The following is a 71,227-nucleotide window of genomic DNA, read 5'->3' on the forward strand; positions in this document are numbered from 1 at the left end:
CCTCACCAGGTAGATGTTCTGCAGAACCCACAGTCAACAAAGGCTCCTCTCTGGCTTCCTGTCTTGGGGGATCTCAGACCCACAGATGTTGTGCCTGTCAGGATGATAGATGGCCGTGGTAATCATCAAGCTATAATAACGAAACTGGAGTGAGATGGAGGGGCGAAGGGATGAGAAAGATGGGGTCTGAATTATAATTTTCTCTTTGTTTATCCTTCAGCGGGTTTGGAGACCAGTAACTGTGACACTCGTGGAAACTAAGGTCTGGGAGATGCTGCCGGGAGTCACGGAGATATGAGGGAGAGATGTGAAAGTGAGGAGGGAGAGGGAGAGGGAGAGAGATTAGTACTTAATCATGTGTGGTGCAGTGTGTGAGAGAGCCTACGAGGCCACTCGGGTCTGCTGGATGCACCTGAATCGGGGTGATCGCTTCCTCTCCGCCCCCTCACTCAGATCATCGCTCTGAAGCGCTGACAGAGAGCGGACAGTCGCTCACAATAACCGGCTCTGTAGCAGCCTCCGGCTTATCTCATCTCCCCCCAGCCCCGGTGCCGACCCGCACCGACTGTTCCCCTCTCTATCAACTGAATCTCCCCGACACACCATAGAGGCAGAGCTGCGGTCGTGTTTCACTTTCTTTGCTTGCACGGAGCTCGCATCGTTTCCCCGGATCTTTGTTTCTGGACGGCAGGCTGCGGCTGTGTAATGCCCCGGTGAGTGCTGGATGGTTCCTGGTGTTATCTTTGCGTGTATTTCTTTCTTCTTCCTCTTGTCGTTTGCCACAGAACAGATGCTCTGATAAGATATCTGAGATATGTGTCTGACATAGGGTTGTTAATGTTTGGAATACTTTTCCCCTTATAAACTGGGCTTTATGTTTTATTACATGCACTTCCATTACATTGTTTTTGTTCTGTCAGAGGGGCGTTTCTAGAGTGTGTGTAGACACACAAAGGCAGCTGCATCAAGCCAGCATGCGCAGAGGGAGAACATGTAGTGTTTCCCATGATGTAAAGTGGGCTAAAACTGCCTTTACGCTTATTGGGAAGTAAACCGAGTATAAAAGAGAGCGCGACAGAGAGAGAGAGAGAGAGAGAGAGAGAGAGGAAGATGGAAAAGAAAGAGTAGAAAACAAAGCTACAGAGGTTCCTCTGGGACAGAAAATCATCAGCACAAAGCCAGGAGTATGACAGATGTGCCCTTATTTGCTCATATCTGCTATCACCTACAAATTTAGTAACATCATATTGGCTCATGCCAAGAGTTGACTTTTATTTCCCTCCTCTTAAATATGAATGAATAACTACATTATATTATTTTAAAAAGCATGCACTCTGAATTTAAATCAATTGTTTTTGACATAAACATTTTTTGGACTGGATAAAGCCACTGCATTGTTATTCATAATATATAGCACTGTTGCATAACCCGAAGAAATATAGAGAATAAATGCTCAGTTTGTGTGTGTGTGAGAGAGAGAGAGAGCACCAACATGTCGTTAGTGGTTATGCATTATTTATAAAGTTACCCCAGTGCTGCACCTCCCACCCAGACCCACTGTCAGTGCTGCCTCTCTAGTCTCTCTGTTCTCACCTTACACTCTTGCAGCCTCTGACTGAGCTTAACATGAGTGTGTAAGTATTTTAAAGGCTGTGGAAATGGGGGGGGGGGGGGGATAAAAGCACCTGCAGTCCAGTTCAGTTACAGGGTGTATGCTCTCCAATTCAAGTAAGAAAGAGCTAAAAGAGGGATGAGTTCATTCTCAACCGTGCCTCGAGGCTTCTGGTAGCACAGAGATTTGTTTTATGGATTGATGACTTCACCTCTGGGGCTGAAGAGAAGGACAAAGTCAATTCTTTTGTTTGCTACCTCTATGTGACCTTCCTGGGTTAGAAATTGGAACTAAAATTGTCTAAAGCAGATCAAAAACTGAAAGGATGAACAAGAAACTGCAATCATGTCAATCTAGTCCACCCTGTCAAATAGACTTTTTGCTTTGATGTGATAACATTTGATGTGCTTTAATATAACGCATATTAAAGCACCATAAAATTGATCATCCTCTCTCTATGCACTCAAAGTTGCTTGCATAGATTAGGTTACACTGCCATTTGGTGTTATGTAATGGTAACTCTGCCGCAACAGACAACATTAACACCCGGGCTCTGCTGCCGTCTAACTTTCCTTGTTATCTTCCTCGTCTCCAAGCTCTCACCCCGTTTCCTCTTTCCCTCCCCAGCAGCAGGAGCAGCAGATGTGCTGAGCGACGCAGCTAATGGTGGTGTCTTCCTATACTGGCCTTGATGCTGATGCTGCTGAAATCCCTACATTCAGGAAAAGGCAACAGGAAGCAGATTTCTGAGGGATTACACCCAAGCACATGTACACATATGCATACTGAGCGGATACCACAGTTCTAGGATTTGGCTGGCACCCAGGTGTGGAGCTCCCTTTGAATGAACTCGCGTGCCTGAGAGAGGCACTCACTGGTATCATGGAAGAAGAGGAGGAGCCAACAGAGTCTTATTGAATATAAAACACATGACTGCTCCTCCCTTTTTTTTTCCTTGCCTCACCATCAAAGGCTGCTTGATGACTTGTAACAAACAGCGGAGCGTGCATAAACAGAGAAGAGTGCAGAGCCGACCATCCGCCTGCTGCTGCTGCTGCTGTCCCATGATACATCAAGTCAAGAATCAGCCACACGGAGGGTTGTTTCTATGGATACCCCATGCCCTGAGTAGTATTAATAAGGCTCCCTGATATTCTGACTATCTGTGCATGAAGATACAGGCAGAGATTAGAAGTACACCCCTGCAGCAGACTTCAGCTCTAAAATAAAACATCTGTGAGGGAGAGACAGACATCATCACCATCAAGAGTCAAGAGGAAGATGCTGGAGGAAAAAAACAAGTTATTTTTAAACATCCACTGTAGAGGCTTTACCAGCATGTTAAAAGTGTCCCTGTGTGATCACTGACTAAAGCCGAACATTACAGTTTTGCATATTTTTAGCTGTACTGAGTTTGAGGTTTTGCTCAGTTGCACCTTTTCTCAAAGGCATCAGAGTTCATCTTCTTTGTCCTTAGTTTGGGACACACAGGCAACAGATGGTGAAGTACAACTTGAATTGCTCCACACTGGACTAAATGAAGAGGTCAAATGACGCACAAAATCTTATTCTTTAGATCCCATGGAGATCATTTCTTTTCTTGCAATACTAAGAATAGCTCTGAAATTCAGCACAAGCATTTCTTAATAATCCCTTTTAAAGTTTTGGTTGGTCTCTTGAATTGTCACCATTTTCCGTAGGAATAGTCCTGCATTGTGCTTTTGTCTACAAGGAAACATCTATCTACATGTATCTAAATGCAGCAGCTAAGTAAATAAAATTCAGGTCTCCACTCACCAGCAAGATGTAACGTGTGCATAAAAGAGTGAAACAATCATTGCTAATCAAGAGATTAAATCTACCGTCTGGTACCTCGAATCATACATCCCTGTTACCTCCAGAGTGAGCAGCGATGGCCACACAGGACACACCGCACTTTCTCCATGGCTTCGACCTCGGTGGTCACTTTGTTGACCCTCGACCTCTCGGTACAGGTGTCACAGGCTTGGTCCTGTCTGCTGTGGACCAGCGGACTGGAAAGCGTGTAGCAATTAAAAAGCTGGTGATGCGAGACGCCGTGACGGTGAAACATGCCCTGCGGGAGGTAAAGATCACCCGACGGCTGCACCATGAAAATGTGGTGAGAGTCCACGAGGTTTTAGCTCCATATGGACGGCCCTTGCCCCGAGATCCAACCCAGCTCAGCGCCCTCTACATTGTCCAGGAGTGCATGGAGACTGATCTGGCTCGACTGCTGGAGCAAGGGCCGCTACATACAGGTAAATAAAAGGAAGAATACAGAAAACTTGCCCAGCAAATCACCACAAAGTTATAAACAAAGCAGGGTTTTTTTTATAACAATTTGGCAAGGCAGAAACCTCACATCAAAACAGTCAAGATGGATAAACAGAAATACAGGCCAGAGGGATACGTATTTATTTTTTACTATTGCCTATATCCAGACATGATAATAGATGTTTTTTAAAGAAGAAAATATGTGCTTATACATTGCATATGGACATTGGGGTACATCGTGATGTGCTGATTTGATTTTTGCCCTTGAGCAGGTCATGCTACTCTGCTGTTCTACCAGCTGCTGAGGGGACTGAAGTTTATCCACTCTGCCAACGTCCTGCACAGAGACCTGAAGCCAGCCAACACATTTATCAACACGGACCAACTGCTGCTCAAGATCGGAGACTTCGGGCTGGCCAGAATAGTCGACCCTCATTATTCTCATAAGGTAAGCGTGAAGACGCACAAGGACCACTGAAGGACCCACGCACACACAGGCACACAAACACACACAGAAGTGCATGATCTGCAGGGAGACTCATGCTGACAAGGTGGCAGCTCATTGCATGGATAGCTCGCTCAAAAAAGTTTTCCAAATGGCCTACAGTGTCTTTTCAAATTGGTAAATGGATGAGTCATATTACAGCAGTACTGTGCAAAAGTCTCGAGCCAACCCTCATTTCTTTATATTTTGCAAGGAAAACTGGAGATTGGTGCATCGATTTATTAAAACACGAGTTTGTACAATTCTAAGAAGTTTGAATGTCAATATTTAGTGTTACCAGCTTCATCCTCCAACACAGCCTGAACTCTCCAAGGCAAATTTTATTGTCATTTCTTCAGGTAGTCTCCAGGCTTCCTTAAGTTCTTCTTTGGATGTTAGCTGCCTTTTGTTCCGTCCTCTGTCAAGATGATCACACACTGATCCAATAATGTTGAGATCCAGGCTCTGCGGAGGCCAATCTATGATAGTGTTTCAGTGTGTAGTTCTATCAGGGCATGTTTTTACTGGACTGGCATTGTGTTTGGAATCACTGTCACACTGAAAAATGAAGCTGCTGCCAAGCAGATGCTTTCAAGATGGTATTGAATGGTGGATCAAAGTCCGACTGTACTTTCTGCGCTCATAATTCCATCAGTTTTGACGTATTGTTGTACCTCTATCCGGACCTCCTCCATACATCATTGACAACGATTAGAAACAAAATTTTCAAATTTGATTGATCATGTCCTCTTGCCTTATGACAGCTGGGATATGCTCCAGCCCTCCTGTGACCCAGAACTCGATGGATGGATGATGAAATAAGAAGTGCTCAAGCTTTTTGCACAGTACTGTAGTTTTTGTAGTCTTTATTTAAGTGCATGTCTATAAGAAAATACTGGTGTGATGACCAAAGAAGAGATTGTGATATGTGCACAAACATTCCCAGATGTATCCCAATTATTCTCACTTAATGTTTTTGTAGGGCATGTAAATAAAGCCAGAGTGCCAAGATCTATTTTGACTGGAAGCTAATTAATGCCTTTTCATTTTTTTATATAAATCTTTAAATCCCTGATCAACCACGAAGGGCTCTGTTGGCCACATTGATTTTGAAATCAAAATAAAAAAATAAAAAATGAAATACTTTGTGCAGCTTGTTCTACAAAAACTAATCATACCAAACATTTCAGCCAACTTGCGGGGGATTTCTTTTCCTCTCTTCTCATTTCTCTGAAGCACCGTATGCCATTCAACTGCTGATGGCTACATCTAGGCAGCACATTGTAATATCAAACATTATCTCTGCTCCATCTCATTATGGTAGAGTTGTTATTAGGGAAGAGACACCAATTCCTCAAACCCTATGTGGTTATCAGGCAGCTGATCACACACAATAAATAGTGTAGTGCTGTAAAAGAATCCTTTCAAAGAAAATTCTTTCTATATTTCAATTTGCAATGAGGAATCTATCAGGTTTCCATTTTATTTTACAACTGGATGCTTATCAATAGTCTGATCCTGCGTATGTAAAGTGCACCTGTGGACCAAGCAGCCAGAATTTCATAATCTCCAATTTTGAGAAGTGTGTAACTGATGTATCTCTCCTTACGCATTGCAGTGCAGGCTAATGTTTGTTTCATATATTCTCTGATTACACATCTCCCTGTTTGATATTGCCAACCTGCGTTTTTCACAAGAAGCTTCCCCTTCACCCCGAACCCAGCTATTTATGTCTTCTTCCCAGAGCTGATATCAAGTTTTTCACTAATTAAACTCTGTGGATAGTCTGGCAATGGCATATAAAGACTTCTGAAAGATTAGTGTGAAGATTTACTGCTCTATTGTTCAGCTTTATTGTGTGCAAAGAGCCCAAAGCCACACTGTAACACTAGCGGGACTGAATGTGTGTGCAAGCTTATATGTTTGTGTGTGGGGGGGTTTGGGTTTGTGCTTGTGAAGAGGAGCTCTTGTGAAAGGCGATCTTTGTCAGCTCAGAGCACGGGACTGGGGATCAGCTGGGTGCAGACACAGGGGTGCATTCGGAGAGGGGGGGTGGAAGGGAAGAAGAGAAGGGAGAGAAAGAACAGATGAGAAGCAAGAGTGAGAAATTTTAAACCGGGGAAGGCTGAGCGAAAGAGCTAAAAAGCTTTGTAAAAAAGTATGAAAGCAGAGGCAGGGAGAAAAAGAAAGAACGTGGAGAAAAGCTCAAAGCGGAGACGTCAGACAAGGGCGAGAAAAAGTCAGAGGCTACAGTTTTTCAAACACATTTCTCCAAAACACTATTTCAGTACTGAAAAAGTGTTTTCCAACACCACTCACACAGTCATGTGAATGTGAAGTACACTCGCTTTTGGTTCTAAGATTTTTTTATTATCAAGATACAATTTTAATTTTTTTTGTCCTTATCAGGTCTTGCAATTAGATAAATGGAACCTCAGACATATTACATGTCACATCTCATTATTTATTTAACAAATATTAAGCCTAAATGCAGAAGCAGTGTGTGGAAAAACACATATTCAACCTTTCTCTTCCAACACCCACCAACTTCCATAGGAATTAAGAGAGTAAGTAACAGACAGGTGCTGCTAATCAAATCAACCCGATTAACTGAGCACATTTATAAAGCAGAGGTTTTGTCATTTTGCTGGTCTGCAGTATTCGACTGCCTGTTAACACAATGCAAAGACATCAGCAATGATCTCAGACAAGTAACTGTTGCTGCTGTTAGAAATCCATTTCTAAACAATTTGAAGCTCGTGATTTTACAGCGAGAAAGATTATTCACAAGTGGAAAACATTCAAGTCTGTTGCCAGTCTTCCCAGGAATGCACGTCACAGAAGATTCCCCCCAAGGTCAAACTGTGTATTGCTCAGAGACCCTGCAAAAAAAAAGCAAAAGAAATCCACCAGCTATATCTCAGACTCTATAGAGTTCAGTTAGCATGTTAAATGTTAAAGTTCATGGAAATACAATTAGAAAAAAGCTGAACAAGTATGGCTTGTTTGGAAGGGTTGCTAGGAGACAAGAGAAAGTCTCTTCTCTCTCTAAAAAAAAAACAAAACCAGGGCAGCATGGCTTAGATTTGAAAAGCTGCATCTCACCACATTACAAGACTACTGGAAAATTTCCTTTGGACAGATGAGACGAAGGTGGAAATGCGTGGCTATAATATACAGCAGATTCTTGGAGAAAACCAAACACAGCATATCAGCGCATACACTTCATACCAACTGTCAAGCATGGTGGTGGAGGGATGATGATTTGGGCTTGTTCTGCAGCCACAGGAAGTGGGCACCTTACAGTTATCGAGTCAGCCGTGACATCCTCTGTTTGCCAAAGTTTTCTAGAGTCAAATGCGAGGTCATCTGTTCGTCATGTAAAGCCTGGCTGAAACTGGGTCATGCAGCAAGGCTATGATCTCAGACAAACCACCAAGTCTACATTAGAATGAGTCACAATGACAAGAATCAAATGGCCCAGTCAAAGTCCAGGCCCCAACCTGACTGAAATGCTGTAGTGTGACTTTAAGAGAACTGTGCAAATGCCCACAAACCTCAATAAACTGAAGCAATATTTCAAATTTGAGTGGAATCCTCCACAACAATGTGAAAAACTCATAAAGTCAGACAGAAAATGCTTACTTCAAGTTATTGCTGCCAAAGGTGCTTCCTCAAACCACCGAATGATGGGGTGTAATTAGTTTTTCACACACTGCTTCTATATTTGGCTTGGCTTTAGTTTTTAATAAATAATGACATGGTGTAATATGTTTTGTTGTTTAACATCTGGGTTTGTATTTTAATAATATAGACTACAGACAATATTCTAAATTATGTTTATTGTCCTCAGCACTGAAACATGGTGTCTCTTCTTTTTCACACGACTGTTTCTTGTCCTGCGTATCATGACTGATATTATTGTATCAGACCATTGATTTGCTGAGAATAACTGACTGCTAATACGAATCAAAGCTAATACTCTTTGGATGTTGTTTTCAAGGTTTTAAATTCTACCTTATAAAGCAAAAGATTAGTATTTGTTGTAGAAAAAGAATCCTATAATTGAAAATGAAGTAAAATACAGCAATACAAAAGAAAAAGGAAAAAGATAAAAACAGAACAATGGCATGCAGACTGTCAATGCCAAAAAAAAATAGGCTTTATTATAGTAGCAAAATAGTCTTAGGAACCAGTGGACATTCTGTCCCTCTGTTTGGCTACATGACCAAGCACTTAATACTCTTCCTTGTACTGCAACAAGGGGATGTCTTCTGTATTCTACCCACATCACATCCTTCATCTTCAAGGTGGTTTGTTATTACCCCCATGAATGTTTATCTAGGCAGAATCCAGTATGTTCACAAAGTGCTGCATCTGTGTTGCACTTAAGCTCTATAAATATGCTTTAAATGGTTTTGACAACAACATGGACCAATCTTCAGATGACAGCTCACACAAATTAAAAACGTCTAAAGATTTTTGCAAAATATTCAAGAAAAGAAGAATAATCTCATTCATAAGTTAGATAATGCTGCAAAGGCTTTCTCAAATTATTATGGATGGATAACGTCTGATGCTATTTGGGCTATTTGTGATGCAGTTTTGATACCAAAGCAGATGCTTTCAGTGAATACAATAGCATTCTCTCTCTGTTGCTCTTATTCAATAATGCAAACCAAAAGTGCCTTTTCAGGCATTTTCTGTTAATGGGCGTAGGCCGCATTAACCTCAGCTGTGATGGAAATTCACAAATGCTGTTAACTTTAAATAAGACTGGTTAATGCTTTAGTATCACAGAAGAACTTATGAAGATTTTATATCATGTTTTTTTTGAAAGAAAGTTGTGATGTGTAATTCTTCCTACTCAATGATCAGACAGACTTCTTCTCTGCATTAGCCATACCTTTTAATACTTGTACTGTATCTCAGTCCAGGCATTGAAATTAGGTTGTTTGAAGAGCTGTCTGGAAGTGTGTTTCTGACTACACAGAGCAAACATTTACTCAGGCAGAGAGAGATGACAGAAGGGCTGAGAGGAGAGAGGCAGAAAACAGAGGGGGAAAACAACATTATTTGTGATGTTGTTTACAGTCTACACCGGTAAGATCTTGGTGCTTCTGTGAATGTGTATGTGTGAATGCCACCTGCTGAGGCAGTGCTGGATCTGCCCAGAAATTATTCATTACCTGGATGAAGGTCAGAGCAGAGGAAGGGGGAAGACAGTTGGATAAGGACAGAGTGTTTAAAAGTACCTGGAGAGAAGAGAAGGAGGGAAGAAACAGATGAGAAAGGAGGTAAAGGAAGCTTGTTGAGATGCACTAAAGGCTAGAAGAAAGAGAATAAGTGTGAAGAAAAGAGGAAGGGAAGGGGAACAGGCGCAGCTAATGATGACGCAGAGAAATACTGAGGTGGGAGGTTGGGATGAACGAATGATAAAAAAAGTGGGAGGAAAAAGCAGGAGGAAGAAGGTCAATGGGGACAAAGAGGAAGCAAAGATGGGGGAAATCACCCCATAATCTTAAAGAGTAGCAAAAACACTAAAACAGAAGTGGGGATAGTTTTGGAAACAAAGCAAACACAGCTACAAATGACATATGTGACCACATCTATGCATTGCTTTATAAAACTGAGGCCTAAATTTGCTTTTCCCTTAAAAACTGTGTCCAGGCTTGGGTTGGCCCTGAAAGAAATGTACTTTGGTACTTTTGAAACATCTATCAAACTCTCACCAGGGAGCGTAAACAAGAGCTCAGATATGAAAAGGCAACAGCGGGCCAGACAGATAGAAGATAAGGTCACTGAGTAGTCAGCATCATTTTTTGCACTGTCTCCTGCCACAAAGAAGAGAACAGGCAGTGACTTAGCAGTTACATTCAATGCACGTAGGAGTAGTCTAACTTTTTAAAAAAGAGTCGTACAGTCGTTTTGACATGCAAAGAAAACCTACTTCGGCCAGGCACACCGCACACAGCGATGTCTAAGTGGGAATCTTGGTGTGGGTGGCCCACAGTGAAGAAGACTCTGAGTCATACTCATAACCTGCTGATCAAGAAAAATTACCCTTTTTCTTTTTCCTATCGAGAAGGCACTTATTTTCAAGCTGTCGAAAATATGAAGCAGCTTTGGGACGCATCAAAAGCGTGAGAAAGCAGGCCAGCCCTTTTTTGGCATAGTACCCCCAGATGATTTACTGACATGAAGAGTTTCAAGTGTGATAGCTTATCTGAATGAGGAAAAAAATTCAAGCTGTCTGTATTTTATTGGCTTAAATAGAGTAACTCTTTCCCCCCAAAAAATAGATAAGAAGATAGGAGACTGGTGAAAAGGAGAATAGAAAATTACTTTAGGAGAGCGGAGGATAGAAGGAAAGAAGAGCAACGAGGATAAAAAAAAAAAGAGGGCTAGAGAGGCAGAAAGGATAAGAGAATAGTGCTAAGAGGCATATTAGACATGTATGCCATGAGCCATTGTGGGGTTCATTTTCTATCTATTTCTGATCTTTGCCAGTTAGTCATCAAATTCAAATTAGCCTGAGAGATGGGCAACAGAATAGCGTCCCAGCACAATGAAAAGTTTATGTGAGTGATGTCAGTCATTATAAAACAATTCACAGCAGCTGAGTGGAAAAGCAGTGAAGACTACATCTGCCTTTTCCTGCCAAGAAATCTAAAAATGTGTGAGGGGAAATATAACCGCATTTTCTCGTGCAGTCTGCTCTCTTTTCAAGCTGGGCTGTGAAGAAGTTTAAGAGCCTGGGGCAGTGAAATTTGGCTCAGGAGAACTACGAGGGGAATAGAAATATGATGTAGTAAGTGAAGGTATTTTGAGATTTTACAAGGCTGGAGAGTGAGAGGTGGGGTGATATACAAGAGGTGGGGAAAGTGTTAATGATAGCAACAGGCAGAAACATCTCATTATCTCTACATCAGGGAATATGCGGATTTATCTCTGTGGTGACTGGCGTATCTCTGTGCATAACATCATTATTCACAAAGAGGATTTTTTAGAGAATTAGATAGAGTCCTCTGAATCCTGTCAGAGCAGCACTAATGAGGACTTATGTTGTTGCTTCGGTGGAAATTCAGGGCAATCCATTTTAAAGACAAACAACTACCAGCAAACTTTATACGTATTCAAGTACATGCAGCCTGCTAACAGTCCAATCTGATGCATGCCCGTCGTATATGAAAATAACTTAAGATTCTCAGAGCTTTCATTTTCTGTATTTCTCACTTTCAACAATTTTATCCCTCTGCTTTCCTTATCCAGGGCTATCTGTCGGAAGGTTTGGTAACTAAATGGTATTGCTCCCCACGTCTGCTGCTGTCACCCAACAATTATACCAAGGCCATAGACATGTGGGCTGCGGGCTGCATACTGGTTGAGATGCTCACTGGACGCATGCTATTTGCAGGTATGTCTACTGTTTTTAATGTGTTCACCGTTTAAGTACTGTCATTTTCAACCTTATTACTAATATATCACCCCAAACCGCAGATAACTGCCCCTCCCTGAGTCTGGCTTTGCCGGAGGTTTCTTCCTCTTAAAAGGGAGTTTTTCCTTCCCACTGTCACCAAAGTGCTTGCTCATCTGATTGTTGTTTGGGGGTTTTTTTTGTTTTTGTTTTTGCATTTACTCTAAAATATAAAGCACCTTGAGACAACTGTTGTTGTCATTGAACTGAACTGAACATAATTATAATAATTGCATCACACTAGTGACGCCATCCAGTTAGAGCAAAGAGAGTTTGGTTTTTTTTCCTTTGACAGTGTCCTCCACCAAAGACACTTTGCTCTCTTTCTGCACACTACTTCTTTGCCTGACTAGAATGACAATGATGATAGAGAAATTCTCACTCTCCAGAGTAGATGTAGTTCTTCCTCACAGGCTGGTTTGACCTCCATCAGCCCTCTACACCACAGGGCTGGCATCATAAACATATAGGTGTTCTTTGTTCCTTAGTGTTCCTGCATTTTTTAAATTTCATACATCAGATGTTAGAGGTGTTTTCCTTGGCTTTTACTTAACCCGCAGACTAGAGTGGAAACAGCATATATTTGTTTACCAGAGAGGAGACCGCATTCTCCCTTCCAAACAAACTACCACTGCTTGCATATTTCTTGCAGCTACGACTCTGTTGATATAGCTCCACCTGCTGGTGTCATTGGCTTTATGAAACATTTAAAGGGAACTTCACCATGTGTCAGATGAGCTGAAAATGCTGCTTTGCTGCTCTGTGTTAGAAGAAGACTTGCATGCCACAGAAGCATGCTACACTTCTGATTACTCCGCATTCAGTGACTTCAAAATATGAATTTTCCCTCCAGCTGTCAGAGGTAAAATGCTCTTTGTGAACTATAACTGAGTGGAAACTTACGACAACTGATTCCTCCCAGTTGATGCAGGCACAGCAACAAGCTAGGGTAGTTAGAGTAGATGTCTGCCAGTGTAGATGGGTTGCAGGATGTTTATTCCTTAATGTGAGAGTGGCCAAAAGAACAGTGTGCCCAAAGTTTCAAGTTTACTGATTCCACAGGGTGTGGTGTGAAATTTGAATGCTTTAGTAGTAATTTCCACCTAGTTGTTAACTTACTGTGTCTTTAAATTGACATCTTCCATCTCCCAGATATTCATGCTTGACTCTTAAAGTTGACGTTTCCCCCCAGCTTATGTAACTGATCCTCTGTCTCTTCTGAACTTGCTTCTGATTGGTTGTGTCTTGCTCCCAGGAGCTCATGAGCTGGAGCAGATGCAGCTGATTCTCAACACAGTGCCGGTGCTGAGAGAGGAGGACAGGCAGGATCTGCTACAGGTCAAACATCAGAGGCTACTGCAAGTCATATTAGCATTATAATGTCTGACTGATTATTAAGCCTGACATTCATTTTCCCAGCTTTGGAGAGCAATTTTTTTTTTTTTAAAAAGAAATATTGATTATGTCAAGAACTGCACATATTATAATATCTGAAATAATCATGCACTCCCCCCTGTTTTTGTTATGAATGTAGACTAAAGACTATGTCACTTCACCTCTGTGAACTTGCATTTTGAATTTAATAAATCTAACAAGACGCAATAAGACGCATGATAAACAAAATATATGTTTCATTCACCCGACCATTTTATTGCTTTTACTTTTTCCCCAAATTTTCTTTGAATAGTGAGATATTATCATTTTTATTAATCAAGTTATTAACGTCTGATGTTCTGAAAGGCTTAATTTTGTACAAGGTTAAATGTGTCTTTTTTCAGCGTGGAATGCCTTAAATGTAAACAAAATAAATAAATAAAATAATGAAACATAAGTAATATTTTAACCATGCATTTCTAGGTGATGCCTTCATATGTCAGTCATGAATGGAAGGTGAAGAAACCCTTTTCTGAACTTCTGCCTGAAGTGGATCCTCAGGGTGAGTGATGGGGACTGAGTGATGGGGAGAAGAGGAAGGTCAAGGACTTTAAAGTATGAAGGGAACAAATAATGGAAGTGCTAGAAGGGAGAAAAAAAGATATAGAAAACCACAGCTCTTCTGACCTGTGACAGATGAAGTGATGCTGGAGTCGTGTGAAGATGTTTGGAGGTCTAACACATATAATTTAGGCTTTACTCCCACACCTTCTTTTCCCCTCCCAGCTGTGGACTTCCTTGAGCGTATCTTGACCTTTAACCCCATGGATCGCCTGACAGCTGAAGCGGCGTTGTCTCACCCCTTCCTTCAGCAGTACTCTTGTCCAGAGGACGAGCCCACTTCATCGCATCCCTTCCGCATTGAGGATGAGCTGGAGGACAGCCTCATCACTGAGCAGAGCCTCAGCAACAGCAATAGTCAGGCCTCCAGCATCCAGTGGGACAGGTGTGTGGATTTTTTTTAATCACCAGTGGGGAAAATTGGATCATGTTTTCCTAGTCATTCTTAGTATGTTTTAATAATAAAAATACTACTAAAAATGATCTGTTGATCATTTTCTCATCAAATCAACTACCAATCTCAGCTGTTCATTCGTGTATTTTCAGATTACAACTTAAATGTATGTGTTTGAGCACAAATTATTTACTCCTCACTTGTAATTTCTGCCTTTCTGCAGGTACGAAAACAGTTTATCAACAGTTATGTGCTGGCAACAATCAGGTGGGAGGTGTCGCTGCGTGCCCCCTTGTCACATTACCTCTGACCTGGGAGACACTACAGAGGAAGAGGAGGTGCAGAGAGACCCCCGGGCCAGTTCCAGCTCACTTGTAGAGGAGGCTCAGGTTGGATATGCTTCCTCCCTTTTCTAGATACTAGGAGACTGCTGTACTGGCACTACTAGTACTGTAATGTCTTTGTTATGCAAAGACATAAGTGAAGATGTTGGATGTTGGTCAATAATTTTTCTACATTTTAAAGCAGGGATACTGCAAGTGTCAGCAGTTCTTGTAACCCTGTTGGCTCTTGTCACAGTGAGATGACCATATTGTCTCAGTTCCTATAATTCCCCCCTCTTCTTGCTTCCTCTCACTGGCTTCCACAGAGATTCAGAATTCATTTAAAATGTTATTAATTACATATAAAACCCTACATGGCCAGGCTTCTGAGTATATTTCAGACCTGCTGATAACTTATTCTGGCAACTTTTGACTGTGTCACACTTGACTATGCTTTTGTCCTTTCTCTGTAGTATTTATTCTGTCATGAGCTTAAGTTTCATTGAACACATGGGATATGAGTCAACACAACTAGAATTAATTGCTTATTGAAATTAATTACTTTTCCCTCACCAACTGTCTCATATAGGTTGATCCACGCAAATATTCCCACAGCAGCTCGGCGGAGCGCTTCCTGGAAAACTCTCACTCCTCTCTGGAACGTGCCTGCGGTTTGGGATACGGGGAGGTTGACTGTGGCCGCTCCTGTGATTACAAAGTGGGCTCTCCTTCGTATCTGGATAAAATTGCCTGGCGAGAGGGAAAACCTCAACACTACTCAGAGCCTAAGCTCATCCTTGATCTGTCACACTGGAAGCGTAACATTAACAGCCTCCTTGTGCCTCCTGAGCCTATTGGTGGCAGCATGGAGGATCTGGGAGAGATGAAGGAGGAGGAGGCAGCGAAGGAAGAGGAAGACAAGGAGACAGGGGATTTGTTCCAGGAAATCTCTCGCTGGGTTGAGAGCACCCAGTCTCGTCTGCACTCACCCAGTCCCAGTCCTTCTTTGGAGCAGCAGTCACCTTCCTGCTACACTTCCTCGCCACCTCTCCCTCTGTCCCCTACTGACCTCCCAACTCCAGTCTTCCACTACACGGAGGTTGTGCGGCAACCATCAGAGTACGATGAAGGCAGACTAAGCCCATTTCGCCCTATCATGTCTTCCTCTTATGCCCTCCCATTACTTCTTCCTTCATCTCCCACCTCCCTACATCCTCCTCATTCATATCAAACGGTGTCTTCCCCCACCACCACCACACAATTTTTCCAGCCCACAGAATCTCAGCCGCTTTCTTCCACTTCTTCCCTTTCTCAGCCAGTAAACGCTGACTCCCTGGAGTCTCTTCCTGTCAAACAAAAAGAGCGTCTGTTTGACCTAGATGTGTTTATATCCCGAGCACTGAAACTGTGCAGGCAGAGAAAGGAGAAAGCAAGCGGGAAGAAAGCGAAAGAAGGAGGATGGATGGAAGAAAGCAAACAGCCAAACATTAACCGAAAAGTACCCGGCTTCCCAGAGCACAGGACTCCATCACCACAGACGCCACAGACTCCCAACTCTTGATGTTGAATTTCAACTGCAGGTACACCACAGCATCATACCGGGTAGCACTCCCAAATGCTCATAGTGCTTTACATTGTGAGCAGTGCCCGTGGTTTAATATGCTGCTTAAACATTAGACCATAGTGTTAGCAGCTTTTGTCTTTTTTGGTACTATTGCAACAACGCACTATATGCTGTGATAAAACAACCCCCTGACTTAAGCAAGCAATCTTCCAGCTTCGTCGTGAGATGTTCTCAGGCAGTTAGAGGTCAGAAATGTGGACCACATTTGCCAATGCAAGCAGCAAAGATTTGATTTACATGAGCATATTTTAAAGCAATCAGCTGACATTCCTTATTAACTGAGGTTTGCTCTGATCGATCAGACAACAATTTCATTTTGTGCCACAAACATTTGCAAATGACAAAAGAAGGAACAGTCAGCTGCTGGTATCACCTCCCTACGCTATTAATAACTAATAGCTTAAGCCTGTTTTAGGCTTGCTTTCAATTTGTTTTTCTTACAAGATTCTGTACTTATTCTCTACTTCTTACTGTTTGTAATCCTTTTCAGAACAAAAATTCAAGTGGTCTTCCAGCGGTGAGTTTCACCAGCTAATAATAGTGACACAGAAGGTGTTTTTCCGGTGTGTCTCTGAATGTATTTATTGGAAAAATAATCCATCATATTATGCTACACGATGACCCATAAGGAGTTTAACACTCTAACAGCAACTTCATTTTGTCACTGCTCCAAACGGCCTGTCAACTTGTAAAAAATACAGTCAGATTTAATTACATACTATATTTCTCAATGACTAGTATTTTTGTGTTTGTATTTTTCTTGTGCTCTTTGTTCATTGCTACAACCCATGTTCATGTTATTTGGAGTGAATTGTGTTCTTGTTGAATGTGGAATGCCCTGTGGTAGTAATTTTTGACTATCAGACAGCTATGGTTTCTTGTTTGCTTGATGCACCAAGCAAGGTCTGTTTTACACTGAACATATACTATCCTCTCGTTCCAAGACAGCCACACAGAAAGCTTTCATGCAAACAACGGTATACTATATTTTGAAGTATATGGATACTTTACAACCTTTGCAGGAAATTATTTGTACTCAAAACTTTTTAGTGGTTTGCAGCAGCCAGATTAATACATGAAACTCAAATAAAAAGAATTAAAAAAATAGACCCAGGTAAATGGCAGGTGAACATTAAGCAGTAGGTGAAGGCTGCTGGCTTGTGCCTCATAGTCTGTTAGTCAAGAGCTTCTCACATTCTCTTGAACTGTGGAGCTAAAACTGGCTTTACAAAACTCTTCAACGCTAATGCCAAACGTAACCCAGTTAATTTAACATTCCTTTTATTCTGTGGCCTCAATCCCTCCATCTCAAATGTCACTGTTTGAAATGTGATATTCTGCTGTTAACTGATCAAAGAATGTACGAGTTGAGTTGTAATGCTGAAATACACTATATGGATAGAAGTACTGGGGCACCTAAATATTACCCCTACAGGAGCTGGGATGGAAACCAATTCCACGAAGCTCCCCGTGCACAGTTTTTGTCCTGATGTGAATGCCAGAGGAGGTTTTGATCACTGCAGTTATTGAGTCAGCAGTGCAAAAAATAACCCTTAAAGTTGATAATGGAAGATAAAATACATTTGAAAAAGTGACAAAATCCATCCACAGACACACATAAATACAAACTGGCATTGCAACAGTGGCATTCTTACTGTGTAACTGTGTGTTTAGCATCCTATTACTTCCTTCACATATGTTTGTACAGGTAGACTGTATAAATGCTTGATTTTATATACCACAGGACTGAAAACACCTGAATTCAAAGATTAAAGGGTGTGGCCTGTCACTTTTGTCCATATAGTGTACGTGAAACATACTGCCAGCAACACAACAGAATAAGAATGTTTTATTCCTTTCGTATTATCAAATAATAAGTTGAATCCTTCCTTAAAATCCATACAAGCCACACACAGGTCGAAGTTGTCTCGAGTCTTAGCTGTTAACTGTGCAGATGTAAGTTGTTCTAAAACGGTTGACTCTCATGCTGTCTGCACCTGTAATGCATGGTGTAGCCTACATACAGATGCTGTAGGCACATTTTCACTTGCACAACTTAGTATGACTTCCAAAGAATTGAGCCATACATGAGATTTGCCATAAGTACAACCTACGAGACAGCAAAGCCGAGTTGGTTCTTTTAAACATCACAGTGAAGCACAGGTAGTGTCACTAGCACATACAGAAATACAGGAGTTCACCCTATTTTTTGCCAGTAAACTGCGGTCCACCTAATCAAAAGGAATTTTGCTTTAAGTCAAACACAAAGGATCATATTTTGCATTAGCAAATTTCTTCTGAGCTGCAGGTAGAGCAAAGCCAGCAATAACGTCACTGAAAAGTATCTGTAACACATGTCGGTACTGAGCCGAAGTTAATTATTTTAAGTGTTTAAAGCAATGTAGAAAATGTGCCTCGGTACACCTCAATACTTCCAGCTTGCTGAATGTAACGTGTCCTTTTCCTTCTGCATGGCTCTTCAAAAAGCTCAACGGTTGTTGTTTTCATCATGTGTCACTTTGTGATAAGAGTCATGTTTCTGTGGGCACCTATTTATGTTGTATCCATGCTTCAGGGAGGCCTCAGCTTTTCATTTGGGAGAATCTGTGACATTTTTAATTCTCTCTATATTGATAGTATCTCTTTTGGAGTTTCTGTTCTTGCTGGAAAATTAATAAAACAGTACTAAAACTAATTTTTTGATGTCATATTTGACTGCACTGGTATAATAATGTAATGGTGGGGAAACTCAGGCAGCAACACTCCCTAGCAGGAAACACAACTCCAATCCTAACTCTGTCAAGCACAGATGGGAGTCTCAGCCCAAAATCCACAGAATCCAAATGATCTGCCAGCTTTCACAGGAAGCCCCCACAGTTTCTATGTCCACATGTTAGAGTTGTTTTGGCAACACGAGGGGGAAATGTTATGACTAATCAGAATACAGAATGTATATTTCGTTACTCAGTTTATGATAATGCACTTGGGGGGAGGGTTGAAAAAACTGTTAGAAAATTGGCTTGTTTCGCTAAATTTGTATTTTAAATTGCATTTAAAATGTAAATGCATTCTCTTGTATAAAATAGTGTGTTAAAAAAATATCAGCATACATATCGACTGAAAGACACTGTCAGTTTTTATGTACAATCTACATTTAGCATTCATTAAATCATGCCAATAAATATACATTCCATTTTTGTTGCTTTCAGATAAATATATAAATATGCCTTTCGTGATCTTTTTGCATTCTTCTGTTAAGACCTCTAGCAATATCCTAACATCTGTTAATCTGTCAATATTATTGTAGGTTAGTTTAGGAGAGCAATGAGTGTTTACTCAGAGCATAGGCACTATTAAACTCAGTTCATCATTATCTACCAGTTTCTGTGCTGTGTAGCCTTCAAATAAATATATATGGTAGATACTTCCTTATTCACAAGGGGTGAGCACAGTTGGTAGCTCCGCATGTCTGATTTGGCAGATTCTTTACCCTGGATGCACTTCCTGACACATCCCAGAGAGATGTCTTCTCCTAAGACTGAACAGGGATGTTTTGCTTCTTAGATAAATATGTAAACCACGCACGCACCACATAGCCACAAATTTTCTACGCAATACAGTACCACAGCTTAGGATAAACTAGTAATATGACATAACATGCGCAAAATAAAATGCGCGTGTTGGAGTATTTACGGTAATCGAGAGGGGAAACCCCAGCATCTGATTGGTCGAGCGGCCGGGTTCTTCTACAGCGTTTCCTCTCCTCGCGACTCAATCTGGTGTATGTGTGCTGGCAGGCAGGCTAATCCCAGGGTCAGTCCACAGAAGTTAGGCACAGCGAATATCATAAGAGTTGTGCCTAACAGACATTGAACGGCAGTATTATATTACTCAAGAGCAGGTAAGCGGAGTCGTTGTTCTCTAAATTGTAGAAAGTGTGTGTCATTTGAGAACTTCCTGCTTACTGAGCCAAGAGAGATGGCAGCAAGCAGGGCTGTGATGAGTAAGTGACTGCATTTAGCTAAGTCATCCGAATAAAAAGTGCCTAGTGTCGGTGTGCTTAATCAGTTTAGTAGCTTCAGACATTAAGACTTAGGTGACAGAGGTGTTCAAATGACGACACCCTCTGCTTTATTTTAACTTAAAGTTAGCAAAAGGTTAGCTTTTAGCTCCTGTGGTTGTGAGGCTAATGGCTTGCAGTTGTGGTGGATATCAGTTTTTGGGGGGTTTTGTTTTTGAAAGATCTCCAACATGTTATAAGGTCACATTTGGCATTTGCCCCTAATTATCTTCTCATTCCCTTGAGTGTTAAAGCTTGGGACAGTTGAGTATTTCCTTGCCTTTTATTGCAGGTTCTGCTAATATTTAACCTCCACCGGTGGGTTTTTTACGTTCAGTGATCAGACACACTGACAGGGTGAGTGAGAAAGACTGAGAACAATAACCTGTTAGTAAGGCCACACCTAACAGCTGTGTTAAGTCTGTCTGGTCAGTTGAGGAAACTAATAACCTAAAGTATCATCTGTCTTCAAACCACTTTACCCTGATCATGTGAGACCATAAAAGATTTACACTTAAAATCATGCATGTGGGTGAGATTCGGAGCTTGAAAAAAGGTGCCCAGTGTGCACAAGAGGGTGGATACAATGCATGTTATTACATTATGACTGGTTTAGTTAACACAGTTGTTGTTTGCACCAGTTATTATTCCAGAACCAATAAGAAAAGATTTATTAGCAGTTTAAATTGTACTGCCTTATTTGTCTCACCTGTTTACAAAGAAATTAAATTACCAGTACTCCACAGGAAGACAGATGGCAAGTGAGATGCCTGATTTTGAATGGCATTTAATTAAACGTTTCTAAGTTATGGTTTCTAAACTTACAGAGCATCTGTATCTAGCTGCAGTACTGGTGAGCTCATGCTGTACATTTTCTGATCTCAGCACAATTTTGCTATCATTTTGATTCCCATTTAGAGCAGTCCAGGTGCATAATTATAGGCAGGTTTCTTGTCTCCATTCATACTCTGTTTGCAGACAATTACTCCTACAAAAAGTCCCAAGCACTTTCTGGCTGTAATGGTGTGCATTCATGCTCTGTGTTACAATAATGATGCGAAGCTGGCACATGTACAAAGATTACCTTGTTTGCTACAAATGGAAAAATTATTTGGTATCTACACCACATCAAATATTATCCTTCCCATTAGCCGTGGCCTTTTTTTGCTTCTGAAAGAGGTCGCAAACCTAACCTAACAAGAAAAGATCTTTGTACAGTTTGAGTCATAAAGACTGACATTTCACAGACGCTGCATCGAGACAGCTTCCTCTTTGATATCAAATCAACAGATCATTAAAATGTCTGCTGGTTGTTGGAGCTGCTTATGCAGTCTGCCGCTTTAATGCTGCTTTCTAAGCAGCATCTCGTCCAGCTGGCTCGTCCAGCATCTGATTGGTCGAGCGGCCGGGTTCTTCTACAGCGTTTCCTCTCCTCGCGACTCAATCTGGTGTATGTGTGCTGGCAGGCAGGCTAATCCCAGGGTCAGTCCACAGAAGTTAGGCACAGCGAATATCATAAGAGTTGTGCCTAACAGACATTGAACGGCAGTATTATATTACTCAAGAGCAGGTAAGCGGAGTCGTTGTTCTCTAAATTGTAGAAAGTGTGTGTCATTTGAGAACTTCCTGCTTACTGAGCCAAGAGAGATGGCAGCAAGCAGGGCTGTGATGAGTAAGTGACTGCATTTAGCTAAGTCATCCGAATAAAAAGTGCCTAGTGTCGGTGTGCTTAATCAGTTTAGTAGCTTCAGACATTAAGACTTAGGTGACAGAGGTGTTCAAATGACGACACCCTCTGCTTTATTTTAACTTAAAGTTAGCAAAAGGTTAGCTTTTAGCTCCTGTGGTTGTGAGGCTAATGGCTTGCAGTTGTGGTGGATATCAGTTTTTGGGGGGTTTTGTTTTTGAAAGATCTCCAACATGTTATAAGGTCACATTTGGCATTTGCCCCCAATTATCTTCTCATTCCCTTGAGTGTTAAAGCTTGGGACAGTTGAGTATTTCCTTGCCTTTTATTGCAGGTTCTGCTAATATTTAACCTCCACCGGTGGGTTTTTTACGTTCAGTGATCAGACACACTGACAGGGTGAGTGAGAAAGACTGAGAACAATAACCTGTTAGTAAGGCCACACCTAACAGCTGTGTTAAGTCTGTCTGGTCAGTTGAGGAAACTAATAACCTAAAGTATCATCTGTCTTCAAACCACTTTACCCTGATCATGTGAGACCATAAAAGATTTACACTTAAAATCATGCATGTGGGTGAGATTCGGAGCTTGAAAAAAGGTGCCCAGTGTGCACAAGAGGGTGGATACAATGCATGTTATTACATTATGACTGGTTTAGTTAACACAGTTGTTGTTTGCACCAGTTATTATTCCAGAACCAATAAGAAAAGATTTATTAGCAGTTTAAATTGTACTGCCTTATTTGTCTCACCTGTTTACAAAGAAATTAAATTACCAGTACTCCACAGGAAGACAGATGGCAAGTGAGATGCCTGATTTTGAATGGCATTTAATTAAATCAGAATCAGAATCAGAATACTTTATTGATCCCTGGGGGAAATTATTTTTTGTTACAGTGCTCCATTTTAAACCAACATTAAGACAAGACAGACAATACGCTAACTAAGAATAGTACAATATATACATATATATACATACATACATAAGTCACTTATAAATAAATATTTGGAAAAGAAACGTGTAGTTGTAGCAGCAAACAGTGTGTTAAGTGGATGCGTTGTACAGGGAGATGGCCACAGGCAGGAATGATTTCCTGTGTCGTTCAGTGGTGCTTTTCGGTAATCTCAGTCTCTCACTGAACGAGCTCCTGTGACTGACCAACATGTCATGGAGTGGGTGGGAGGTGTTATCCAACATTGTCTTTATCTTGGACAGCATCCGCCTCTCCGACACCACCTTGAGGGAGTCCAGCTCCATCCCCACAACATTGCTGGCCTTACGGATCAGTTTATTAAGTCTGTTGGCGTTTCTAACGTTATGGTTTCTAAACTTACAGAGCATCTGTATCTAGCTGCAGTACTGGTGAGCTCATGCTGTACATTTTCTGATCTCAGCACAATTTTGCTATCATTTTGATTCCCATTTAGAGCAGTCCAGGTGCATAATTATAGGCAGGTTTCTTGTCTCCATTCATACTCTGTTTGCAGACAATTACTCCTACAAAAAGTCCCAAGCACTTTCTGGCTGTAATGGTGTGCATTCATGCTCTGTGTTACAATAATGATGCAAAGCTGGCACATGTACAAAGATTACCTTGTTTGCTACAAATGGAAAAATTATTTGGTATCTACACCACATCAAATATTATCCTTCCCATTAGCCGTGGCCTTTTTTTGCTTCTGAAAGAGGTCGCAAACCTAACCTAACAAGAAAAGATCTTTGTACAGTTTGAGTCATAAAGACTGACATTTCACAGACGCTGCATCGAGACAGCTTCCTCTTTGATATCAAATCAACAGATCATTAAAATGTCTGCTGGTTGTTGGAGCTGCTTATGCAGTCTGCCGCTTTAATGCTGCTTTCTAAGCAGCATCTCGTCCAGCTGGCTCGTCCAGCATCTGATTGGTCGAGCGGCCGGGTTCTTCTACAGCGTTTCCTCTCCTCGCGACTCAATCTGGTGTATGTGTGCTGGCAGGCAGGCTAATCCCAGGGTCAGTCCACAGAAGTTAGGCACAGCGAATATCATAAGAGTTGTGCCTAACAGACATTGAACGGCAGTATTATATTACTCAAGAGCAGGTAAGCGGAGTCGTTGTTCTCTAAATTGTAGAAAGTGTGTGTCATTTGAGAACTTCCTGCTTACTGAGCCAAGAGAGATGGCAGCAAGCAGGGCTGTGATGAGTAAGTGACTGCATTTAGCTAAGTCATCCGAATAAAAAGTGCCTAGTGTCGGTGTGCTTAATCAGTTTAGTAGCTTCAGACATTAAGACTTAGGTGACAGAGGTGTTCAAATGACGACACCCTCTGCTTTATTTTAACTTAAAGTTAGCAAAAGGTTAGCTTTTAGCTCCTGTGGTTGTGAGGCTAATGGCTTGCAGTTGTGGTGGATATCAGTTTTTGGGGGGTTTTGTTTTTGAAAGATCTCCAACATGTTATAAGGTCACATTTGGCATTTGCCCCCAATTATCTTCTCATTCCCTTGAGTGTTAAAGCTTGGGACAGTTGAGTATTTCCTTGCCTTTTATTGCAGGTTCTGCTAATATTTAACCTCCACCGGTGGGTTTTTTACGTTCAGTGATCAGACACACTGACAGGGTGAGTGAGAAAGACTGAGAACAATAACCTGTTAGTAAGGCCACACCTAACAGCTGTGTTAAGTCTGTCTGGTCAGTTGAGGAAACTAATAACCTAAAGTATCATCTGTCTTCAAACCACTTTACCCTGATCATGTGAGACCATAAAAGATTTACACTTAAAATCATGCATGTGGGTGAGATTCGGAGCTTGAAAAAAGGTGCCCAGTGTGCACAAGAGGGTGGATACAATGCATGTTATTACATTATGACTGGTTTAGTTAACACAGTTGTTGTTTGCACCAGTTATTATTCCAGAACCAATAAGAAAAGATTTATTAGCAGTTTAAATTGTACTGCCTTATTTGTCTCACCTGTTTACAAAGAAATTAAATTACCAGTACTCCACAGGAAGACAGATGGCAAGTGAGATGCCTGATTTTGAATGGCATTTAATTAAACGTTTCTAAGTTATGGTTTCTAAACTTACAGAGCATCTGTATCTAGCTGCAGTACTGGTGAGCTCATGCTGTACATTTTCTGATCTCAGCACAATTTTGCTATCATTTTGATTCCCATTTAGAGCAGTCCAGGTGCATAATTATAGGCAGGTTTCTTGTCTCCATTCATACTCTGTTTGCAGACAATTACTCCTACAAAAAGTCCCAAGCACTTTCTGGCTGTAATGGTGTGCATTCATGCTCTGTGTTACAATAATGATGCGAAGCTGGCACATGTACAAAGATTACCTTGTTTGCTACAAATGGAAAAATTATTTGGTATCTACACCACATCAAATATTATCCTTCCCATTAGCCGTGGCCTTTTTTTGCTTCTGAAAGAGGTCGCAAACCTAACCTAACAAGAAAAGATCTTTGTACAGTTTGAGTCATAAAGACTGACATTTCACAGACGCTGCATCGAGACAGCTTCCTCTTTGATATCAAATCAACAGATCATTAAAATGTCTGCTGGTTGTTGGAGCTGCTTATGCAGTCTGCCGCTTTAATGCTGCTTTCTAAGCAGCATCTCGTCCAGCTGGCTCCACTTGTTGTTTCCTTCATCCAGACATTATGGTCAAATAGAGGGATACATAATTCAGTGTGAAGTGCTTGAATTTGTTGATCAGAAAAGGATAGGCTAATTTGCTTTTCAGTTGTTTTCTTGTTTTGATATAGCTGCTCATCAGCATAGCATATTGTATTTTTAATATTTGTTTAGCTTAATACAACTTAATTTTGTGTTGGTAATTTTTAATTATGATCAAATGTGGATGAACAAGGAAAGGAAGGAGGCAGGATAATACTGACCGCACACATGAGTGCCTTTTGTCACATTAACTGACACCAACTTTGTTTTTTTGCCAGCTGAGCTCAGCTGCATGTTGTTCCAGGCCGAGAAATGAATACAAATTCTATTTCAAGCCTCACTGGGATTAAATTGCAATGGAAAAATACACTTTGTTAATTCTTATTTCTAATAATCTGCTGTGGTTTCCTTGTGCGTCTTGCATTTCAGTTTAGTATGTTTTTTGCAGAAATGCAAGCCTTGGCTGCTTATTTAAAAGGAACTGATATAGAAACTGCAATGTTGTCAAATTGCATTTCCTGTGACATTAAGGAAGGCTAACAGGAATTTTGCTAGATACAAAAAAATTGTAAGAAGTGGTTTACATCTCTTTTAACATCTTCACAAAATTTAAAGAAGTCCAATCGCTTTCTTTCCAAGTTCTTTACTGGGGGGTTTTTTTGTCTGCTTTAGTCTAAAAGTAGTGAAAATCTTTGCATTCCTTCTTGTTTGCAGTCCACATGCCAGGTCATTTCTGCAGTTATTAGTTGGAGTCTTGCTTTCTGTCAAGCAATCCCTGTTGTTTGTCTGTCTTTCCCATCGGTCCATTGCTGGATGATTTAAAAATTTTAACTCTGTGGTGAGAAGGAACTTTTAAACCCATATGCTCCTGCTAGGGCTTTAAGGTCATCCTCACAGTTACTGCTGGTTCAGCCCAGATCTCGACTGAAATCTAGAGGTGATCGATCGTTTGCTCTAGTTGCACCAGAGCTGTGGAACAATCTCCCGATTGGCATCCGGGCGTCTGATTCTATTCATTCTTTTAAATCACAGCTAAAAACATATCTTTTTAAACTTGCCTTTTCTACCAGTTAAATGCTGGCTTGCTTGCAGTGACCTATTGACCTATTGTATTAAATTCTCTGCTATCTTTCCATTATTGGTGTCTTTTATCATGGTGGTACAGTCTTACCTTGCTATAACCTATGTGCTGCAGTTTACTCTTATTGGTGGCTTTTATCTGTGAGCATAATTCGTTACCTTTATGTATTTGATGTTAATGTGTGAACTGTTTTATTTTTTTATTGTTTTATGTAAAGCACTTTGGTATGCCCAAGGCTTTTAAATGTGCTCTATAAATAAAGATTGTTGTTGTTGTTGTGATGCCATAGCGATTTATCTTGTTCTGTGTCTTCATGCAGAGCTCATCACGAAAGGGATTATGACAATCTGTCAAAGCTTTGTTTCTTAGAGCGCACACTAAATCGCTTCAGGCCACGTCCAGATTAATGTTGGCCACTGCTTCCAGCATTTGTAATCCTCAAGTGCTGTCCATGCACACAAAGAGGATTCATTGGCTACTGTGAATAGGTGTGTGTGTCTGTAAGCTGACAGCACTGACTGCGGTTAGCTTTATAACGTATTAAGATGTGATAATCTGATACTGTCATATTAAAAGGCTTTGGTAACAGTGCACTGCACGGTTTGACTGTCAGAAACAAGAATAATTAATAGTAAGTCTTTGACTCTAACCTGCCAAAAAGCCCAAATGGTAATGCACCATGTAGACAGTTAAGACTTAACAACTTAAAATCTGAAATGTGTCACCATGGTGATGTAATCACTGTGCTGCACATCAATACTTTTGTCAGTAAAGCTATAATCATTTCTACAGCCAGGTTGTGCATATCATTTGCACATGGTCAGTATTTTTTCATCTTTCCCTGTCTTGTCTCCCTCAGAAACCAGTGGATCTTCTAGAAAGCACCAGTGGACCCACACCGGTGACTGTCTACCATGTTGTCCAGATTAAGGACAACCTGGTCTCTGAGGCCATGCATCTCTCTTTGCAGATGGGTCCACACCAAAGAAAAGGGCAAGCCCCTCATGCTCAGCCCTCGCACCAACAAAGTAGGTGGACCTACCTTGTGTTGGGGTTTTAAGACACGGTGACGACAGCCCGTTTTTGTCTTGATCAATGTTAATTATGTCATTATGTGAAGAAGGATTATTTTTCTCTGTGTGCCTGGACAGAAAATAACTATAATGAATTGTTGAAAGGTTATTGTTTGGTTACAGTGTCCAGAAATGAGTAGAAATTTACTGCAAGATGTCATAACAGTGGTTATAATGTAATCTTTTAAATTTTAGGCCTGTATATTTTCCACACGTTTAAATGCCATAGTCTATCCCACTGCAGATGCCAATATCTGTTTATATCTCAGACAATAGAATAGTGGGGAGCTAAGCTTGTGTGTGACTGATATAAACTGGCATAACCATTTTTAGTAGTCTGCAACCAAAATACAAAAGTTGTAAAAGAAGTTTATGCTTCAGTTATTTGTATTCCCATATCTGTAGCTATTGACTATTTATGATGAACGGTGCCTGTCTGTCAATGCCTGTCTAGCACATTGTTATTTGGCTGCTTTCTGAATTTTTCTTTAAGGTGTTTGTGATTTTCGCTGTCTGTTTTAAAATGCTCACAGCAGGGTATCTAGCAGTGCGCATACAAGTGAGACAATTACAGTGTCGTGTATTTGCTAAATTGAAATGATGCTGTGAAGCATTTGGCTTGGAGGGTTTGATTTTTCAGGAGGTTTGCCAACTACTGAGAGTTACAAGTGATATTTGTAACATGTACATTTTGCTGCTTGAGGTGATTTGACCTTTTGCTAAACTTAGCCCATACCAGATAAATATAGAAATTCCAACCTACATGCAAACTGGACACAGACCAGCTGACCAGTGGTCCCACAAACTGGGGTTTCAACTACTGTTTTTTCAGCCAGTTTTTGAGCTCCTGCATAGCTCCATGCTTGATTTAATAATGGTTTGTAAAAGCAGGCTTGCAATGAAGACTGTATATAGAAAAACACTGATATAAAAGGCCTATAGAGCTGCTTTCAGGTCTGTCAGTACTCCCCTCCTCCCTGACTACCTCACAATACAACTAGCAACCATACCAACCAAGCACTGCCAGACAATATATGGCATGCTGTATTCTAAAGTTAAAGGCATGGGCAAAATGACTGTAATTGGCACCTATTAAAAATCCTGAGTGGGAGTCCGAGAGTTTGCAGGCATCCAGGAAAAGGACACCCACATACATAACTGAGATAATAAGTAAACAGCATTAGATAAAACTTTAAAATCCATTTATTTATTTGCTCAAATTAAAATTATTGCATTATAGTAAATTCTCTACAAATTGAGTTTATGTACTTGCACTCAAGAAAGAGGCACAAACCTAATTCCATGGTTTGGTTCGGCATTTTTTAAAAAAAAAAATTTTTAAAGTCAACTTGAAATTCTTCTTGCATTAAAAGTCTCCGTTTCTAAACGAGAACATGCCAGCTGGTTCTAGATTACAAATATAAGAGCAGTACTTGATGTGACTTGCATCAGCAGTGTACTGTAGCAGTAAAGGTCACTGTGTTTGAAATGTAGTCTGGTATGACTGTTAAAAGGGCTAGGATCTCAAATTCCTTCACCCTAAATGTAGGGTGAGCTGTGCAGGGAAAGTGTTCACTGTACAGAATGTATTAATACCTTTATCCAGTATATTCCTGTCTTGGAAGTGTTGAAATTGCATTTCTAAAGTGCTAATCATGGGCTTGCTCAAGATGGTCTTTCATAGGGAAGTGCTCAGCTCCTGAAATCTTACAAAAATGTTACTTTCAATTTTATGCAAAAGGACAAATGCTAGATTAAGGTGTTTGCAGCATGTGGCATTGCGCTGAAAGGAACTGATTGGTAGAGCTGTGTGAAGTGAAATGCTCTATCAGCATGACTAAGCATTTTTCGAGGGGAGCCCCAGCATTCATCATTCTGACAAAATAATCCGCCCCCTTCTGCAGCCCCAGGCATGGCGGCCTCTTTGTTACGCCCATATTTCAGTCGGATAGGAGCTTGTACACTGCAGGGACATGCAAACACATTGCATCCACCTCTCACCTCCCCCATCCTCTCATTTAAAAATTGGGGTGTTTCAGCCCACAGTGGTCTTCATTGGTTTCTTTGAGGCTGCTACTCCTCCTCCACTACTACCCCCACTCTCCGTCCGTCTTTGTCCTGCTGCAAAATTGCTTTCGTTTTGTTTTTCTTCATTCCGTCAGCCTGAATTTATTTCTGTAAATGCTGAAAAGGTAAACTCAGTTAAAGGTCCCATAATGAGGCAGTGCACCGTCTAAACAAACTCCATTACAGTACATGAACAGTTAGTCCAGAAACTGCTATATTTTATAAAGAACAGGACAGAAATGTGGTATGCCTTAGCCATGAGTAGGGGGATGGTTGACATAAACAAATAAAGCCCTGCCCCCAACTACAGGTTGCAGGAGGAGTCCTGTTTTTTATGGTTTGCCAGTAAATTTCACAAAAACGGTCCTGTTAAGAAATGGCTACAGCAGACTTTGATGTCAGACGGTTACAGGGGGTGTTGCGTTAGTACTTTTAGCGTCCCAAGTAGAGGTTGATAATAGACGCAATATACAGTAGTGTGCAAAAATCTTGACTCACCCATTATTTCTTAATATTTTGCTAGAAAAATGGGAACTAGGTGGAGCAATTTATTGAAGCAAGTGCAGATTTATATGAACATGTCTTATAAACACAAGGCCACCTTTTATTCTATAATACAGGCTGAACTCTCAGACAAGTTTTCTTTCAATTTCTTTAAGTAGTCTGAAGAATGAAAACAACCCTGACCACACACATTAAAAATACCCCTCATATTATTCATGAGAGTGCAGGCAGGGTCGAGCGGGTGGAGGCAAGTGTCAGAGGTGATTTGTGACAGAAGGATAGCAGTAAGAGTGGAAAAAGATGGTGGTGAGACCTGCTGTGTGTGGTTTGGAGACGGTGGCAGTCAGGAAAAGAAATGCAGAGCTGAAGAAGCTAAAATGTCATGTTTTTGTGTTCCTCCACAGGGTATGGCCTTTTCCCTTCAGGAGCGTCAGATTTTGGGGATACATGGTCTGCTGCCTCCCAAAGTGGAGACTCAGGAAATTCAGGCCCTGCGCTTTCAGAAAAATCTCAAAAAGCTGCACGATCCCCTGGAGAAGTAAGGATGCATTTTTCTTGTTGTACTGGAAAGCGTAAACATGTTTTTAAATAAAAACCGAGCATTTGTCTTCCTGTACACAGCTTAACTTTTCTTTTTCCATACAGGTACATCTACCTGATGGGCATCCAGGAAAGGAATGAGAAGCTTTTCTATAGGGTGTTGATGGAAGACATAGAGGAGCTGATGCCGATTGTTTACACTCCTACTGTAGGGCTTGCCTGTACGCAGTATGGACATATCTTTAGAAGACCAAAGTAAGGCCTTAGCAGATAATTTGAGTTTTTAATGTAGGTTTTGTTGCTCCAGTTCTACACAGCCAGGTATTTTGTCGCTGGGAGGAAATCGTCCAGAGGTGTGCAGAAAAGCTTGATATGGAAGAGAAGAGAGATTGCTATATGTCTTGACACAGCATATTGACAGCCAGTTCTGAAGGCTATATCCTTACAAGGACAAATAATACTGTGTTCATGTCTGAGATTGTCTATCCAAATATGGCTAACACAGCTCTTATCTTCAGTCTAAAGGAGCAGGAATGTTATGTATGCAAGATCCTATTGATTCTTCTAAAATTAGGACAGAAGCTCCTTTCAGGCGAGACCTTTGAGACCTTACCAAGTGAAGGGAGACCTGCTTTAGTCAGGAAAAGCTCTTACGTGTTTTATTTTTGATGGCAGGCGTATTGAATCTTATGCACATAATGTTAAAAAGTGGTTTTATGCTGAAGATGCATTTTCTTTTTCTGCTTAGTTAAAGTTAGGATTTAATCACGATTGCTGCAATAGCTAAACTGTCATCCTGTTTATCTCTCTAGAGGCCTGTTTATCTCCATTCTGGACAGAGGACATATCCGCTCCATCCTTGACAACTGGCCAGACACTAATGTTGCAGTAAGTCTCAAAATCCTCACTATAGTAAAACCTTTTCAGATATTACATTGGAAAAAAAGTCTAAAAATATGTCATAAAGATATGACAGTTGCTTATAAATGTGTCAAATTTTAATCTTCAGTTTTCCAACTAATGTGCTTCCTCCATCTCTTCTTTGTGTAGGTAGTAGTAGTAACTGATGGAGAGCGTATCTTGGGATTAGGGGACCTGGGTGTTTATGGAATGGGAATACCTGTTGGGAAACTTTGCCTGTACACTGCCTGTGCTGGCATCAGACCTGAGAAATGTCTCCCTGTGGTGATCGATGTTGGGACGGATAACGAGGTAGGAAGGCTAGGTGTTGGTTTTTTGTTTTGTTTTTTTTCTTTCTGTTTATTGCATGTGTGAGAGAAGAGAAATATAATAACTGTGTTTACTTTGGCTTCTCATGGTTGCCCTTGTCCTCCCGTTAGACTCTCCTTAAGGATCCGCTTTACATGGGGCTGTACCAGAAGCGAGACCGCTCCCAAGCATATGACGATCTCATTGATGAGTTCATGGAAGCTGTCGTGGACAAATACGGGCAGGACACGCTGATCCAGTTTGAAGACTTTGGGAACCACAACGCGTTCCGCTTCCTTAGAAAGTACAGGGAGAAGTACTGCACCTTCAACGATGACATCCAAGGTTCACACATAACCCCTGACACAGCACTTTGAGACTACTGTAGTTAAATAGGTGCAGATAATGTCTACCTTGTTGTATGACTCTGTCGTCCTAATTCACATTCAGGTTACACCGCACAAAGTGCTTAACTTACAGTTTTATGTTTATGTATTTTTCCAGCTGATTCAAAGGCTCAAAGTTTAGCAATATTTACAGATCGGAGTATTTCCTAAGAACAGTTCTATAAGATTTGCAAGTTTAGGCCCATCCATACAAATGACTTACGGCCTTAACTGTTAAGTTACTGGAGCTGTTTCTAAAAGGATCGCTGCTTTATTAGAGTCCACCTGAAACTCAATGTAAATTTTTATTGTTGGATTAAATTACTGTGGAGCATTTCAGAAATCATCTGTTGTGAGTGATGCTGAAATAAGATGCATTCATGAGCTGTTTTCCTTGAAAATCTTTCTGATTTTAGACAAATTATCATGAGTGTTTGGATGTCTTTGAGGCAGAGACTCGATTGTTTACTCTTCTGTTTGTCTACATGTTTCCAGGCACTGCGTCTGTAGCTCTTGGCGGTCTGTTAGCAGCTCAGAGAGCAGTTGGCAAACCCATCACTGAACACCGGGTGCTGTTCCTGGGAGCAGGAGAGGTACGCTGATATTCATCCTTTTAATCAATTGAACTTCTCAAGATTTTCTTTGTTTTTTTGTTCTCTTGACTTTGCTATATGAAAGTTACGTATTTGAAAATGGCAAAAAAGGCACAATTGGAAGAAGCGTACTGTTCCCGACTGACCACAAACAGAACAAAAAACCTGAGGAGTTGCTCCATTGTCTATTTAGAGAATAATCGTTCATGTTTTCTTTGTGTAAATTTTTTTGTGTTTTTATTTTGTTTATTCATTCTTTTATTTATTATTTGGTAGGCTGCCCTTGGAATTGCCAATCTGATTGTGATGGCCATGATGGAGACGGGAATGACCCAAGCTGAGGCCAGGAAGAAAATCTGGATGTATGATAAAGATGGCTTACTTGTAAAGGTAAGTGTGTGACACAGGAATTTATAATAAGAAAATGATACAATTTTGTCTACTTTCCTGGCTGGTCCACGGTCTAAACAGTCAACGGCATTTTCACTGAACAAGTGTTTATTAGTAATTGTGTCTAATGTGTCACATGTGACTCCAGGGCAGACAGCAGGGAACTGACTCTAACCAGGAAGCATTTACCCATGAGAGTCCAGGGGATGTACAGAGCTTCCTAGATGCTGTCAATGCCATCAAACCTACAGCTATCATTGGTGTGGACCTTTAATTAATTTATTTATTTTTTTGTATTCATATAATTGTAGCCTTGTAGCACTGCTTGCCAACCAGAAAGAATTATACAAATATCTATTTTATTAAAATATTGTTTGTTAATAATAAACAATAAACTCAGTCAGTTACAAAAAGGTTGTAGTCTTATTTCAGACCTTCTTTGAACAGTAATAATAAATCAGTCTCTCCTTTTTTCCAGGTGTGGCAGGAGCTGGACGTCTGTTTACCCATGATGTCATCAAGTCCATGGGAACCCTGAATGAACGGCCAATCATCTTTGCCCTGAGCAACCCAACCAATAAAGCAGAGTGCACAGCAGAGGAGGCCTACACTCTGACAGATGTACACATTTTTTTTTCTAGGCTTAACTTTTTTCCTCTTTTTTGTCTTTTTTGACAAACTCTTAAGTTATGCATTCAGATTGTGTTTTTCCTACCTCATCACCTCTCAAGATTTGTTTCTGTGTCTCACAGGGAAGATGTCTTTTTGCGAGCGGCAGCCCTTTCGGTCCAGTGACTCTGAGCGATGGTCGCATCCTTACACCAGGACAAGGGAACAACGCTTACATTTTTCCAGGTGAGAGGGGGGAAAAAAATTGATTATTCATTATTTACATTAAATGCAGCACTCTTAAGATGGTATGAATTGCATTACATCCTGCAAATTTGAATGCAGTATGTTGTAATTGGTCTTCATGCATTTCAGGCGTGGGCCTGGCTGTGATCCTGAGTGGAGTGAGACACATCAGTGACACGGTTTTCTTAGAGGCTGCCAAGGTCTGAAGACACTACTAAATATTTTTCTACCTGTTCTTTAAGTTCATCTTTAACTTTTCCCTCACTCCATCCTGTATTGTCTTGCTGACTCTTTCATGTATGCATATTCTTCATACAGTTTCTTCCCAAAGCCCATAACCACCCTTATATCCATCCATATATACATAACACTATTTATTACATATTTACTTTTTTACACTGGTTTGTATATTCGTACATTTTATATATTTTTTTCTCTGTTAATACTGTTCATATGTATATAGTGCTGCAAAACTGACCCCCCCAGCATGTTTGCACTGAGTAGGAGATGCTCTGTATCTCATTGTACAATTGTATAGTGACAATAAAGGCATTCTGTTCTTCTATTCTATATTCACTATATGCTCATCTCAGCCCTGTTTAACCCTTCGATGTCTCCTCTTCCCTCTCTTTTTAGACTGGCATAACAGATGAAGAGCTTCTCTTTGCTGGGCTGCATTTGATACATTAACACTAATCAGTGCAACAGATGATCACTGTGCTTTGTTGCCAGTGTTTTTGTTACTGTTCAGTGTCAGAAACACTGATTTGCATGGTGTTAATAGTACTAGAAGGGGTTTGATTACTTTTGTAATTACAACTGGCCAAAATCACATGACTAGTGTGGGTAGACAAACAGTAGTAGTAGTTTTGTCTGGTTTTTGTGACCTAGAAATTATTCTTTATTGTAAATGCAATCTTACGTTCCTTTCAGACACTTGCAAAGCAGCTGACAGATAAAGAGCTTGCAGAAGGCAGACTCTACCCTCCTCTGTCCAACATCAGGGAGGTCTCTATCCAGATGGCTGTCAAGGTAAGCCTCCTCCAGTTTAAATTTTGGTTATTGTCAAGGTCAGTTTACATATTAACAGTCTCCAAGAAATAATCTCTGTGTTCAACGGATTTTTTTTTTTGAAAAAAGAAATTCATGCCCTGCAGCCGGACAAACCGTAACATAACCTATCAAACACTGTTCTCCTTTTGGTCAAAGTCATGTTGTAGTTCCTGTGTCACTCCTTACGTTTGGTCAGTGATAAATTTTCTCTTTCCCACTAAAGGTGGTGGAGTATCTCTATGCTAAAGGCATGGCGTTCCACTACCCTGAGCCAGTGGACAAGGACGCCTTTGTGCGGGCTACTGTCTGGAAGACCGACTATGAATCTTTCCTGCCGGACACCTATGATTGGCCAGGTGTCAACTTTAGCCCCAAGTCCATCTAGAAATAGGGCACACTCACTGTGGCTCATGTCATAATGGCCTTCTCTTCCTTTTTTTCCTGCTTTATACCTAATCACAGATTTTGTAAGATTGCCTTACTTTAAACATATGCTTAAAAATAGACCACAGTAGCCATGCTGCTACATTTTCACCAAACCAGTCTTATTGGATCTGTGAACAGTCAAAGTGGAAAGTGAAGAGAAGGGCATTGAAATGAGATCAGCCATTCTCATTTTAAATTACACTTCTCCATTATGTGCATAATGTAAAAACCTGCACAAAGCCAGATGGCCACCTGGTGGTGGAAATGGGCAGTGGTTACATCTATTTTCCATGCTGCTCCATCAAAAACTCAGCACTAAATTTGCATAAATTTCATGAATTTTTTTTCCCATTAATTTTTAAGATGTTATTGTTTCACTGTATCTGTAATCTAATAATGACTAATCTGTCATTTTGTTGTGTACATTTCTGATATTTGCTGTCTTCAGTTAGCACGCACAAACTCCATTCTTTACTTGTACTCCGTCTTCTAGTATTCTTGCAAGAAATGACCTCAATTTCGTAACATTTAGTAATATCCAGTATGTATTTGTGTATTGCCTTTGTCCACCTTAAATAAGGCTCTGGTCAGTTTTCCTCTTCTCATTAATACCCAGTATAAGACATCTAGCAGAGCAGAGGACTGAAGAGGAGAGCCTTTCTGTTAGAGGCAAACAAAGACCGATTCACTAAAATTGAGATTTTCTGAAGGGAAAATACATGAAAGTTATATATTTAAAAAAAAAAATGTAGGCAGACAACCTTTTAACATCCACTCCAGCCTTTTGTTTGTTTGATTAATTGTGTCACCTAATATTTATTTCTTTGAATTCATGTTTTTTTTTTTTTGTATTCAACTGTTTTGAAAAGCCTCTCTTCAACACTCCTTAAGGAATGGTCTCATGAAGAATGTATCCCATAAAATGAACAATTTTGCTTAAGTGTTATATGAATACTTAAGAAAATATGTGCAGTATATAATCATTAGATACTCATTTATGTTGTTAAATGAACTTTTTTGGTCTGATGCGCAGTGTGTGGCATTGAGGTATGTTGGTTTTACTACTATTGTTTCGTCTGAGCAGACTGTACAAACTCACAGGCCAAGCTTCTCTTCAGTGTTATGATCCACCACGAGGTTAAAACACAGGTTATGTATTCTAGCACAAGTGCTCCTCATGTAATAAGTCTTTTTTGACTCAGCCAAGTGATGTAAACTGAACTGTTTGAAAATATTATTGGGATTAGAAAATATTGACTGAAAAGCCCTGGTTGATTAAGTCCTTCGTACTGAATAGCAATGGTGCCTAAGCACTGTATAGACTGGCAAAATATCTTTGTGATAAAGTGCAAGTCGGCTATACAGTGTACAAATCCACGTGTCAGTTTGATGTACTGACCTAATACCAGTAGGACACACTGCTGACCGTTAACCTGCTGAGGTTCTCTGTTAGCGCTTTGTTTTTGCTCAGTTCTGTGACAGATTGCTGCATTGTAATAGCAAATAAACTAAAGGTATACCACAGTGTTTCATGTAAAATGCAGGATTCAATCTATGCTCTGATCATATTTCTAAGACTTTAAACTGCTTTATGACAGGGGCATTGGCAGCATTGCACATTGGTCTTCAGAGATGTGTGTAAAATGGAGATGGTTGACAGGTTAAAGAAAGAAAATGAGTATTTTAACAAGGAGAGGGCACCTACATCAGGATAGAAGTGCTTCATGGTTCATATGCAGTGAATGCTCCCTGTAACCATGCCAGCAAAAAGCCGCCTTCTTTTTCCTTTAAATTGTCATCCATCAATTTACACTGTAAAACTTTAACTCAAGGGCCTTCCAACCGCATACATTTAAGTGCCTGCACAAATTACAGTGTCCCTTCATAGTCACTCCCATGCCTCATTAAGTTAACCATGCAGATAGCCACACTATAATTATTGACATTATTGTTTTGTTATGAAATGGTGTAACTGTAGCATTGAGCATACAGTGCTTTCTCTAATAAATGTTAGATTTAATGCAAACTTTTCAGTGGTTTAATGATATGTAAACACTGTAATGTCATCGGTGTGTTGCTCACGTGTTTGTTAAGATGTTGACTGTAATTGTCCAGTTTGAGGTTTTTGCTGTTTTGTTCGATGAGTGGTTAGTTCATGTGACTCTTAGTGGTTTCAGTATTCATAAGTATTCCCATGCAGTCTGACACTGATTTTTGGTGCAGTCATGTTTGTATACCAGAGTGCAGTATGTTTGTTTTATTATACTTGAGGTGTGAAAACTCCAGAATAAAACCTATTTTTACATCGGCTCCCTTGTCTTTCAATTTATAAATTTTTTTTTTAATCCCATTTATTTTTCTTCCTTTTCTTTCTTAACAGATTCATCTTTTAAACTGCTTTTAACAGGCAGTTTACTACAGTGACCTCCTTTTTGAACCCTTACTGAATTCTCTCTATATTCTCACTATAATTTAATCCTGCTGATACCAAAGTACGTTCGTCTAAACAGCTAGCTGTGTCCAGTTGTTAGGAGGACGATGCATGAGTCCGCTTTGAGTCAACAACTGGAATGTATTTTGTGGACCACTTAAAGAGGACACTAACAGTTTTCATGGCTGCATTACCGAATGCATCAAATTGTAAACATGCCAACTTACCAGCCCAGGACTGCATGCTGCTTTGAGAACAATAAGACTTGGATCACTACTGATCTTAACTGCTTAATAAAAAGAAGAAAGCTGAAAGAGGAGAACTGAGGAGAGTGCAGCCCGACCTAAGGGGGAAGCTGAGGAACTGCAAGGACTCCTACAGGAGGAAGCTGGAGGCTGAGCTCAAGCCGAACAACATAAGTGATGTGTGGTGTGGAAAGAAGATCTCTGGGTTTAAGGTGACAGCCAGCCAGTGAGCACTCTATGGAGAGAGCAAAGAGCTACACAGATTCTTTAGTTCACAGCTTTCTACTGCCTTCTCTACCACACACTGGCCTCCACGCTGCACTTCTTCAAGTGAATTCTGTAGATAACACCCCCACATCGGTTAAACACCTTCTGTTTGAGTGTGACTTCTGGCCAGATTAGGAGACAGCCTGAGAACCAAAGCAAGGCTGCTGGCCCTGACAGCATCAGGCCCGAGGCTGTGACGTCCTTTGTTTTGAAGAAGTACAGGTACATGGGCATCCATACTGACAAGCTGAACTGGAAAACCGATACAGAGGCTGTATACCAAAAGGGGGTGAGAAGTAAGCTGCAGAAATGATGGTGATACTCTTATCACTCAGTCGTGGTGGGCCCAGCACACTGCTGTGGTCTGCTGGAGGTGGGTTGGAGCTGGTAACACGGTAAACAATAGACTAAATACAGTGATCAGGAAGGGTGGCTCTGTGATTCACTGCAAAATGGACACTTCTGAAGCTGTGGTGGAAAGGAGGACACTGAACACTCTCTGCACCATTTACCGGACAGATCCTTTACAAAGAGGTCAAAAAGCGGTTTCCCATTCATTGTTTTGCTTTTATAGATATAGCAATTTTGCATGAAACAAAATCAGACTGATAAAAAATACAACAGATGAGTCTTTCACATTGAGCTCTGTGATTCCAACCAAAATCAAAACAAAAACAAACAAACAGCAGAAAATCAGGTTGGACATTAATAGATCAGAGCCGCAATGTCTTTCCGAAGGTTCTGTGAATGGGTACATTTTCAAAAAATAAAAAAATGAATACATGTCCACGGATAAGCTTACAGAAAGAGTAGGAGATATCTACATAAGCTTTATATTTCAGAAGGAAGTGTTTGGTTGGATAAAAGAAACTTTTTTAACTTAATAAGAATTAAGAAATTTTGTGGAAGAGGTCATATTTTTACCCAGTTCAATTTCTCCCCGCAGTTTCCCCAATAGGATACAGAGGGAATATAACATCGTCTTTGATATGTGATCTTAAAATTACGACCAATCGTACCTAACCGGACACGTCACGCATCCTACGTCATCAGCGGGCGACAGTATTTTCATTGACATGGCATGCTTGCTACTGTGTGGCAGATAGTAAAAAACAGTTTTCTGTAACTCCGGGAGGATGACCATGGATTTGACTTTCCTCGGGACGGGCTCGGCGTACCCGTCCCCTCACCGCGGTGCCTCGGCTCTGGTGCTGCGGACGGACGGGGAGTGCTGGCTGTTTGACTGCGGAGAGGGAACCCAGATCCAGCTAATGAAGAGCCAGCTCAGAGCCGGTGTGCCACTTCAGATCCTCACACACACAGTCTGTCTGTCCTTTAAATATTTCTGGAAAAATAAAAAAAAGTTTTCCCCTGAATAAACTTCCTGTCATTGAAACAAATCTGTTCATGCCTTTCCATACCCCAAATCATTTGTTTGTAGGCTAATTAAGACTTCCTTTTATAAGTGCTCATAAATATGAAACAGACAAAACAGTGCACAGTGTTGTTTAGGAAAAGAAAAAAAATTCCTCATCTCCATCTTGACATGAACCTGTTTTAAGTGCATATAGTTTAATTCAGTTTACAGCAAAATGCCCGACTTGATATGAAGGTGTAAAAATGTGATGTGCTTTTCACACAGGGCGAATCACCAAGGTTTTCATCTCCCACTTGCATGGAGATCACCTGTTCGGTTTACCTGGTCTCCTCTGCACTGTGAGTCTCAACACCAGCCCTGAATCTCAGCAGGACCTGAACTGTGTGGACATCTATGGGCCACGGGGTCTCAGACACTTTCTCAGAGTCACTCTTGGCATCACTGGATCACAGCTGCTCTTCCCTTACGCAGGCAGGTCCAAGGCCTGATAAATTGATCAGGCCCAACATTATGACCACCTGCCTGACGTTTGCCCCGGTTCTGCTGCCAAAACAGCCCTGACCCATCGTGGCACAGACTCCCCTAGACCACTGAAGGTGTGCTGTGGTGGCGTCAAGGTGTTAGTAACAGATCGTTTAAGTCCGTAACTTGCGAAGTGGGCATCCATGGATCAGATTCAATTGGATTGAGATCTGAAGAATTTGGAAACCAAGTCAACACATCAAGTGTGCAGTGCATATTATCCTGCTAAAAGAGGCCACAGCCAGCAGGGAATACCATTTCCATGAACTGGAAGCTCAATACAGAAGCTATATGGGTGTTTCCCAGGTTTTTTCATACACCCCCCCAGCCATCCACATGATGTCAAAGAACATATGATTCATCACACCAGGCCAACTTCGGTGGTCCAGTTCTGATGCTCAGATTCCTATTGTTGGCGCTTTTGGCAGTGGACTGGGGTCAGCATGGGCACCCTGACTGGTCTGCAGCTATGCAGCCCTATACACAGCCTTTGCTCCCCACGTGCATCAGTGAGCCTTGACCACCCATGACCCATATGCTGGTTCACCACTGTTCCTTACTTGGAGCACTTTTAATAGAAACTGACAAATGCAGACCAGGAACGCTCCACTGGAGCTACAGTTTTGGAGATGGTCTGACCTAGTCATCTAGCCATCACAGTTTGGCTCCCAAACTCACTCAAATCCTTACACTTGCCCATTTCTCCTGCGATTAACACATCAACTTTGAAGACAAAATGTTCAGCTGTTCCTTAATATATCCCGCTGATTACCATGTGGCATGATGGGTTAGTCAGTGTTATTGACTTCCCTTGCACGTGGTCATAATGTTATACCTGATTGGTGTATTGATACAAGATTGAAAGCATTCAATACAGGGGTTTAAGAACAAGCAGACGGTGTAGCTTGTTGTGGATGCTCTGTTTACTAGTTTCTCTGAGTCTGAATCTTGTTCCCTGGGCTATTTATAATTTGCTGCTGTTTTTTTTTAATGCAGCTGCATCATTTTAAAAAAGAATCTTTAAGAAACCTAGTAGATGGCTCAGATATGCTGCTTGATGAACACTGATCAAATAATTCAAGTTATACCTAAGTTATATCCTGGTTAAAGATATAATAGTTCACATCTTTTCTCTTGGTTTTTAGTGCATGAATTGGAGCCCACACCTGACCAGAGCCCAGAAGAAGGAAAACTTAACCCAGAGGTAAGTCGTTGATTTTGTTGTTTTGATGTTCCTGTGTTGTAGAATATCACCTCTCCCTGCTGTCAGTCCCTGTTTTTACTAAATGATGAAATCTGGAATTCATATTTTCTATTTAGAAAATGATAAAGATGTAGTGAAAGTTCCTAGTGATCTTATGGCCTCTATCAGTGGTCTTGTATTTGTCCTTGTCCTGCTAGACCTCAGTGCAGCTTTCAGTACTGCTCATCACAACATTTTAATACAGACTTAAATACACCACTAGCTACACCAATCGTGTTGATCTGACAGAGTGTAAGTGTTATATTTGTGAGGACATTCACTGACAGTAATACCTTCTTAAGATTCTTACCCCTAGGTTTAACTGTGTGCTAAACCCTCAATCTAAACCTAATTCCAACTTTTACTTTAAAAGTTGATCTTAGCCCTAAAAAAGACTTTGAAGAGGTATGAAAAAGTCTATGTTTGCCAAAAAGATTAAAAAAAATTCTCTTTTTGTGGGTTCATCATTTCATTTATGTTTTTATAAAAATATATATGATTTTCTGTCATGCAGGACAGTCATACTCTTCCTCCAGAGAAAGTGCATCTTCACAGCTTTCCTCTTTACATGATCACTTCCCTGTGTGTGATGTGTTTAGGGTCATCTTTAAATTGTAGCTTTTTTCTGTTTGTTTTTTTTATTACTATGCATGATAGTTTAGTTGTTTATTTAAAAGACATCAGTGTGCAAATTGTTGCTGATATGCCTCCTTTGACTTGCGCTGGTACATGTTTGAGCATATCTCCTCAGCTCACCAGTTATGGCAGTTTCCACCTGAGCATTTACATTTTGTATTTTGTCCACTTGTATGCTGTTTTTTTCTGACGAATACTAGCACCTCTCTTGTCTCCCCAGATGGCAGCAGAGTGCGGTCCTCTCCATCCTCAGGAGCAACCAGGCAGAACAATCTCCTTGGATGTCTCCAGTGACACTTATCTTCTCTTTGAAGACCAGAAGTTTGCGGTCAAAGCCTTCAGGTTGTTTCACCGCATCCCTTCCTTTGGTTTTTGCATTCAGGAGCGAGATCGACCTGGAAGGTTGAAAACAGAACTGCTGAAGGAACTAGGTGAGAGGCATTTTCTGTTCTTTTAATATCTCTTCATTATTTGTGTAATATTAAAAATATAAATTCCCTGCATATAAAGTAGATGGAAATAACTGTCGTCACCAATTATTTATTAATGCAAGAAACAATTTCAGAAAAGCAACCCTTGCAGCTGGTCTCATTTTGTATCCTACAGGCCTGAAACCAGGCCCTCTCTATGGGCGCCTCAAAGCTGGGGAGTCAGTAACTCTTGAAAGCGGGCGTGTGGTGCAGCCTAGTGAGGTGCTAGAAGAAGCTATTCCTGGGAGGAAAGTCTGCATTTTAGGGGACTGTAGCTCGGTGCTTGGGGAAGGGCCGCAGAGGTTGTGCAGCGGAGCGGACATTCTGGTTCATGAGGCCACCCTTGGGAACGAGCACCGAGAGAAAGCAGTGGACCATGGGCACAGCACACCTGAGATGGCAGCGGCAGTAGCACGGGCTTGCTGTGCACGGAGGCTGGTGCTAAATCACTTCAGTCAGCGGTACAAACCCAGCGCCATGGTGAAGGAAGGAGATGAAGACCATGTTTCAGAGTTAAAGAGACAGGCTGAAGAGGCTTTGCAGGACACTGGGGTAGATGTGATTCTGGCAGAGGACTTTCTCACTCTACAGATCTCTCTCAGAAGATCAAGATAATAAGCAGCTGGTTTAGTGAGTATAAAGCTGGTAGTGTTTTTGGCTAAAAGCAGAGGAATTGTCTGTATATTTTATGATGTAAGGTGAAATTGTCTGCTCTTTGTCTAACTTGTTTTTATTTTATTAAAAGACAAATTAGTGAACTGACAAAAAAGTCAAGCTCAAGGTCCTCTTGTTTGCAATCTACGTTGATAATCTATATTATCATTAACTATTTTTCTATTTTAGGGAATTTTATTACCTGTAATACATGTTGGCTCTGAACCTGAGCTTGGCAATGGCAGTTTTTGCAGTGGCCAATATGCTTCATCTCAGGCTTGATTAATTTTCTTTATTCAAGTCTTATATTCTGGTTCCTAAAAGCAAAATTGCTGAGTGCCAATGTCACGTTGCAGTTAAATCACTGTCCTCCAGCAACTATATCACTGGTTGTGGAGGAATGTCTCTGTAAGGTTCTGGCTGAATATAAGTAGCTGTTGAGAATTTCTGTAGCTATTTTGCAGATTTTTAACAGTTAATTAATCAATGAATTACAATCAGGCAGTGAGTGGTTGCAAACCTGATCTTATATCAAGGAAGGAACAATTTTAAAAGAAAAAGACAGCAAGTTTATTGCACGCAGTCCCAATAATGTTGTTCATTATTCAATCTCTAGCCAGTTTTCCCTAGTGTGACTAGGAATAGTACTTTTTAGTGCTTTGCCTACAAAGTAAAGGTTGCACCTTTGTGTTGATTGGACAGCTTTTATTTTGTAGACAAATGTTTTCATTTACTACTTAATAGTTGACAAGTGTTTGCAGACATGTTGCTGTCTTCCATGCAAACTGTGGGCACCTGAAGCAATCTGATAGAGACCAAAGTAAGTGCAAAGTTTTATTTTGGTATAACACGTGGTTTGTGACCAATTTCACCCAGCAACAATCAGCAACCACTTGCTAACCAATCAGGCAATACATTTTCCCTACCAACCTGTGGTTGTAAGGATTTTAGGCTGGTTCAGATGGAACAGGCAGGTAAGCAGAACTTGAGCTGAGATTTTGTCAGTTTAAAGAATGGTTTTGGGGGGGCTGTAAATAATACTTGGTCCAAAAACTAATGACTAAAACTTTCTTTTTTAATATCACGAGGAATTTAAGCCTCAAGTTTTGTTAAACTGCCGCTCTCATGTAAAGAATAAACGTAATGATAAAGATGCAGCAGTAATCTTCGAACCTTTTCCAGAGCTTTATTTCTGGATCTGTACACAAGGTATTAAAGTACAACATAAAATACAAAATAATGTTTAACAAAAGAAAAAAAAAACAAAAAAAACCTCAATGTTTATGTACAATTTTTATAAACAATAAAGATAGCTTCTTGAACATTTCTCATAGTGAAGTTTTTGATTGTCTATATTTCTGGATATACATTTTTAAGTTTTGTAGGTTTTTATTCACAAAGGTGTTTTTATTTTCATCAAAGGACTTTGTTTCCTTCTTCAAAACCACAACTGCTATATTTTTTTCTTTTTTAAACTTCAAAACACAATACAAAATATAAAATAAATTTGTTTAGTGCTTGCTTGCACACACAAGTCTCATACCAGAGATATCAATAAAATATCACATTTTCGAGAGTTCACAGGGTGGTGAAAAACCTACTTCTACTACTTAATGGCCTTTACATTCTGACAGTTTTTCTGAGTCTTTGTACAAACCACAGGTGAAATAAATATCACTGGACTGCTAAAGCTAGAAGAGCTTGGAGGACCTACTGCATTATGCACATTGCATTAAAAGAGAAACTAGCTCTCCACACACTTACAGCAGCAGCCATCCCGTTACCATCGAGACAAATATAGACGACGACAACATGTAAAAACTCTTAAGGAAAGAAACATGAGTGTCTTTTACACATGGCTGCATGTTTTGAATGCAAAAATTGCAACATTGAGTAATATCAATACGTCTTCGGGTAAAGCCGTTTTCAGTGGTACACTTGAAACAGGGCACAGCTGGCATGCGTGGTTTCAGCTGTGTCCTGGTGTCTGGGTGACTTTCCAAGGAGAGAAAAGAAATGAAAACACCAAGTCAACCAGTAAAATGCAAAACCCAAAATATCTGTACATATCTACAAATTATTGCCTTTCTGACAAGGAATCAAAGTAAAACCTTTTTATCAACACAGATTCACAAGTGTAAGAGGTCAGTTAATAGACTTTTTAAAGGCTATTTGCTAATTATTTACATGAAACACAGATGTGATTATCCTCTCTGACGCTGGCCGTTGAAACTGAACTGCTTGATTAAACTTAAGGATTATTAGGCATGAATGGACACAACAAACATGATGTACCCCTGAAACAAACTAAATAGTCATAGCACAATGCATAGATAAATTAAGTAAACACTACTACTGCATCCAATCAACTGACACTGACCTGCTAAACGTTTTACAACTCACAATTATGAACTTCAGTCAAGCGAAAAACAGCTCCATTTCTGCTACTAGGCTCCAAAATATTGTCAACCGGATTTCAAAAAGGCATAACTAGGCAGTACAGGCTAGGCAGAGGTTCAATACAAACTCAGAGAAGCTTTAAAAAAAATAAAAAAAATAAAAAAATAATAATAATAATAATAATAATACTGCTAGCAGGTTAGGGGGGAAAAAAAAAAGAAAAAAAAAGGCGCTACTTGATTTAGGAACATATCCACTTAATTAGGACACACACACAGCTTAACTTGCCTAAGCGTAGCGTGAGTGAAAGCATGAACTGAAAGGGTGAAATAAAACTTTAGAATGAGAAAAGTATATGCAATAAATACATACTTTACTGTGTCGAGGTTTAAATGGCTATTAACCCAACCAGAAATCTTTGCATTGCAATATTGCTGTTATGGTTCGTTGATATTCTAGCAAGTAGCAGGATTTTAAAAATATATTTATATACTCAACAGTAAAACAAGGTGACTCCCAGTATATTAATTTGCGCCGGTATTTTTCAATCACCTATTTTAAAATGTAAAGAAAAAAACAAAACAAACAACAACAACAACAACAAAAAAAACAAAAAACAAGGCCATTCATTTGGGTTTGACTACATGGGCATTATTAAAAGGAGAAAAAAAAAAAAAAAAACCTCCAGTATTGGCCACTTTGAACAAAGGTAAATAAGCAGACAGACTACAAAGCACAAGAGAACATAAAGAGAAGAAACCCAAACAAGATGGCCTTAGCAGCTTAAGCCACGACACTTCCTGGTTTCCAAGCTAATCTCCATGCTAGTGTTGCTCTTCGTACAGTTATGTATCCAGGTAGATTCAAATCATATAAAAACCATTTGCACAAGTTGGGTTACTGGAAAGTACCTGTAAACAAAATAAAGAAAAAAAAAAAATAGTACCACCTTAAACAACAAATACAGGCAACTAAATGCTAACACCAGAGCTGGGGAAACTAAGTTTTTGGCAGCTAGAAGAATGGCAGGATAAGGTACTGAAGCTCTGAAGATGGTGGGTGTAGATGTGAAGGAGGAAGAGACACATCTCTCCTACTGCAGCCCCTGGGCCCTGCTGTACATGGACGTTACACATCTCAAGACCGCAAAACAAAAATAAAATAAATGACTATATAAACTCTTGAGAGAAATCAAGATTTTAGTTCTATATGATAGACATCACTGATGTCATATTACACAAAAAATGAAAACAAAGTATAGTCATATACATATATATAGATATATATATATATAATAGAATTTAAACAAATTGAATTTTCCAGTGAGGTCAGTCTTATGTACAAGCAGGAAAAAAAGGGATCTTAAAAGGGAAGAACAGGGAAGAAGATGAGGAAGATCACTCTGACTGAAGTGCTGCAGTGTGCTGTGTGTGGTGCCGTGCATGTGCTCCCAGAAACCCGTTGGGCTCACCGCTCCCAGCCAAGCTCCCAAAGTCTGTGACAGATACTGCCATTTTGGCGCCGGTGATTCGGTGGTGATGCGTCGTCGTCCGTCGTGCATCAAAGTCCACTCCGAGGTTACCCACGGATACGTCATTGATAAAGGAGTCAGGCAGCGCCATCTTGAGTCTCTTGGAGGGCCGCTCACAGTCCTTGTTGACGCACACGCCTCCCAGCTGGCCCAGATCTGAGTGGTAGAAGCCAGCCTCAAGCATATTGAGGCAGTCAGGTTCTGCACCATTTGCAGGGAACCCAAGGGATTCCTCGTGGTTCAGGGAACCTCGATGGAGACTGTCCAGTGGAGGAAAGCTGTAGGAGTCCAGGCAGCTAACCTCTGCAGGACTGCATACTGTGGCTACAGTGTTGCTCAAAGCTGCAAAGACACAAAACAGTTAACAACAAGAAGTAGTCATTTATTTTTATTTTTTTAAACCATCGCTGCACAACTAAGGTCTGTAACTAACCCGTGAGGTCGCTGGCAGTGATGGAGTTGAGCAGGCTAAGCTGCTGTTCTGTGGTTGTTTCCAGCCTTCCACCACCACCAGCACCTGAACACACGGAGGAGGAACTGTCCACAGCTAACCCCTCCGCTTCATCCACCAGCCTGTCCATCAGGTCACTAGAAACAAAGAAATGTCACTGGGTTTGTTTCTTCCATATTATGTGAACTTTTTTCCATTTTATTGAAGCAAAGCAATAAAGACAGACACTCCGTTTCATTTCACTTACGTTACTCCAGGATAGTTGCTGAACTTTTTCTTCCCGAACCGATTCTGCTGCACAAAGAAGTCAAAGCGCTCTGACTTTTTCCACATGTAATAAAATGCCACACATTCTGCTACTGTTCTTGTTGTGACCTGAGAGGAGAGGAGGGGGACAGAGTTTACAAAACTTTGTATACATTTTTATTTGCATACACTTGTAAAGGGAACCATAAATTCACACTTACTTTGTGTTTCTGAATGAGGTGAAAGTTCTTGTCATACATCTGAAGAGCATGTTCAAAGTTCTTGCATTCCTCTTCAGACCATGGAGGTGATTTTTCTGCAATGAAACCATGAATCCATTTTAACAATGGGTGTGCAAAGGTAACCACAGGCCATGTCGAAACCAAGACATGTCCCACCAATAAAATTCATCCCAACTGAATGGTCCATTATTCCAAACTTAGTATCAACCATTTAGGAATAACAGGCATTTTTATATAGTCTCCCATATTCCAAAGGTTCAAAAGTAATTGGACAAACTAATAATTTTTAACAAATGTTTAAATTTGCCTCAGATCTAGCACCCGTGGACAATACCAAATGTATTGATTTCTGTCGCGATGCTTTCATTGGAGCCGTGTTCAATTTCTATTTGTTTGTGGATCTTCTGCCTTCAGCTCCATCTTCAGCAAATGTTAAGGGCCCGTAACACTCACAGCGGCTACCTTGCGAATTGTAACACACACTAGACTAGAGATCGCATGATAACAATAACAAAAAAAAAATAAAAAATACACTGGGATAGCCTACTCAGAGATGAAATGCCGGTTTGGCAGCATGTAGCGAGTCTCCCGATGCTTTTTAGTGTGAAGTCACTCCAGACCGCCGACAGGTCTCGCACACAACAGCCGCTCTATCAGGTGACACATACTGCTCCGACGTGCTATGGTCGCGAGCTGGTGTATGCCATGTCAAAAGTTTTGTGAGGTGCTTTTGTGATGTTTAATTCATTTTTTATTTTTTTTTATTTCTCCCTGATATCCGATCCAGTAATTTAGGTCAAGATTGGACCGGTACCAATACTGTATATCGGGTTGTTCCATCTCCAGTTACATCCTCAGTCCTGCGTCACACATTGACATTATTTCGACTCGTTCTTCAGCTCTCAGTTTTTGTAACCCCAAACGGGTGGCTTGGCCAGACTGAAGGCAAAAATACACAATGTAGTGACCACAATGGGTCCTTAAGGGATACTCCGCTGGTTTAAGATCAGGTCACTGGCTTGGCAAGTGAAGAATATCCCATTTCTTTGCCTTGAGAAAATCTTGTTGCAGTCTCCATAATCAATAAACACATGCCATAACATTGCCTCATGTTTAACACATGATTTGGTAGTCGTTTCTCTCCTTCCCCATACTTTTCACTTCCAATCATTATGGTACAAGTTCATCTTGGTTTCATCTGTCTAAATGTTTTTAGGCAGAAGAAACTGCTCCTTTAGAGGATTCCTTGGCAGGCCTAATCAGGCGTTCTTATTATTCAGTGAAACTAGTGGTTTGTAAATGTCGTCATCAGACAGTAAACGTGAGAGTTTGCATGCCTACCTGTTTTTTGTGACCGCGCAGACTTGTCTGCTGAGACAATACAACCATGCATGCGCTCAAGCAGCGGACTTCAAGTTGATTTTAAAGAAGTATAACAGGAACGAGAACTCAGGCATCAGGCCTCCAGCTGTCAGTGTCCGCAACAGATTATAATCCAAGCTTTAGTTGTCTTATGTAGTCTTTTGGTGTTGCTGAGCGGCAATGTTTTCCTTTTTCAAAGACATCTAATTTGTCTAGTCCCAAAGGTTTATTTTGGTTTTTCAGCCTAATGATGGCGTCCTACATTTGCATTAACATCTCTCATATTTTGATGTCAGTGAACAGCCATCAAGTCCAATACTTGCAATCAGCTCGACCTCACATGATCAAGAAACTGTTCATCAATTCTCATTTGTCTAATTACTGAAAAGGGGGGGCCCCATGTACAATAATGACTTTGAATGAAAGTGAAATCTACATGTGAAGCATTTTGAGTGTCTTGAGGTGCAAACGAATCACAATGACATTTCCTATGAGAAATCACTTGCTTACCTTTTGAGGACTTTACATGGTTGCAATATCTTTCTAGTGCTTCGCGGGTGTTGTAGTTGCATTTTACAAGCTCACGTAAAGCCTACATTGAAAGAATGAAAGAGTAAAAATTATAGCATTTGCCAAAATTGATCAGAAACAATTAAACAGATATGAATGTCAGAGAAAATACCTTTCTTGAGGTGCACTGCTAATAACACATTCATCATTTTATCAAACCACGTAAAGGACTGAGTAAGACATGACTGACCTGCTCATTGTCTCGCACATGCATTCCTGGTTTGTCACACCCCGTCTTTTCATCTGTCGTCCGTGACAATACTTCACACAGGAAACTTCTAACCTTGTTTTCTGATAATACACCTGGACTCCACAGTAACTCATCTTCATCTTCATATGCTATACAACCAAATACATGATGTTAAAATTAATCACCAGGTGTACATCACCTATTCTTAATAGAATGGTTAACAACACTGTAAGCAGCCACATTAAAGAATAGATTAGGAACGTGTGATGAAAGCAAAAAAAAAGCAAAAAAAAAAAAAAAGAAGTAGTATTCACCTTTCTCCTCATCTTTGTAGTGACAGAGGCAAGAAGGAACTTCTGCTTGGTATTCCAATCCCACCATTATTTCCTATTACAAAGCATAAGAGGGCATGTCTGAATTCAAAAGCAACCTGACTTAACATGAAACAAACATGAAACGGCGAGTAAACTATATCCTATATCCATGTTTCCAAATGAAACAAATCATTTACCTTTCTCGAGTCCTCTGGGCATGGGCCATCTTCATCACACTCTGACTCTTTATCACCGTCAGAAATAGCGTTTGCTGGGGGGGTTTTTTAAAAGAAAGAAAAAAAATGTTTAACAATTAGTAAATCTTAAATACTTTAGCACACCCTGAATTTAAATGGCAGCTGCTTAATGCCAAAGCCGGATGTTTTACCCAAAAGATTTTTTTTCCAGTTTTTCTGCTAAAGGTTGTAAGATCTCCTCAAACATACTTGAAGCTTTCCAAAGAATTTAGGTAAAGTTATGTGTAAAGAACCAACACTGTTTCAAACCACAAACCCACGGTAAGTTGGCTGAGTAACACAGCTGCAAAAACAAATTTATGACAAAAATATTTTTCCAGTAAAATGACTGAGCTAATGATTCATTTTTGTTATGCAAACTGCATAACAAATCCCAGCTGTTTGTCTTTATTTTACAGTGTTATAATTATGGTTTTATTTGAGTTACTTTTCTAATCCAACCTATTTGTACTTTTTTTGATTCTGGCTCTATTTGGACATGCTAAAAATTAAATTTAGTCTTAAATGGACTTGAGAACAGCAGTCAGAGACAGATAAGCTAAGCTTAACTTACACAAATAACTGCATTAGCTGCAGACTTAACACATCTTTATCTAAATGTTTTGTTAGACAACGAGCCTTGTCGAATTTTATAACCTTAACAGTAACTTTTTCATCAACAGCTAAGTGGGAGAAGTGAATATTTCACAGTGCACAACAGTAAGTGACCCTCCTTTATAACACCAAGATCCACAGTCAAATTACCGTTTTATTGTGTGACATATTACACACTAGGTTTTAAAATAATTAAAAACTAGTCAGCTGCACCAAATATCTGTGACAAAAAGAAGGGAACTGCTACTACATTTAGCATTCACAACCAAAATCTAAATTTGAAATTTAGCAAACTACACATCTTAGTATTCTCATAATATTAATATAAAAAAATAATGAGCACATTAATCACTGTATTGCACACACTAAAAAAGATTTAATTCTGACAGTTGCAAACATAAAATACTTTTAATTTAAAAGTAGTAATCTATCACTTACATCTAAGTGTTCTTGGGAAGAAATCAGTGGCCTCATGGGAGGTAACTGAAGGAGTCAGATCATCAGCTGAGGACTGGGTCTCCTCCTCATAATCTCCAGACAGAAGGTCTTTAGCTATTTCCTCCTAGTGAGTAAAAGGAATATAAATTGTACACCATACAAAAACCATAAGTTACAAATATAGCATTGTTTTACAAATTAACGCTATATTTATTGCCAATTGCTTCTCACAAATCTACTTAGCAACTGTATAACTACCAAATAACAGCAACTCCTTACCTTATCCAAAGTCATGTCGGGGAGCTCATCAGTCAGGTCTCCAGAGGAGCTGTCTATACTGGAGCCTGCTGAGGCCTCATAGCGATAAATGGCCAACAGTTCCTCTAAAGGCATGTTCCCTTCCTGTTAAAAGAAAAATGAATGGTAAATAGTATCAATTCCATTTCACAGGGTTATACCGTTTTCATGTACGAAGTACAAGATGGTCAAGTTGGACAAATTTATACACTGCACCTATCATATGACATTTGGAATGGCATATGGATTTACTGATTTATTATAATACCTTTTCCAGATCTGCAATTTCAGATCTGAAATTTGTTCCGCCTTCCAGAGACTCTTCCTCCTCCAGAGTCCTCTCATCATCATACTCATGAACTAACATTTCTGCTGTTGGATCAAAGTCATGGTCCTCTGATGATAAAGAGCCAACTGAACGAGAAAAATGGAAAGAAAAATAAAAGAATTATAAATACCAAATTGTTATCGTGCAATAAGCAAAACCTTACTTTATTACAAACTCATAACATTTTCAGAAATTCATCTCGATATTTCTGTTTACTATTATTTGTGAAAAGTAAAAATAGAGTTTTGAAAGTACACCTTAATATAGATTAGTAAATTGTAAAAGTAAATTGTATTACCTGGACTTGAACTCCCTAGGGAAGCCTGGAAAAGAAGGGAAAAAAATACCATAAATTGGAGCAAGACAGAAAATTAGAATTAAAATAAATTACTCGGGGGCTTTAACCTCAAATATTAAAACAGGATGACCAATAAAATATTTTTACGTTGTGTGACCCAAGGAAATAGCCGGGCATGAAAACTGCAATTGTCGCTAATGTTACCCGATATAGGTGGCTAATACAACGCTAGCCGAGCTGCACACTCAGGGAAAGATACGTTTTTTTAAACGCTGGAATAAAAAATTTCCCCAGAGGACTGAATAAAAAAACCCTCGTATAATCGGTTGTATATGTCATTGCAGATCCAGTACTGCTTAGCTAGCCGGAAAGCTATTTCCAAATCCAAATGTTAACGCTGTCCACCGAAAAATGTAAACACTAATTTCGTTTGCGCGGTACTGCAATCGATAAAGTCGAGCAACCTTTTAAACGTAGGTGCCGCTACTCCAGCCTGAACATCAAAAAATATTTTTCCATTCACCATAAAGATTATATGGTCTGCAATTTACTTGAACCAGCAAGCTAACGTTAAATTTACGTATGAATTTACACAGCCGCTTCACCGAAGCAGCTGAGAGCGAAGGCGCAGAGGCCTCGTAGTGAAGGATCAGTCCAGACATTTAAGCATATTTAAGAGAAATAAAAACAACAATTATGAGACGAAACACGCTACACACAAGGCAAAAAGCATTGTTTCTTCAATCGATTACGTAAAAATGAAAAATACAGCACACAAATTTTAAAAATGTCGATTTAACATCGATTGCTTCTCCCCTGTTTTCCCTCTTACCTCCGCCATATTGGTACCTTTAGCTAATGGGCTCCTTCTAGCGCAGTACCCGGATCAGCGCTCTGAGCCAATCAGAGATCCAGGTGACTGCTTGAGTCGTGACGCCGTTCAAACCATCTACTGGTCAGACTAACGGTAATTACTAATAAACGGGTAATTTACGGTATAAAAATGTGAAAAACTGAGATTACAAGTCAAATTGCCGATACACATTCTACCTACAACATATCGGTGTCATGGCGTTGGCCGGTGCCTTACACAAAGACGGTTTACTGGAACATTCCCGGCACATCCCAGCTGATTTCCTGTTCTCCTTACCGTATTTATCGAAGCTATGGCATCTAAACTACTGTGTTGTCAACACCGTCTTGTTTTTCCGCTGTATTTCTGAAAGAACAGTCCAATGCGGAATTCAAATAGAAATCAGTTAAGGTTTTCCAGCTGTAACACTGGATATTAGGACAGTAATGTGTATGCTACTGTAATATTGCTGTTAACACACCTGTCTTCTTAAATAAAAATAATGCACAATTTAGCTATAGATAAACATTTTTTATTAAGTTGACCGTTTATTTATCATAAAATTATTTTACTTGAATTTTGATCCCTTACCAATCAAACTCCTTGGTCTGCACATTCCTCAAACTCTTCAAAGAGCAATTTGTTGTATTTCTATTTGAAAAATAATACTCTTATAAAGCACCATACTAATTATTTTAGAGATAAACATAGCAATAATTACAGTTTAAGTATGTTTTTAATCTTTTTTTATATGTTGATATATTGTACTGTTGGTATATATTTAACTTTCTCATGAGAAGCTCAACTTAATTCTGCTCAATAATTATTTTATCTCTGTTATAGCTCTTTTTCTTTCTTTATAAATACCTACTGGTAAGAGTAAATTAGACGTTACAATTAGGCAATGAAAATGTGAAATAAATAGTAGCAGCATTTTATCCATCCATCCATCTTCTTCCGCTTATCTGGGACCAGGTCACGGGAGCAGCAGCCTAAGCAGTGAAGCCCAGACCTCCCTCTCCTCCAGCTTGTCCGAGGGAACACCAAGGCATTCCCAGTCGATCATTGACCTGCAGCCTAGGGTGTCCTGGTGTCACGTGCACTTATGGACAACCTTATGTTCAACATAAGGCTGTTTGTTATGGACAAACTGCGGTTTGCACATAAGTCCAACCAAAAAACACCGCTTGGGTTCAGATCCGGGAGGCCGTTCCTCTCAATCACACCCCTCCAGGTCTCATTGCTGTTGCCCACATGAGCGTTGAAGTCTCCCAGCATTTTATTGTTATTTAATCAACATCCCCCAAAACAATTGTGAATGAAATGTGCATACTTTTGCAAAATTTCAGAGACTTTTAACTTTATCCAAAGTGCTATTTCTGTTTTGCTTGGACGGGAATTTTAAAGACAGTGTACACATGCTCACCGCTGAGAGAGGATCTGTATTGTTTGTTCTCATATGAAGATAGATCCAAAGAGAACCAACATCTTCTGAGCATGTCTCTGACCATGTGTGGAAAGTTCTTCTATTTGAGAGTGATCTGCCAGAAGTGAATCAAAAGTGCTTGTGGTAAAGGTAACTATTTTTGTTACCACATCAACAACATGGTTAATATTTAGCACTGAGTCACACAACACCTCCAGTTTCAGTTCTGCTGTCATTTCATGTCTCTTTCTCTTGCATCCACTTCAAAAGTCTGAAATTTTTCCCTGTCAGATTTGGACAGCCATTGGCTGCGATACCGGTTTGTCCATTTTCAACCTCCATGAACAATTCACTTACTATCAGAGTCTGTTTCACTGAGTGCATTGCTGCCAGCTCCTCTGTAATCTCAGACTCTTTCGTTACCACATGTACAAAGATGAGTAACTGAGGTGTGTGGTGAACATCAGAGCTCTCATCTGGAGCCAAGGAGAAAACAGACTAAACTGTCTGCTTTTTCTTTAAAGTTAAGTGCCACCAAACATTCTTTGATAAACTTACAATTTTGTGGGAAATCACAAAACTGGTCTTGAAAGTTCCATCCCTGGATGTGTAAAGCTTGGTAAAAAGTCCTTGCTGCTTTTGCAGCTTTGCTAGCAAAGGTTCAGATGTCTGTCCGCACTCTGCATCAGTCAAGAGCTTGTCGGTGTGTGCTTACTTTCATAATGGAGAATGTGATTGTAATCGTTACACACACAATCAGCTCTCCACAAACTAAGCATGCGGTTTTGCCTCTGATTTGAGTAAACGCATTCTTACAAGTCCAAGTCTTGTTAAAAAGTCCACATTCTGCATCGGTCTTTCTTTGTTTAGTGTGAGCTGGCATCTTTCGGCGCTGGCAAACTCACATCTCTCAAACATGACGCTGCATTTGCTTGTATGTAAATTTAAAAAATAATAGCCGGCAACTTTAAAACAAAAGCAATACATTTGTATAATGATTTCCCACAAAATCACAAAAACCAGTAAATCATTTTCTTATGGGGATCATTATGGAGTGTTTGGGGGCTAAAATGGGACAAACTGCATGATGTATTCCATTTTTAAACCATGGGGTTGAATATGATGTCAGCCCACCCTTTTCACCCTTTTGCAGCTTCAGTCTGCATGCCTAGGTGCTTGATTTCATAAACCAGAGACCATGGCATTAACTGAAAAACCTGAATTCAACAATTTGGATCAGTGATTTAATAGTTATAGTGTATTTATGTTTAACCTCCTAGGACCTGGCGTCCACATATGTGAACATCACATTTTGGGTTATTTAGACCAAAATACTCAATTTTGCTCTACAAGGGCCTGATATCCACGTACGAGGACATTATACTGCTACCGTTCTATCAAAACTTTAAACGAATATCCTCATATGTGGCTCTTATTTTTCTTAAAAACAAAAATAAGGTAAAAAAAATCTGGTAATTATTTGTTTTTACATTCATCGGGCCCAATCAGCCCAAATATCAAAGAGAAATTAAAAATGCATGCCGTGGAAGAGTTCGGGTCTTAGGAGGTTAAATGCTAATTTCCCTTTTACATCACGTGGGCTGGTAAGAGACTACCAATGGGCTGGATGTGGCCTCCAGGCTGTACAATGCCCAGCACTGACACTGGTTACACTTACAAGACACTTTATTAACAACACTTTGCTAACACTGTGTTGCGCCCACCTTTTCTTTTAAAGCTGCCTTAGTACTACAGATTCAAGAAGGTGCTGGAATCATTTCTCTTGAGATTTTTGGCCAAATAGTCGCTGCAGATTTATTAGCTGCATACCGTGATATGGATCTTCTGCACCGCTACATGCCAAATGTGCTCTATAGGTTTGAGATCAAGTGACTGTGGAGACAATCTGACTAAGATGAACTCAGTGACAGGTTCAAGAAACAACTTTAAGATTATTTGATCTTTGTGACATGGTAGATTATCTTGCTGAAAACAGTCATCTGAACATTAGGCTGTGGTCATAAAGAGAGGGACATGATCAGCAAGGCTGGATCAGAAATCAAGACTCATCAGACCAGACAATGTTTTTTAAGCCTTCTGTTGTCCAAATTTGGTGAGTCTGTTTGAACTGTAGCCTCAGTTTCCTGTTCAGGACGGACTGCTGTTGTGGCTTTCTGCTGCAATTCATCTATGCCAGTGATTGAGGTGTGATTATTCGATTGACGGTTGCCTTCCTATCGGCTGTAAGTAGACAAGCCATTTTCTCCACATTTCTGGTATCAACAAGGCATTTTCACCCACTCACTGGGTATTTTATTTTTCAGACTCTTCTCTGTAAACCCTAGAGTTGTTGGGGTTCAGATACTGAAATACTCAGACCAGTCCATCTGGCCTTAACAACCTTTCCCAAGTTCAAACAATTTCACCTCAAAATTTCAATTCACTTTGGCAGGTTGTATTGGGCGTGTCTGCTCGCCTAAATACTAGAGTGTGAATTTTGTTTGAATTGCTGTTGTAATTATTTCTGTATGACATAAAATGTGAACTACCTCTTTAAGGCAAGAGTTCTGCATACCAGAGAATTACTTTTAGGAAATACTAAAACAATATAAAATGTACTGTACAGGCCAACAGGGGGTAGCCTGATCATACAATATATAGGAGTTTGTTCACAAAACTGAGTTCCCCACACAATCTTCCCTCTTTTCCTGTTTTTGGAAAAGAGGGAAATGGGATAAGAGTCGTGAAAGCTCTTATCCTATTTGTTCATGCAGTCACATATAAAAACAAACTGACAGTTTTGGCAAGGAGTGGTGTATGTTGGAGAATCCAGATTTCAATCTATAAGGTAACAGGCAATTGTTGTCGTTGGTTCTGTATTTATTTAGGGATTTCAAGCTCTTGAACTGGGTTCACAGGCCAGTAAGCAAGGTTTCTTAAAGTTGTAACTTGAGTTTTTGCTATTAAAGCCTTCAAATGTTTGTACACAGCACGTCAAAGATAAAGGGGCTTATTTCCTGGTCGGGTCAGATTCAGAGCAGAGGTGAGGGGCCTTCCTGCAGTATAACAAAGTTATCTGTGCGCTTTTGCCATGTCAACCACTACATTTGTCTTAGACTGGGGACGTGAATACATTTTTTTGTGTCAAAAGCTGGGGAAGGGGTTTTGTGTCTGTATGATTTAAAGAACAAGAACAAAAAAAGGATTTAAAAAAGTTAATATTCCAGTTTCCGCTTGTCCCGTTTGGCCATTCAGAGCACAAACAAAAAAGTGGAGTTTCCACAGGAGTGATGTGACATTAAAATCCACATTACACGTAGAAGAGGGTCGAACTGCTTGATTGTGCTCGTAATGGTTGCCAGCACTGAATTAGATGACACAGAATTGCAATGGTGTTGCTGTGTTTGACCAAAAACCTTGTATTCATTGGAGGTGGTTAGTATATATACAAAGACTACACTCGGATAAACACATCTTAACCTTGTGATGCAAACCAGACGTAATATCTAACTAATAAACACTGATTTGTGAGTTTCAAGTGGTGGGCGTTTTAAACTTATTGTAGCAAGTAAACACCTCTGTGTCTGCAAAACAGAATCCCCAGTAAGGCGTAGGAAGAGGGCAGCGTGGGCTTCGTTTGGAGGACTTTACAAACAGATGAGTCACTGTTTTTTCGGAGAGTTCAGAAACCCATCTCTCTGTAGGCCACCACATTTGCTAATTATCTAAGCTACTTTAGACCACTAAAAGTTAAACAACCACTGATGCATACACTGCATTGAGTTGACATCTTAAATGAATGAATAACCTCCCCAAAAGGTTTAGGTCATCGTATCCGGCAGATGATTCTTCTTTTTTGTGTTTCTCTTTGCACAGGTGGTCATGTTTGGATGTGCATACTAAGTAGAGTAAATAATTAAAGCAGAGTAAAATGTCTTTCTTCCTTCTCTACTCTGTAGATAATTTATGATTGCCATAATTATTTGAAAGCCCAGTTTTAAAACAACAACAATGTAGCCAGGAAGATGTGGGCCCTTACCCAATGAGTGAAGCTGTCAGGTCAACAAGTTATCCTCTGACGTAGGTTATGGGGAGGCGGTGATAAAGGGTCACAGTACATTGTTATAGAGTAAAAACGGATGTGGCTAATTAACACAGACGCTAACCTACACTGTTTTTTCAGCTTCCCGGCAAATGCCCACTCTACTGATGTGCTATTCAATACATTGTAACTGTAATAACGCATAATTATCTATTATATTTCAGGCCATCTGAAAACATCAACCACATATTCTGTGATTTAGACGTCACTGGAGGATGTTGCACTGAATGAACTGTTAGTCTTGAAAAATTTTAGTATTATTATTTTTTGATTCTGTACCCTAAAGCACTAAAAAAAATTGTAATCTAATTTGCATGGTTATCTAACGCAGTATGATGTGTTAGATAACCATGCTTCTTTGCAAATGTAGCAGGACAGGAACAGACTCCTCAATTTTGTCAAGAAGACCATTAAATCACTACTGTGCAAAAGTGTCAAGCCACCTCTCATTTATTTATATATTGCTAGGAAAATTGAAAATACGTGCAAACATGCATGCATATAACTTTAAGTTTGTACAATTCTAAAAAGCTTTACAGTCAATATTTGGTTTGACCACCTTTATTCTTTCACAAAGCCCAAACATTTTATTTGGGCATTTCTTTATAAAGTCTTCAGGAATAGTTTTCTAGCCTTCTTGAAGGACATCCAAAGCTCTTCTTTGGATGTTGGCTTGTTGATGTTTTGATGATGCAACAATGGTTCAATAATTTTGTTGCCTGAGCTATGAGAGGAGGACAATCCATGACTGACAGTGCTCAATTGTGTGTTTTTCTATCTAGGTATGCTTTTACCACATTGGGAGTGTGTTTGGGGTTAATGTCATGTTGAGAAATGAAGCTGTTGCCAATTACACACTTTCTAGATGGTACTTTTCTATGTTCATAATTATTGATCCAAAAACACAGTATAAAAATACAGTTATCTTTGGTATTTTTCATAGATTAAACAAAGAAAATAGGAACTAATTATGTGTTTTCAGGCCCTGAAGTACCTAAAGATAAAATGTGTGTGTGTGTTATTTGTGGGCACAAAACTGGTTCATCTACTGTGTTAGGTGTTGTTTTTAACTTTTGTTATTGAATTATTCGGCTCGAGACTTTTGCAATGTACTGTATGAGAATAACAATATTCGTTTTGCATACTGAAACTAATGAAAGGTAGAAAATGCAGCACATGCAATACCTTTAATTGTACACAGATTACAATCCCAAATGGGATGCTGTGTAAAATGCAAATTCAGTTCAATTCAATTTTAATTACCGTATAGGGAGACAAATCACCATCGAGGTACTTTATATTATAAGGTAAAGACCCTACAATTAAAAAACGAATACAGTAATTTGCAAATTTATGAAACACATATTTTATTCATAACAAGTCAGAAACATTACTGGGTACCAAAAAAAAGTTTTTCTCAGAAGCAAAGATGAGCATTGGTTCACCTTCTTGCAAATGAAGCAAAACAAAACAATCTGCAAACTGGGACAGAATTATCATCCTCAGCATAAAATTGCACAGGCTTTGGATAGCTCATCATAAAGTACATAATATCAAACATTTCAGTGAATGTGGAGACAAGAACAGGACAGAAAATTAATACTGGATGGTTGTTCTAATAGCACTGCATGAAAAACAGGCATGATTCGGCCATGGAAATCACTGCATGAAATCACACTCTTTGGACACAGTTCCCTGTGCCTTCCACAAATGCCGGTAAAAACTGAAGAAGCCATACATGAACACTGACAGGGCTGGACTGGGACAAAAAATCAGCCCGGGCATTTTGACTAGAGACCGGTCCACCAGGTATTATAGGAAAAACCATAAAGTCTTTGAATGAAAACAAACGCTGTTGTGACAGTGATGTACAGTCTTGTATGTATGATTTCTATATGTTGTACATCAGATAAAAACTTTGGTTGTAAGATTCAGATAATTATTTAATAAAAGCTAGATATTGTAAACAGTGTTGGGAAGGTTATCTTTAAAATGTATTCCATTACAGAATACAGAATACATGCCCCAAAATGTATTCTGTAACGTATTCCGTTCCGTTACTCAATGACAGTAATGTATTCTGAATACTTTGGATTACTTAATATATTATCATGCTTTTTACAACAACGTGAATGTACTATTGCTGTGTGATTTATTACTATTACTGAAGGTCCGCGACTCCAAACTGTAGTAAAGGGACCTCTGACTAATACGGCGGGGTCCCTGTCGGCTCGTAGCCGAAAAATAGCTTTACTTTGTTGTGTGGGTCAACTTTTCTTGCGAGAGACAGACAGAGGCGTTGAAAGGCTGCTCCAACAGAACTTATTGTTTTCGGAGGAAAACACGAACACGGTGTACAGTCGAGTCTTAATAGCTTACTTACAGCTGGGCTCGTCAGGCACTCTTCTTGGCTGCAGTGGTTATTATTATATTTACATGCTTCCAGCTCCCGTTTTTCCTCGATGACAACTCGTACCTTTCCACTCCCCTTTTTCTCCCTCCTCGCGCTCACAGACCCATAACGTGTATGGCAGTCCATTCTCCCTGCAACACGGACTACACTGCCTATGATGCTACATTCTTTAGAGCTATGCTTGTAGCATTCTGCCTGTTAGCTTAGCACAACAACAACAACAACGAAAAGGCGCTCTCTCACCCAGGAAACACACAGTCGCAGAGAGAGAGAGAGAGCGTCGCCCTGTAACCATGGCAACCGTAACGCTGCCGCCTGGAACAAAAGAACGTAGCTGTCAAACAAAACCCAAACAGTCCTGACCCGCGACAAAATGAAACAGGAAAGTACCGCAGTGTAATCCATTTATTTCAACAAAGTAACTGTATTCTGAATACCACCTTTTTAAACGGTAACTGTAACGGAATACAGTTACTCATATTTTGTATTTTAAATACGTAACGGCGGTACATGTAATCCGTTACTCCCCAACACTGATTGTAAATGAGAATAAGAAAGAAAAGTATTTCTTTGTGCCCCCCTCTCCCTGTTAATGCCCTACCTGGCCCCCTGGCAAAACTTTGCTAGATCCGCCCCTGCACAGTTACCAGCTGTCAGCTACTTAGAAAAGGATCCTGGTGTTATTTGTCTCTCAGAAACAGTTCATAACTTCCCTTCAACTCATTCATGTCACCTAAAGGTAAACCCGTTTCTCCATCACCTGTTCAGCTCTGATGATTCAGTAAGGACATCTCCTGGTTTCATCTTCATGTTTCCCTCTCACCACATATCCAAGCCGATATCATGACCAGCAGCTTTTACAGCTGTGGCTCCAGCAAACATCAGCTGATACTAGAAAGTAATAGAAGTTAATATTAAATAGATTCTAACAACAGCTGATCAAGCTTGAACATGCTGCTGTTGTTTAGCACAACAACCGCTGGTTTCCTGTGGTGCAAAGTGGGCGATAAACAAGCAATTGATCAGTTTCATGATTGAATGAGAGAAGAAGAGACAGCTGACAGCATAAAGACAGAGAAAAACTCCAGCTTTGTGTCTTTTTCCATTGTAGCTGAAGTCCGGGACAAACTGTGTTCCTTTTCACCTCAATACGAAACGCGTAATATTTTCTCGGAATACGGGACAATTCCGTTTTTTAGGGGACGGTTGGCAACTCTACTAACTAACCTTATGAATAAAATAAAGTTCACTATCAGTAACATAGCACCCACCCAGCTGTAGAAACTCCGTCATGCTAGCTAGTACGCAGTACAAGTTATTGTAAGTGACGGTAAAAAGTCAGCACAATGAAAATAAACTCCACCTAAACTTGGTTTATATCTGACCCAGATAGACTGCAGGTCATAACTTCTTACCTGAAGTTCAGTTCACCTGACACTCGGACCGGCGGCCGCCTCGGGTCTCTCCTCCTCCTGCCTCACCTTTCCCTCATCCCTGGCCTCTTGTGGCAGCTCCGCCATAGCCACCACCAAACAACTGAGTTATTTTTACACATTTGCCAGCATCTGGCCAATCCATCACCTTTCATTGTTTATACTGTTATAAAAATAGATAAATTTAAAAAAAAAAATCATCGGCCCACCGGGCAAATGCCCGGTATGCCCGATGGCCAGTCCAGCTATGAACACTGATGCAAAAAGTAACTGTCTTCTTTGGGCCAAAACTCATTTAAAATGAACTGAGGACAACTGGAGGTTATGAAGTTTGCAAATCCTTGCTTTTTCTTTTTCTTTACATTTGTACACACCTATTTATTTGGAAGTGGGGTTTGTACATTATGGTCTTTTAAATCTAAATTCAAAGTGGCTGCACACTTGTTAAATTAAATGTGTTCATAATCATGTATTTTCAGAATTATAAAAATACATACATCATATATGAGCTGTTCTTTTATAGAAAACGCTGTAGTAATTCATTGTTTACTTAAGTGAGGCAATACATTTATGCACCACCAGGTGGCAATATGTGACAGATTTGTGTTCCTCATGACTCAGCTTTAGCCTTTTCCATTTCCTCTGTGCCCCAAACACCATCCTTCAGGCTTCAACAGTGAGTGTGAGCACTGACTATGTGTTGTGTTGATATTTTAACATGAATCATGTAAAACTCCAGCATGTGCAATGACACAGCTTTGTTTGGAAGTGCAGTATTTATTCCCACATGCTGCTCACTAAACAGTCAGCAGCTGCAGAGCAAGTTCTATAGCATCAATAAATTTTCTGTAGTACTCGGCCATTTCAAACGTTTATATTATTCACCAGTAACACAAACAAGCTGCTTTCTTTCCTGTAGTATTTTGCAATTTCCATGAAACCCTGTAATACTGATTGCGCACATTAATAATTGTAAAATAATATGACATAAAGTGGCTACAAATGCAAGCAAACAGTTTACAGGGCACTAAATTTAACTCTATCAACAGCTTTTGCTTGCTAGAATAGTCCAAATGTAACTGTTGTTGCAAGACTGGTGCAACCATTATTTTAGTGCCGTCAGATGCTCTTTTAGGAAGATATGAAGGAAATCTTAACATACTCACTGGGAGATTATTATGTTTTATAAATGCCATAAACATACTGTAATCCTTTAGCACATCTATTATGTCCCACTTAATGAGTCATTTGTTCAGGGATGTTATTGCACATTACATGAAAAGTATGTTTTAAAAAAAACAGTTTTTTTACTGGGACATTCAAAGGCCTATTAGGCTCAAGTAGTTCTGTTTTTTGGTACTGAAGCATTAGATGTTTTATTTTTAGGCACAAATCTGAGTCAGTGGTGCTGTAACATAACAACACGTGTTTGGTCACCCAAGATTTGAGCATGTTTATTACTAAATATTGCTCTGTATCATAGCTCTCAACACTCAGCCTTCTAAATCCAGGACTTTTTTTCTTTTTAAAAGATGTATTAACAAATTCGTCTTACTGAAATTTTGACTTTGGCTTGTTTTTCTCTACCTCAAATTTGTCTGCACAAACCACAAATGCAAAATGGGTTTATGTGCAAAAAGGAAAATGCTTCTGGAAATATTCATTTGTCTAAATTTAAATGAACCCTTTCAGTCTCTGAGGAGAATTTTGATTATATTAAGGGGACATTAGCAGCAGTTGGTACATATAGGTGCAGAGGGGTCTTTGAAAATGAAAGAATACTCTGTAGTACGTTTACATCGCTGTCTGTGCCTGAGATGCGACACCAGCTCAGATTATTAAAAATGTAAAGCATAGTTGAAAATAACCTTAAGTGGTCAGAAATAGCGTGATTACGATCACAGACTTTGCTAATGGCTGTCCTTACCTTATCATTATTGCTTATATTAGTTCAGTCAGCATCAAACAATTTGTGAAAATTGGCATTTCATTCACACTTAAGTGGACTGTACCAGATGGTAGCAACTGAGACTGACAGACTGAGAGATTTTTCATTAAATCAGCCCTTAAAGTACCCAATGACACTACTTTAATGCAGCCATCATGGGCTGGTACACGGACTTCTCCAGTTTGTTGGGTATCTGTTATATATTTTCAGGTGATGCTTTGGTTGGGAATTCGAGGCATGCATTAACTGAGAGTATTAGCAGAGCTCCATCTCTGCACCCATGCTGAGCTCCACAGCAGAACACCACAGAGCTCATCTTTAACTGTCTGATTTGATTTAACTTAAAACATCATGTATGAATGCAGTCTAATTTAACAGTGCTTTAAATCCGTCCTACTACACTGTTTATCAGTGCACAGTCAGTGTTAGAGGTTGCAAATGTTGAATAAATCCAGTAGTAAAAGCTTGGCAGTTCAGTGTGTGCTCTCTTCATTTTTGCAAATGCTGGAACACTGAGTAGTGAGAGCTCACTTCAAGGCGGAGTAACAGTGAGTGGGCACTGCAATTTCCTCTCTTTCTGTAGTCAGACGCAGTTGTGGAGGTGTTTGTATATATCCATAACCTGCGTCATACTGTTCACTCACATGCTTTAATATGAGATCACTTCTTTCAAAGTCTTGTTTTAAATAGCAGTTATGGAAATGCCCATATTTGTAAGAATGATGGGCATTAAACGCTTGAGAGAAGCGAAAGTGGAGAAGCGAAAACGAGGTACTGGATCCAGCAGTAGGCTCGTGTAATGTTTATTTTCTTATATTTATGCTCCCTATACAAGTATTGATTCAGCTGTAGCCGTGAACATTACTAAGCACCAGTTCTCACCAGTGGGTAAGGTTTTTAGTGTGAGCAGGATGTCGTGCTCTAAACGATCCTTTAATTTGAGTATTGTGCAGAATATGCAAAGTGATGAGCAACGTACCAAATGTGAAGGATAGAGGAAACAGCTGTGTTGTCACCGATAAGAGCATCCTCATGATGAGACATGTGGGTGATTCTGTCTCCATGGCAACCCAAGATTCAACCGCTAGAACAGTTTGTGAAAGGAGGAGAACAGAAGATGCTGAGGCTGAAAACTTGGGACGTTTTTGAACTTTTTTTCTTTTCCTTTCTTTCAGTATAATTTCATTCAGATATCACACATACAACTCCCACTCCTAACAGAGACATTTTTACAGTTTCTTTATTACAATGGTCTGCTGTCGCGTTTAGCCACCTACTCGATCGTTCCCAAATGATTGTAGAAAAAGAGACTAATTAGACAATTGTGTCTTTTGCCTTAAGGACACAGCTGGCTTTTCGATTAGGGGAACAAGTGAAATGGTTTGAACTACTACTCTTTGACTAATTTTCACATCTATGAAAGCCATATACAACCCTGAAAATAGCAAATACTTTTGAAGGGGGAACGAGCCTTTAGAAATTTGAGAGCTACTGCTTTAGATTACTTTAATTCTCAAAGTCATATTAATCACTTCTTTTGTAACAACAAAGGAGAAAATTACTGTGTGAATGGGAAAAAGGTTTCTTCTGATAACTCCACAAAGAAGCTGTGCACTTACAATGAACTATTTGGGCTTTTTCTGAATCTTTCATTTTTGGTTGTACAGAGTATAACTTTTCTTTTTGTTATATTTTGCTTGCGATAGTTTCTTTATCCAAGAAGACGCACATGAATGCACATCCTAAGATGATGATATTGTTTAGCACAGAAAAGATTTGTTGACTATGATAGCAACATTATTTGTACTTTATGCTTAACATAATATTCCATCATTTGTTCCCATTTCTTTTGCAAAATCCAACTATGTCTTGGTGTGTGTCTATAATAATAAAGGATTGCATTTATATAGCACTTTTCGGGGCCCTCAAAGCACTTTACAATTCATTCACTCTCACACTGGTGGAGGCAAGCTATAGTTGTAGCCACAGCAGACTGACAGAAGCTAGGCTTGGCCAGTAGGCGGTAGGTGAAATGTCTTGCCCAAGGACACATCAACCGAGACTGTCCGAGTCGGAGCTCGAACCGGCAACCTTCCGGTTACAAGACAAACTGCCAACTCTTTGAGCCACGATCGCCCTATGGTGTGCACTGTGTCCTTAAAAAAAAATGTGAGGGAACTGGACAAGTGAAGAAGTGGCAGAGCTATCTATATAGATCTGACATAGGAACTGAGACATCTGGCACAGCTGATCTATCTACTGTTCACGAAAACCTCATTAGAAATGGCCTCAGCTGTCAAATCAAATCAAATCAAATCAAATCACTTTTATTGTCACATCACATGTGCAGGTACATTGGTACAGTACATGTGAGTGAAATTCTTGTGTGCGAGCTTCACAAGCAACAGAGTTGTGCAAAATACAAGAATGGCTACATCTGAAACTAATAAATATATGTACAATATATAATAGTATATGCATTTCTGGATGTGTATACTAAATATTTTTCTACGTGTGTGTGTGTGTGTGTGTGTATACACATATTTTACAAATTAAATAGAGTAAACAATAAATAAAATATATAAAAATATACAGAGTTGAGACATGTGCAAAACAGTGGCATTACTGTACAGTATACTGTACAGTCATTGCTGTCAAAAAGGCATTCTCAAGGAAGGAAAACAAGACAGGGAGAAAATACTGAGGTATGCCAAATTACACAAGAACTGGAGTAAAAATCTGCGGCAACAGGAGTGTTGAGTACAAATTAGAATTTTTTTTGATGATCAACATTTGAAATTGTTGGTTCAAATCATTGTCAATATGTATGGAGGACGTCAGGAGAGAGGTACAATAGTGAGAGTCTACAGCAACCTGTAAAAACCAGCAGGAGCTCTGTCATGGTTTGGGGTCATAATCTAGCCAGTGGTGTGGGGGATCTTGTCAAAATTGCTGTAGAAAAGCACCATCAGATTCTGATCCACCATGCAATACCATCTGATTTCCAGTTGCTTCATTTCTTAAGATGACAATGATCATAGTAGAGTTTTAGATGTCCTTTGAGAAGCCTGGGGAACTATTTCTAAAAACTTAATGCTTACCTAAAAGAGTTCAGGTTGTGTTAAAGAATAAAAGTGGTCATGTGTATTCTGTGTTTCTATGTATTTTAATACACGTCAGTAAATTGCTGTACCTATTTCCCATTTTCCTACAAAATCTAAAAATATTAGAGGCGGTTCAATACTTTTGCACAGTACTATATGCAAGTTGAAGTTGGAAGAGAACATTATGACCTAAATTTAGGTCAACAATTAGTTCTGAGTGACTATATCTTTTGATGTCCAGCCATCTGGCCATGGTTCTCTATTAAGTTGTGATTAAAGGATGAAAGCCAATCTGTGGAAGGACTTTTTCTTAAAAATAAACTTAGAAGATTGTCATTATCACACACTAAAAGTAAGAACGTCTTCTGATGTTGTCAGTTATACTGATAGGAATCAGTTGTGGTGCCTAATTAAATTGAAAAATTAATGAATTTGACTTTGAAGGAAGTAGAAATAATTGATGCTATCTTCAAACAGAAAACCCGTCATTTAAAGAGCACTCAACTGTATCCAGAGTTGTGTGTCTTTATATAAAAGCCGTCTGCAAAGTGTGATAAGAGGATAATATATATATATCTATAACTATTTCCTCACCTGAAATTTTTTATCCCATGGGTTCTCAGCCAAGGCAGACAGTGTCGCTGCCTTTTGTGCTGCTTCACAAAGAAATCTGATGGGTGACGAAAAAGCAGTGCAGATATCTGATTGTTAAATATCTCTATTCACTTGTCAGACTTTTGACACTGTTCTAAATTTGGTAAAAGAGGAAGAAAAGAGCCAAAAAGAATGGTTAAAAAAGGAACTTAGTGAGAAGAAATGATAAGGGATTTCTTTATTGAAACACTGGCTCACAGGAGAGTAGCTCTAAATGCACGAGTTTAGAGTCTCCCCAAACTTTAACAACTGAGAAATTCAATCAAAGTGCTTATCAAAGAATATATTTTGCTGTACAATTCTTTTTTTATAACTGGCGAGCGTTAGCTCATTGATACCTCTGAAGAATGGAGTCTTTGAAGTTACACGTACGTGTTCGAAATGTGTGAATCCTGCTTTTATCACACCTCTATTTTCCGTGGCTTTATCGGGAGACCGTAGGTGGTTAAATTGGAAAAGGAATAAAGGATGGAACTCCCTGGTGGAGTAGCATTTAGTGTTACATTACATAATAGTTCAGTATTACAGTACAAGCTGTACACCAGCTTGTACCGTGTATTGCCTCCATCTCTTCCTCTGTACGGCCCTAGTAATGCACCGCTGGAACTAAAGATATCTAATGATGCTCCGAATTCAGCTTTCAAGTGCATCAACTTGTTTGCTGTTGCTATTAATATCAGTCTTTTGAGAACAGTCACAGAAGAGTGTCAAAGCCGGTTTGTCATCCACAAAAGACACAAAACAGGCACAAAGGAGATCGTTATATCCCAACGACACTAAATATAGTGCCTGTGAAACATCCTGCAAACAAAGACGTACGTGGCTGTAAACTTCCACCTTCCTTGCTATTCTGATCAGTTTTGAAACGTGAGAATGCTCATGACAAAAGTCTTTTTGGCAGATAGCCTTGATTCTCGGACACTCGGCGGCAGTAAATGGAAATTTTTAGCAAGTGTGTGGGACCAGTTTCATTATTTTGGTCTTAGTTTGACTGCTGAGCAGCTTTACTGTAATGTGCTGTAATGTTGAACATAAAATAATTTAAAAGCATGAAGGTTTTAACTATCTGTGTTTTAATGATACCTTAGTAATATAATAAAATTACATTTACACTTAATTTTATGTTTTAAACATTTGTGGTGTTTTTATTTTTCCCCCCTAAAAATATCTCTAAATGGTTCCAGTCTGTGTGTTTATGTTGTACAAACTATGGAAACAGACATCTTTGAATTCTCTTATTAGGTTATTAGACGATAGGTGTTCCAACACGTGGTTATGCAGCAGCGAAGGGACGTGCTCCGTTCACCTCTCTGCTTTCTGATTCACAAGCACCTCACCCCCTAACCTGGGTGGTGGCTGACTTTCACAGCATTGTTCCAAGCCTCCCATTCTCCGCCATTTTGTTTCCTGTGCAGGTCAGGAAGTCCTGCTTGCAGCTGTTCCCAGCATTGCGAACTAAAGAGCTTTGCAGGCAAAAACACACACACACTAAAACACAACAGTAAACACACATCCCCTTCCTTTGTGCTTCCCCTCAGCCTGTGCTCAGGATGCCCTTTTCAGATGTGAAGATGACCCCCAGGAATGATGGGATGAGGCCAAACGCATGTATGCTTTTCTTTTGAGGACAGCATCGCTTCTTGTACGTAAGCGCTACGTGTGCAAAAAGCTTGCAAAAATATTGCAAAATACAGGTACTTCTGAACTAGCTCCAACGCTAGGAATATTAGCAGTTAGAGTAATGTAACAGTGAGTATAAAACAAAATGCATTATGTTGTAGGATCTTTCCAGAAATCTCTCATTTATCCGGGAATGTGTTCTCAGAATCATTACTTTTGTATTTAGTATTTCTCGCAGCGTGAAAATGTAAATGAAACCGTGATTCTTCTCAATAGCACAGAATCTGGGCAATTTTACAACCGTGGGAAAACACCTAATGACCTTGTTCTTACTGAGAAGCTGATGCCCTCAAGTCTCCATGCTGAAAAAGTTCCTGGAGAATGAATGTTGATATTAGCTTGGCATCAACAACTACATCACACAATTGTTCAGACACCTCATTTGCACTGACTCTTGATAACCCTTTTTGTCTTCCAGTCCTTTAACCATACGGTTTGCAATCACTCACATTCTTTCAGC

At 39.8% G+C, this 71,227-nt stretch overlaps 4 protein-coding genes across 5 annotated transcripts; 3 read left to right on the forward strand and 1 right to left on the reverse strand.

Annotated features, from left to right (window-relative positions):
- The first annotated feature begins 3,524 nt into the window (after positions 1 to 3,524).
- mapk4 (mitogen-activated protein kinase 4) lies at positions 3,525 to 16,141 on the forward strand. Its single transcript, XM_085368406.1, has 8 exons — positions 3,525 to 3,891; positions 4,180 to 4,355; positions 11,664 to 11,808; positions 13,124 to 13,206; positions 13,726 to 13,804; positions 14,029 to 14,248; positions 14,481 to 14,646; positions 15,170 to 16,141. Exons 1-8 carry the CDS (start codon positions 3,525 to 3,527, stop codon positions 16,139 to 16,141), a joined length of 2,208 nt encoding a protein of 735 aa, XP_085224532.1.
- Positions 16,142 to 23,902: 7,761 nt separating this feature from the next.
- me2 (malic enzyme 2, NAD(+)-dependent, mitochondrial) lies at positions 23,903 to 38,094 on the forward strand. 2 transcript variants are annotated; one of them, XM_085367369.1, is made up of 15 exons: positions 23,903 to 24,030; positions 27,554 to 27,722; positions 30,743 to 30,876; positions 30,984 to 31,133; positions 31,691 to 31,766; positions 31,929 to 32,090; positions 32,219 to 32,432; positions 32,969 to 33,066; positions 33,343 to 33,456; positions 33,605 to 33,716; positions 33,935 to 34,077; positions 34,209 to 34,311; positions 34,441 to 34,511; positions 35,245 to 35,343; positions 35,588 to 38,094. In XM_085367369.1, the coding sequence occupies exons 2-15, from the start codon at positions 27,609 to 27,611 to the stop codon at positions 35,747 to 35,749; spliced, it is 1,752 nt and encodes a 583-aa protein (XP_085223495.1). In that variant the 5' UTR covers positions 23,903 to 24,030; positions 27,554 to 27,608; the 3' UTR covers positions 35,750 to 38,094. The 2 variants fall into 2 exon arrangements, with proteins under 2 accessions (XP_085223495.1, XP_085223496.1); XM_085367370.1 differs by lacking the exons at positions 35,245 to 35,343; positions 35,588 to 38,094 and adding an exon at positions 34,948 to 35,034.
- A 1,775-nt stretch (positions 38,095 to 39,869) lies between these two features.
- On the forward strand, positions 39,870 to 43,597 carry elac1 (elaC ribonuclease Z 1). The gene is made up of 5 exons (XM_085368408.1): positions 39,870 to 40,026; positions 40,376 to 40,582; positions 41,779 to 41,837; positions 42,733 to 42,943; positions 43,119 to 43,597. Exons 1-5 carry the CDS (start codon positions 39,870 to 39,872, stop codon positions 43,595 to 43,597), a joined length of 1,113 nt encoding a protein of 370 aa, XP_085224534.1.
- Positions 43,598 to 45,092: 1,495 nt separating this feature from the next.
- Positions 45,093 to 54,010, reverse strand: mier3b (mesoderm induction early response 1, family member 3 b). The gene is made up of 13 exons (XM_085367371.1): positions 53,987 to 54,010; positions 53,155 to 53,179; positions 52,797 to 52,942; positions 52,511 to 52,633; positions 52,232 to 52,355; positions 51,140 to 51,213; positions 50,943 to 51,015; positions 50,629 to 50,777; positions 50,379 to 50,460; positions 48,486 to 48,580; positions 48,266 to 48,393; positions 48,001 to 48,155; positions 45,093 to 47,909 (listed from the first exon to the last, which is right to left on the reverse strand). Exons 1-13 carry the CDS (start codon positions 53,993 to 53,995, stop codon positions 47,434 to 47,436), a joined length of 1,659 nt encoding a protein of 552 aa, XP_085223497.1. The 5' UTR covers positions 53,996 to 54,010; the 3' UTR covers positions 45,093 to 47,433.
- Between the last annotated feature and the right edge of the window lie 17,217 nt (positions 54,011 to 71,227).

Source organism: Diplotaxodon limnothrissa, linkage group LG12, assembly GCF_057381915.1.
Source record: "Diplotaxodon limnothrissa isolate DT_005_m linkage group LG12, D_limnothrissa_male_GT1.1, whole genome shotgun sequence".
Classification (NCBI taxonomy): Eukaryota; Metazoa; Chordata; class Actinopteri; order Cichliformes; family Cichlidae; genus Diplotaxodon; species Diplotaxodon limnothrissa.

What these genes read in the sequence shown, in the direction of transcription:
- mapk4 (XM_085368406.1), top strand. Translation starts at nt 3,525, where the DNA reads ATGGCCACACAGGACACACCGCACTTTCTCCATGGCTTCGACCTCGGT. An exon ending in ACAGGCAGGATCTGCTACAG is followed by an intron (nt 13,207 to 13,725) that starts GTCAAACATCAG and finishes ATGCATTTCTAG; the next exon opens with GTGATGCCTTCATATGTCAG. An exon ending in CACTTGTAGAGGAGGCTCAG is followed by an intron (nt 14,647 to 15,169) that starts GTTGGATATGCT and finishes TGTCTCATATAG; the next exon opens with GTTGATCCACGCAAATATTC.
- me2 (XM_085367369.1), top strand. Translation starts at nt 27,609, where the DNA reads ATGTTGTCCAGATTAAGGACAACCTGGTCTCTGAGGCCATGCATCTCT. An exon ending in ATGTTGGGACGGATAACGAG is followed by an intron (nt 32,091 to 32,218) that starts GTAGGAAGGCTA and finishes TCCTCCCGTTAG; the next exon opens with ACTCTCCTTAAGGATCCGCT. An exon ending in CAACGCTTACATTTTTCCAG is followed by an intron (nt 34,312 to 34,440) that starts GTGAGAGGGGGG and finishes CATGCATTTCAG; the next exon opens with GCGTGGGCCTGGCTGTGATC.
- elac1 (XM_085368408.1), top strand. Translation starts at nt 39,870, where the DNA reads ATGACCATGGATTTGACTTTCCTCGGGACGGGCTCGGCGTACCCGTCC. An exon ending in GAAGAGCCAGCTCAGAGCCG is followed by an intron (nt 40,027 to 40,375) that starts GTGTGCCACTTC and finishes CTTTTCACACAG; the next exon opens with GGCGAATCACCAAGGTTTTC. An exon ending in AAGGAAAACTTAACCCAGAG is followed by an intron (nt 41,838 to 42,732) that starts GTAAGTCGTTGA and finishes TTGTCTCCCCAG; the next exon opens with ATGGCAGCAGAGTGCGGTCC.
- mier3b (XM_085367371.1), bottom strand. An exon ending in CTACAAAGATGAGGAGAAAG is followed by an intron (nt 50,778 to 50,942) that starts GTGAATACTACT and finishes TTGGTTGTATAG; the next exon opens with CATATGAAGATGAAGATGAG. An exon ending in ATGTGCGAGACAATGAGCAG is followed by an intron (nt 50,461 to 50,628) that starts GTCAGTCATGTC and finishes CTTTCAATGTAG; the next exon opens with GCTTTACGTGAGCTTGTAAA.